Raw genomic sequence first — 64,467 nt, 5'->3', positions numbered from 1 at the left:
ATGACAGGGTGGTCATGATATTTCCAACTAGGCATAAACAAGTTAGTCTCGAATTGAAATTGTGTTGTAAGCCTTTTAAAAACAATTAAAAACTAAAGCCTAGCTGTTTGTTGATTATATGTTTCACAAAGAAAATTATTGTAGTGGTACTGTCGCAACGTCTAAGAGTTTTTTTATTTTATGAACATTCTTTTGAAATTTGCAAGCAATTCATATTTTTGCTTTCCATTTTATATGCGGCTGCGCTGACAATGTTCCATTACTGACGCTTAGGTGCACTCTTGTTAGAAATCATTAGAAAAATGTGCTACCTTTATATGTCAGGAAACGTGCAATCTAACACCACTTAGTCTGCAACTCTCTAATTAAAGGCTAAAAGGTGAAGTGAGTTGTTTTTTCCCGGATGATTTCATTTATAATCCATCAGCCAACACGAATGTATTTTGACCTCCTTTTATAAAAATCTAGCAAATGTTTAGCAGACGGCGGCTTGCGCTTTTATGAATTCAGCATTTTTAAGTCAGAGAACACTTCTGATTTCATACCCGTTTATCACGAAGGCAATATTTGTAAGCACCTAATGATCAAAATCAACGGCATAACCATCGTCGAAGGTGCGATAATTATTCGCCATGAATTGGAATCGCATAAGGCATCCCTCACCGACCTTTTTGGTTGAAGGCGGTTTGAATGGGGGCAGGCAGTCGAGGGTGCATGTAGCCTTAATCTCCTCCCTGCGTTTCAGATAGTAATCCGGCACTCGATAGGCATAGTCGTGGAGCAGACGTGCTGGATGCCTCTCCCAAAAGTCGGTCAACTCCTCTGATCGTGGAATCAAATTGTGATGGTTTTCTCGGTAGTAAGGCGTGTGAAAATTCTATTTTGGGTAAAGTAAGTCAATGGTAAATAATAATACCGTTTTCCGTGCTTAAAACACCGCTGAGTTGTTCAAAAATGATACGTACAATGTTTAACAGCTGGTAGTGAAATAACATTTCATTTCAGCTGACTTTGCTACCTAGATTCATGCTTAGATTTATTATTTTCGCCCTCCGCTTATTTTACAACAATGGATCTGTATTTGGGAGCACTTTTAATGGTCGACTAGTCGATTACTTTGATTAGCCGCACCGCTTCCGTTTGTGTTCCAACAGTCATGCAACAGTTAGAGTTGTTGAATCAGCAGATTATTTAAAAAGGCGTTACCTTTTTAATGTTCTCTACACAGTCGTTAGGAGCATTGTACCAGTTGTCCTGCCGAAATCCCCTCCTGTCATCCATCCACAATCGATAGGGATCCAGAGGACTCTTATCTGGCAGACGTAACTTCCAGTGTTCTCCAGGCTTGTTGGAGAATATGCGCTTTGCATCCTTGCTCTAGGTGCATGAAAATTATTGCACTTTTAGCTATTTGATCAAGCTTAAATAATAAGTTATTCTTAGGTCATTGTCAAAAAGCGAACAACTACTTTCACAGGCTCTTGTTTGACAATCTACTGTATAATTTCGGATGTATTGCTATGCAGACCACAAGTGCCTCCGCCTAGCAATGAGGACGTAAGCAGGTTCTCGTAACTCAGCTATACAAGGCATCAAGAAGAGCTCTCCTTCACATTAAGTCAACTAAGAAAGAAGTAAGACTCCAGCTAACCAGGGTGGAGTTTTGAAAATACCCAGGATGATGCGGTCCAGGAAGGCATATCCTAAAGAAGGTTAGCGTAGAAGTGGCTGTTATTCGTCAGACACACCATTTGATGCGTTTTTGATCAACACAGTTCTCATCGTCTTTTACTTGGCTTCGAAGCTTCTCAACAGCGTACGACATTCCGATCTCCTCAACACGTGGAGATTATCGATCTGTCTGCGGGATTCAAGGCCGTGGATTGCCCAATGTTTCTTCTAACCGTTTTAATGGTTTAAGGCAGTTTTTGTAGTTAAAACTGGAAAATTCATTCGCTGTACCTTGGATACAGGACATCAAGTATGTCTACCGCTAGTCGTATGAACATAACTTAAAAGTAGTCATTTAGGAAAGCTGTATTTGAGACAGCTTTGTGGGGGTGCGGTTTCAAGTCTGCTTCTCTTTACCAATTTCTTCTCTATTCAGTGCTGCGCAGCCACACCTGTTTGGGTTCTATCCAGCTTGTAGAGAGGTGGAGGGGGCATCCTGTGTTTACTTGATTGACATCTTCATACAGGTCCCGTAGACAGCTCTATAATGAACTTTTCCAGATGTTTCACAGCTAGTACCGCTTTAATCGTTAATGGCCCTCCTGGAGAACACTTTTTCGGCAGTGCGCACTCCGCCCTAGTAATATGACTTCTCACGACTTCAGGGAAGACGCGGGGAGCCATCTTAATGGCAGCGAAATGCAAGCTCGATTCTAAAGGACAAGCATCCTAGTTTCTATTACTGAATGCTAAACCTTGGAATGACAGGCCATAGGGTGCCGATGGGAGTATTTGCGACGACCCCTTACGGAAGGGTTGAAAATGACATTTATCTTTGGCAACTACGGCAGTCCCGCATTCTCCAGGAATGCTGTTAACAACAGAAGCGACACTAGCTGTTAACCATCCGGATAAGTTCATTACAGAGTGGTCCACGGAACCTGTATGACGATGCCAACCAAGGGAACACGTGGTACCCCCTTCACCTCTCTGCTAGCTGGACAGAACCCAGATAGGCATATGACTGGGCAGCACTGAGGCGAGACCTAAGTAACAAAGAGGAATAGACACGACACCCTACCCCTACAAAACAATTCTAAACTCCGCCCTTTATTAAATGATTCTGCTTTCAGACCAGTGGTAGGCACACGGGATGACCAAAACATCACACCTTCCCTCAAAAGAGTTACGAAACGGGGTAACACTCAAGACTTAGTGGAATTGCTAAGAGGGATCAGTGATGTAGTTAGATATCCCCTCAGTTCCACGCAAATTCATCAACTGGCGCAGTTGGTTTGTGGGTGTTTACCTCACAGCACCGAATACCTTGTGCTGACCGGCTCAGGAGGTTGGCCAAGGGGAGCGCCGGAGGCGACATTTGAAACGCGGGACTGCATCACACTTTAACTCTTATTAGCTTAACTCCTCATTTTGGTTTAGCGGACACTTAAGGCTCCGCTTATGTACTTTCGCTGAGCAGCGTAACCTCCGAGTCATGCTAGTAGGCCCCCAGCTCTTTTGTATGTCAGCAGCACTTATGTCACCCCACTATTATGTCTTAATTCTAAAATCGACTGGCGGTGCTGCAAAGACGGCCACATTTTCCCAATTTTCATGATGCTTTACATTACAAATTCCGTCTGTTTAGGCAAAATGTCAAGTGCATTGAATCGTTCTCAGAACAGCGCAGAAAGAGGCATCGTTGAAATCTATTGGATTAACCCTGAAGAGCAAAAACTTCACGCTTCCTTGATACTTTTTACTACAAGAATTATACCCATCAGCCTTCAAGACAAAAATCCAAGAGAAGCTATAGATTTTTATGGAAAAAAGACCACCATCATAGATGTAGAAGAAGGCTTGCAGACACACAGAAGTTGTAAAATCACGAGGAGGGCCAAAGAGACATCACGAGAAGGGGAATGGCCAGATTATCAATCTGCTCGGTGTAGGCCTCTGCCAGCACTCCAAACGCCAATGGCAGCACGCCAGACCGCCAAGGCCAACCGTAGAAGGCAGCGAGGCCAACCCATAATAGCATCTACAAGGCACCCGAAAAATTATGGCCAAATCGTTTGGAGAATTTGCCTAAACTATTTAAATCCGGACAGTGTATTGGCATCCAGGTTCAGTTGTTGGCGTGGGTTACCAGTGAAAGTTGTAACGAGTCATGAAGCAAGCAAAGGCACTGATTTAATGAACTATTTACAGCATTATGCTAGTCCAGCTGATTGGTGGAGGATAAGTAGCGATGACGCTGCATGCTGTTGCACATTGACAAGCCATTCTCGAGATTCTTTAATCAACAGGTCCCACAAAGTCAACGGAGAGGAGTCAGAGAATGCCCAATTTAGGCTTCATGAGTGATGTCCAGCCTTACCAACCCAACAACAACATCTGTTGAGAGTTTGGTCAGAAGAATGATGAGAGATTTGTGAAAGGCGAAAGAAGCAGCAAACACTGACGTAAGGAAAACAAGCATTTATGTCGATATGTCGTACAAAGCTAAGAAGCAAAAAATGGTGAACCGTTCTGAACAACCCTTAGCATTTGTTGCCTATGGTCAGGGAGCAGCCAGTTAAATTAGATAAAAATACCAAATAGCGTCTATAAAGATCGCTATGAGGTTGGAAGCACAATTATAATGTAAAAAAGTCAGCGACAATACTGTTTGGTCAGTAAAGTTCAACTAAGTGAAAGAGGGACATTGCAGACTCAACTAGCTAACAGATGAAAAATTAAAGTGAGACAGAAAGTCCTGTTAAAGATGTGTCAAGTGGGGAAACGAATGTTCCTACCTGAGATACGAATGAGGCGCCAGAGCCGATGAGAGTGCGATGGGTGCCTGGCCAACAGAACCACAGGTGACCCCACTGACGACCCACCAGAGCCGCCACGCTGTCACCCAACGCGATTGTTATCACACCGCTCCAAGCCTGAGGTGGTATTGCTGAGTGGAAAAGAGGGAAATCAAACTTTACCGTCCGTTGGAAGACCTCCTACACAAATGGCAGACATCGAAAGGAAGTCGGTATCGTGGTGGGTACCTCTCAAACCCTATTTGAGAATCCCATGAATGGCACTTTTGAGCTTCTTAAAACGTTTACCACCAACCCCACACATATGTGAATCCCCAGTTTCCACCTGAGGCCGCACGTCATATATACGTGACACAATTAATAAGACAAAAAAGAATCAGATGGGGAGAAAAAAAACAAAATAGGAATAATTGGCGTCATGATGGGACAATAAAACGTCCCATCAGTCTACGTCACCTACGGTTCTAACCTACCTTAGAGACAGCAGAATGTTTGGCACCATTTCGTAAGGTTACGAACCCAACACTACCTGATGCTCTTCTGCACTTGGGAGAAATGTCACATGAACTTTGATAAGACCCACTCTTCAACACCTCTACTTCCTGCATATATTCAAGAATATTTTACGAAGAATTTGAAACATCGGAGCATTTCAAAGACTGCCAGCGTAGATATGAATTGATTGGCCACTAGGCGCCAGTCCTCCTATGCATTTATAATGAAGTCACGAATAGAAATTCAGAGCTCTTTCAAATTTGGTTTGTGGTTATTTCAAAAGTACCGAATTTGAACGGCCGTTTGTACAACCAGAGAGACGGATGATCGCTAACTGGCTGCTATCTTTAAGGCGATAAAAGATCATGATTTGGCAAACAATGAAAGTTATTCCACTTCCATTCAACAAGCTATGAAAACATATTTTGTTGCGTTTTTATTGTCTTGCACCAACCTTCCAGACTTCCCCAATACCACAAAGATGACAAAATCAGCATTGTTGAAGGAAGTTTGAATGCGTGCATTGGCCGGTTGCTGCGCTGCTCTTTACTTGAGACAACGGCCCTGCTACTCTAAGTCCAAATATTTCATTCCTAGCATCAGTAACTTAACAACGTGAAAAATGTCTTCTACATGTTTATTTTTGGGGTAACATGAAAGAACACCTCAAGGACCTGGATAGTACTTTAACGGGCGTAAGACTTACGGTCGTCTTGAGGCCACGAATAGCAGAAATTCCAAACCGGGAGACTCAAACCAAGGAGCAGAGCAATGGGAGTGAAAATGAGTTCACCACTATCTCGTAAGTCTCTAAAGGGTCCCAGTACATCATTCAAGAATTTGGATGCCACTGGAGGCTAGAACAGAAAAATAAGTAACATGGAGACCGAACTGTTTTACTTTTACTTTAATGAAACAATACAACTCTATTTTATTTAGCCAAACTGGAATATTTAAGCAACATTGCGTACCAATGTGTCGGGGGTAATGGAAACAATGTACAATCATTATATTTAGGCAATAACGTCAAAGAAATCGAGGTAAGGAAAAATGTAGACTCGATCAAACATCTTCGCTAGCTGAACCTAAATCAAGCGCCTTGTCAACAACCTCTCTGAACGATAGGGTTAGTTACTAGGAGCCGTAATTGCGTCAGTTTAACACGTCAATGAAAATGAAATGCCAAGTTTTTAACTAGGAATTTGGTCCAAATTATAGGAAATGAAAAACAAGGTAGTTTTGTCGAATGATTACCCAATTTAAACAGTGAAACGTATTTGGGAATAAAGTTTACGTATCAGCTTTTGCAGCTTATTTCAAACATTCTAGAGGTTTGCCAGTAATCAAATGCAACTGGTTTCAGATCGTCAGGTCTTCTGCTTCGCGTGGCTAACCTGAGGAATAAAAGTCGTCTGTAACAAAGGACATTTCTAAACCTTGACTAGATTCCATAACAGTGCTTACAATAAGAAATGGCCGAGATATATGCACAAGTAGAGGTTTACACACTTCATGACTATAAAGTTTCCTTGAATAAAATTAAAATGATGCTCACCCCACTTCGCCGAGTCCACTCAATCAAAAAGAAGGCGAGAAGGACGCAGACGGCAGCCACCGAGAGCAGTGTGGGAGAGACCAACAGCCCTGTTGCATAAACTACACCAGCCAGGAGGTGAAAGAGTTTGCGTAGAGCAAATGGTGTTTTGTTACTTCCATTAACACCTTGACTAAAGTAGGCCACAACCAAAACAGCAACAACACATAACGGTGCCCATACTGTTGTAACAAGTAAGATATTCAAGGGGGTGATCAAATCTGTGATGAACTGAAGTGGTTCAAAGTGGAGGACAGACATTGGATCAAAGTAAGACTCCTCGTCCACCAAGTGGTCCACGACATCGGAGAGCAGCGACCACAGCCACATCGCTGAGATAGAAAGCGTCCCAAAGGTCATGGAACTAGGTGCCATTTTGAAGCGTCCAATCGTGTAGACACAGAGCAGAGGAATGATAAAAAAAACAGTGTTGGTGTGAAAAGCGAAGCAAATTTGGGCTAGAAGAATGGCCTCCCAGATTGTTAGCGAACCCACATAGCTGGAGAGAAGTTCAATGGAGAGGAGAAGGACGAAGAGGAAAGTAAGGAGAATATTGAAGGTGGGAGTCAGATAGGTAACGCGAGCACAAATAAACCAAAGGGACAAATGGATGGCTGTTGAAGTTCCCGATGTGTAGAGGAAGGAAAGAAGGACAAAAGCGCCTAATGAGGCACTGATTAGATTCAATGCGATGGTTTTATCGTGAAAGGAGAGGATAATGGGGACAAGAGAGATTAGCCAAGCGCCAGCTGGTGAGTCGGAGACACGAGTTCCGGGTATGCGGTGGTTTCTGTAGATGATGAGGTGCTCTGAAAGAAGAGCACCGCAAAGGAATGTACAGATGGAGAGTTGGGACTCCTTTAGCGCAAGGACAGTGAATAAGCTCCATCCAATAAGAGATTCTGCCAGTGGGGACTGATATCTTTTCTTAACAATCGCAGACCCATTGAATTCACCAATTGGTTCTTCGGAGGAACTGTCTACATTCGTAGAATCGCAGGCGCCCTGTCGTACAACCGGTCAGTGTAAAAAATAGCAGATAAGCTTAATCCAAACAGTCTAATAAGAGTGCCACTACATACTACGACTAAATTTGGACCCTTACAGAGTTAGTGGCTTTAAATGCCTAATTATCTTGGTAGTACGCATATTGATGATAGAAAGCAAACAAATAGAACAAAGAGAACAGCATCTTTGAACACTTGAATACTAGTAGACCAGGTTAAGAAGCCGCAGAGCGTGTAAAACTCCAGAATTTATAGCGCATAATTTGATTATCACAAAAGGCAAACACTTTAGCCAAAAATCTTCCATGTATTTATGACATATGAAAAATACAGGGTTTACAAAGGGTTGGGGAGTATGTAAAATGTCAACATTAAACAAATCTAAATGGCCAAAGAAAACACGAGTTCTGGGAAAGGAAATTCACGCCAAACCACTAGTTAGCGCAGGTCATTCAGAAGGATCTGGTGGATGGTGCTACAAGCTGACAAGGTACTGCATACCATCGGAGCGAGGTATTAACCAATCCAGTCAAGAAAGGAAACACGACTAAGTAACGTATTCAACAATAAGTGAAAGAAAAACGCCCTCGCAGACAGTAAGTTTTAGGACTTATACGAGATAAAATCAAACCCATTAAGAGAACAAAAATTAGCAAAGGGTCTCGGAATATCTGCCAACATGGCTTCAAGTTAACTGCAGAGAAGTGAGCTACGGACGAAATTCACCCAGCTATCTACACACTAAAGGGAGCATTATAAAACCACTAACTGGAAACTATACGAAGGTACTGTGAAATAGTGCTGGCATTGGCATTGATTCGGTTCGCTTTAATGGCATGTTATTTTTAAAAGCAGTGCTTGCTGCAACACCCCGAGGCTTCTCTGAAAACGAAAGAAAACAATGGGGCAGAATGTATGCATTCGACATACAGAAGGCACTAGGACAACAAGCATGGCTCGGAAGTCAGCCCACCCGGCGAGGTTCTACAGCTGAGGCAAAGTTACACTTTAGCAAAACCGGCTTTTAAACAAACAACCAACTCATTACAATTGCTATTAGAATTTGTAGTAGACTCCAAACTGACCTTGGATGCACAGAAGACCAGCAAGTAATCTTCACCTCATAGTGCACACTGTAAACACTAGCCACGAGTAAATCATTTGCGGCTAGCATGTATGGGGATCCGAGGAAATCGCTCGATTGACATAACCCGATCTACTCATTTGAGCTGGAAATTACCAATAAGTTACAGCAATTACTAGGCCTATGTCAGCAATTCGGAACGCGAAAAGTAAAATTAGTGGGTCGACGCCTTGAATCCTATAGTACTATTAACACCGAATCGGAAGAACCATTGGTAAATATATTAATTATCATGGGTCTTCACTCCTTTCTTGGCAATTGGAACAATTTAGGCTAAAACTTGTATTTTGGCCAATCAACACATCAGATATATCCTTAATTAATTCTTATAAATACCACTTCATACATTAAAATAAAATAGGCCGCAGGGTTAGACTTAGTCATTTTATAGCTTAGAACGACTGTTTTTTTTGGCAACCCTGATGAATTTTTCTGAACCTACTGCTACTCTAGTCATAATCGAAATCAAACATGAAAGGCTAATTCAGGTCCATTTATAGCAGAACCTTATTATAGGCAGTCCATTAGTAATTGAGTTCCCTAACTAATGCGGAGATTTATTCTGGTGACTCCCATGGTTACTTTAGGCTTTACTTGTTCGCGATAGCCCATATTGCGCAGGCTCACATAATCTGCTAGCTGGCGTGTTGTGCGTTCAACGATGGCTCTTCACGTGCCGAAAGTTCAGAATTATGCATCTATGCTAAAGGAGGGCACAAGGGTACCTCTCGGCTTCTTCGTAACCCTGTTATAGCACTTTGAAGGTCTTGAGGAGGCTGTTTATCGTAACATAGAAGCCTGTGTAAGTATAGCAAAAACGACGCGCTCTACCTATGGCCCGAGCGGTCAAAACAAGATAGTCATCAATCACATCGGGAAACAATTTGTTACCAATGATGCTGCGACCATACTTAGAGAACTTGAAGTTCAGCACCCTGCTGCCAAAATGTTAATCCTTGCAACTCAGCAGCAGGAACAGGAGGCTGGAGATGGAACAAATTTGGTTTTCCAACTAGCTGGTGCACTTTTGGATAACGCTCGAGACCTCCTCAAAACAGTGCACTTTATTTGGCTAATTGTTCTTTTAGGGCTTATCCGTTTCCCAAATAGTTGAAGGCTACGAAATGGCCGGGAAGAAGGCTCTTCAGTATTTGGATGGTAGGGTGTGAATTTGTGTCTATCTCTGTCAGAAATTGTCGTCAAGGAGATAAGTGATTTAAAGGATATCTCGGAAGTCGCTCCTGTTATTAAGACCTCATTGATGAGTAAACAACTGGACCTTAGTGAATTCCTTTCTCAGCTTATCGCGTCCGCATGCAGTAGGCACCGTATTTTGACTTTAATCTTTCCGCAGTTTCTATAATGCCCGACGATGGCAATTTTAACGTCGACAATGTCAGAGTTCTGAAGGTTTTGGTAAGTCGCTTACTCCAGTTATTTATTCTAACGCCTAATTTTCCGCTTCCCTCATAGGGTTCTGGTGTGACTAGTTCTACGATGGTTCAAGGAATGGTTTTTCGTCGCGATGTCGAGGGCGATGTTAATACTGTTACTCAGTCAAAAATTGCCATATATTCTTGCCCACTAGAAGCCTTGCAAACCGAAACCAAGGGCACTGTTTTGCTTCACACTGCTGATGAGTTGAAGGAGTTCTCGAAGGGTGAAGAAGGTCAAATGGAAAAGGTAAGACTTGTACTTCATTCTGTTACTTTCGTTTACTTAAACATTCTATTTTCGGAAATCTTTTTGCCGTATAGATCATCAACAGCATTGCCGATGACGGTGTGAAGGTCATTGTGTCTGGTGGTAAGATTAGTGAGCTTGCGTTGCACTATGCCAACAAACGTGGTCTTATGCTGGTGCGTCTCGTGAGCAAGTTCGATGTGCGCCGGCTTTGTCAAGCCACCGGTGCCACTGTTCTGCCTACACTCACTATCCCGTCCCCGGAGGAGCTGGGCTTCATAGAGCGGGTTCGTACTGACGAAATCGCTGACACCAATGTTGTTATTTTTGAGCAAGGTATAGACATGTCTTTGTCATCTGTTTTATACATCGCACGAATCAGTGTACGTACGGATGTTTATTTCAGGCTCAAGCAAGAAACCCATGGTTACTCTGGTAATCCGCGGTAGCACTGACAACATAATGGACGATATTGAGCGAGCCGTTGACGATGGTGTAAACACTTATAAAGCGTTGACTCGCTGTAAGAAGGTCGTTGCGGGTGCCGGTGCATGCGAAATTGAGCTTGCTCGCATTCTTCTCTCTCTCGCCGACACTATACCTGGTCTAGAGCAGTACGCCGTTCGCGAGTACGCTCGCGCCTACGAGATTGTGCCCAAGGCGTTGGTAGAGAACGCTGGCGAGAAGGCGACCGAAATAATAGCTCAACTCTACGCCAATCACCAGGCCGGCCAGATTCACTCTGGATTTGTCACCACGGAAAAGCTCGATCCGTCCATTCGCGATGCCAAGGAGGCTAATATTCTCGATCTTCATGGAGCAAAGTACTGGGCCATTCGTTTTGCTACTAGCGCTGCATGCACTGTTCTTCGTGTAGATCAGGTGAGTTGGCTGAGTCAAGCACAGTTTTTCGTCCTTCATTTCTTATGCAACGTGAGCTTTTTTTCCATCACAGATTATAATGTCAAGACCAGCTGGTGGTCCCAAGCCTCGTGACCCGCGTGCTCCAGATGAGGACTAAAGTTAGGCGTTCGGGTTCGCATTTCCCCTTCTTGTTTGCCTTTCACCTCTCAACTATGTTGCATTGTAATGAACATTAATAATAATTCCTTACGAAAACGCATTCTGCTCCTTGATCGCCTGCTCCTTCGGTTGCTGGGGGGTGGTTGCGTCTTTGCTTTTTTAATGTGAGTTGAGGGTGTTGTTATGGTTTAAGGAGGTTGCTTCATCAACATTCGTGCCATCTTTAAATAACATGCAATTGGTAACTTCTTGTCGCCGTACCAGTGAGGGTTGTTAGCTGGATTTCTCGTATTGAAAGCTGACTGGGTAGAAGTTGCATTTGATGAATCGTCTTTTCCCTTCCAGACCTTGTTAACTAGATTATCTTTGCATTTCTTAATGAAGTTAACTATCTTGTAGGGTTTGACGAATTTGTAAAGTAACACTTAGGCTACCGATTATCGTATTGGTTACGCCTATTAGGGTGTGTAATTTATCCTACATTTCGTAATGTCAACCAGCCATCGTTGATGCACACATAGTTGTTTTCGGCTTTCCTGTGTAAATTTTGCTAAATGTTCCTCATGTATTTTATTCAGCTGAATCTCCAGTAAAATGTACGCTGAAAGTGGAAGCCCGCGGCAAACATCGGATTCGAACTTTCTGCTTTTGAACGATTCAATTGATGTAGACGATGAGGACAGCAGTATGGTGGACCCCTCTCTCCTCTCCTTTGTGGAAGAGCAGGCAGAGTTGGGGGGTGCGTCCTCCGCAGTTGAAAACGATGTCGAGTTCGAAGATCCCACACCTGATCTGTACGCTGTCCTCGGTGTCGCTCGTGATGCCAATGAGGCGGAGCTGAAGGCAGCCTACAGACGTCTCTCGCGTCTTCTCCATCCGGATAAACACACGCGGGCTTCGGCCGCAGCCGAGGCCGCTTTTGGACGTCTCACGGCCGCCTACAACATTCTCAGCGATCCTCATCGACGCGCCATCTATGACCAGTATGGCTTTAGGGGTGAGTGAGACCTCAATTCCTTGCTTTGGCTAGGAATGTTCCTTGTACAAAACAGTATGGGGCAAGAAATAGGCGAGAATTAGTATGAAATTTTGTCATTAATTGTAAAATTATCAATCGTCGATGCTTCTTCGTCTTTCTAAGGATTTGATTGCTAACTCGTGGTTTGTGGGAAATGTTTTTGGTGCCCAAGATGTCACTGCTCTTGTACGTTCATCATTAAATCTAAAGGGTAAAATTGTAGTGCTTGAAATAAATGCTTCTATTTGGGGTGCTGTTTCGTGCACATCATTGCATTACTTTTGCAGAATGAGGCGAATATAGAAGATCACCGTGAAAAAAATATGGCCACCTGTTCGCAGAAGAGTACATGAGAAAGACGTTTTGATGAATTTTAGAGAGTCACTCTCGGAAATCACAACTTGTAATTCTACAGTTTTACAAGTTTGATTTTGTTAAGGGAAGGATAATCGTCAGAATCTTCGAAAGCTAAACGGTGGTAGAAGTGTGAGACCAGACGCTTCGTAGTGCGTTCAGTGAACGCCATCAATTCTCCACATAGAGCTAGCGACCCAAAAGTATGTATCGACAAAATGTATAGGGAGATTTATTAAACAAATGAGCTTGTTCATGGTGTTCTACTCTTAGTTCTCGTGATTGCAGGTCTGCGTATTCAAGGTTGGGAGCTGGCTGTAAGGGACAAATCAGCTCCAGAATTACGTCTCGAGTACCTCTTGTTAAAGCAGAAGGCAAAAGAAGCGGAAAGTGAACATCTGTTGCAGCCTACCTCCGAATTGTCTTGCGGTGTTGATATGACCGACTTCTTCGATCGCTATCTCAAGGTTTGTTTAGTGGTTCTCTGCTGCTGGATTTTGCTATCCATGTATGTTTATTCAGACCTCGTAGCCGTGAAAATGTTTCTTTTCTTGCCTCTTCTTATTCTTACTTAAATCCGGTCTGTATAGGAAAATTATTACACTGGTTAATTTGTCCTCAGGAATCACCAGAGGAACGCATGCTTTCACCCTCCCTGTCCGTCTACGACGTCTCTGTCTCTCAATCGGTAACGGCACTCCGCACACCCTACAATACCGTTAGTCTCGTCGGCCAGGTGACCACCCACAACGGGATAGGTATAGGCACGCTTTTTAGCCTTTGGGTGCACCGCTTGTCTCCCAAAACACCCATTATAGGCGCCTCTTCTACTGAGACAACTGTAAGTTGGCTCCTAAGCACTTTTTTGTTTTTTAAAACACGCGATTATTCTTGTCTTTCTTTCAGCTCTCTTATGGTCGTGGGGGCTATGGTCTTGGAGCTTCTGTGAAGTTGAATAAGCAGCTTCATGAGCGCGTAACAGGATCTGTGGGCTTGGAAGCAGCTTCGGTGAATCGCAATAACAGTGCGATTTTCAGTCTAATTCCCGGTTTCTCACTTGCTACCAACATTCAAGTGACACCTCACATCGTTACCCGCCTGCAGTACAAATTCAACCTCAGCGGTGGTTTCTCTAGTGAGGTGTTTTGGGCGTCAGAGAAGGGTGAGCGCTCCTGCCGAGTGCAAACTCATCTCCGTCACGGCACCGCCTCACTCAAGCTCCACTTTGAATCGCTTGTCGATTGGCCCTGGCTGAACCCTTTACTCAAGCCATTCACCCCAAGCCGTTGGACCTCCAAAAAGTCCTCTGCCGACTGGGATGCAAATTTGGACGAGGAGGACGATCTCGTGCTAGAGACGATACCACAGAAGGGGCGTATTTCCGCTTCTCTTAGTTGTAATATTTTTGACCTGCTAGAGCTGCGTGTTGGCGCCAACTGTGTTCTCTCCGAGCTGTCTCGAGTCTCCAGCGAGATAGGTATCAGTTGGTTGCGCGGTCTGAGCATGAAATTGGGACTACATAGAGGGGACCAATCCTACGTGCTGCAAATTAAACTGTCGGATAACTTTGACCCCGCTGCTTTCACCTACGGTGTTTTGGTTCCAAGCTTGACCTACTGTCTCGTTCGCAGTCTCGTCTACGAACCATGGGTTTTGGCACAGTTGACGAAAGCTCAGGAAATTCGTCGTCAGCGTCTGCGAGGTGAATTGCGACAGCTGCGAAGCGAGGCCTTAGCAACGCAAGCTCTAATGCAGCACACTTCGTCTCGTGTGGCACGAGCCGAGAAAGAATCCGGGGGTCTTGTAATTGTTTACGCACTCTATGGACAGCTATCATCAACAACGCCGGGCATTCCTCTCACTGCCGATGCGGGAGGGGCTTTATCTATCGACGTGACGGTGCCGCTGCAAGTGATAGTGGAGAATCATCAGATTCGGTTGCCCCCTGGGCGCTGGGCTGATATGCAAGGCTTCTACGACCCCTGTGCGGGCCTGGGCCGTGCGGCATGCCATGGGAGGCGTCCGTTACGCCAGCTCTTTGTCGCCTACACCTTCAACGGGTTGCCTCATGAAGTGTGCACTGAGGAGTCGGCAGGTCTGGCAATTCCCTTGAGCAAGCACCGGGTGGACACTTTTTCTGAGCATTGAGTTATTACCTCTTCTCTCCCTCCCCGTGTAAATTCTTATTCTCCAAGTCTTGTCTCCTTGAGCGCAATAGAGTAGCTGAAATTGCTGTAGTCTTCAAATTTTACATATTAGCGTACTTTAGGCGGTATTTTTGTACAACAAGCTAGGCTAAAGTCGTGAATTTTTTTACTGTAAACTTACAGTTGCAATGGCTTGTTACTGTTGAATGTTGCGCGTTATTTTCACGCAGAGGTGGCGGCTCTTATTTTTCCATCTCAAAGGAACCTCTTCAAATTTCTAAAAGCCATGACAGCATGTTACATCCGGCGCTGGGGATGGATGATGGCAATATCTTCCAAGGGGTGCGTGCTAACCGGGGGATGGGGTGTATGCGTCTGTCGTAGACAATTGCTTTGCGGAAACTAACTGGGCAAGAATAGTTCGCTCCTTGGCGTGTGGGGAGACGGTGTACAAAGCGAGAGGTCTGAAGTCGGCCAAAAAGGGAATAGCTCATGACACTTCTCTGGGAATGCAAGGAGGTAAGTTTGACATATTAATTACTAGTAAAGAGTTGCAAGTTGGAAGAATGTGTGTGGTCCTACATTGTGCCGAGTGGTATTTTTACATCGAAGGGCTCACTTAAGGTGGCCTCCCCCACAAAGTTGAATCGGAGCTCTGGTATGGCCCTTACAAGATAACTCGAGGGGAAATAGTTAATAATGGTAAATGAGAAGAAAGGAGGGAAATTTGAGTTGCCTCTCATTTCATCAGACGTTCTGGTCCTTAAGGATGAGTTTATACGAAAGTAATTTACGTGTGGAACACTACCCACTCTTAAGCACCACTTCCAAATCGGTCAGCAGAGGGCATGATGGAAAACAAAAAAGGATAGGTGCTGTTAAGCTTATTATCACTGGGCACCTGAATATTTCGCTCACAGATGAAAAAGACGAGACTAGGTGGGACGGAGAGAAGAAAGGGTCTCTTTCCACCACATATTTAGGACGTCACTGCTGTTATTAGGCAAGCAACGGGCTAATCTACTGCTTAATTTTGTAGCCAAACTAGTGAATTGCGTATGAATATGCTAGCATACTTTGGTCCACTTCCATTTGTTGGCACTCCACCAGCCTCCATCATCACTAACGAAAACCACAATAGCATCAACATCAATCCACAGCGTGTCACCACTGCCCTCAGATGGACTATCCTCTCCACCCGTCACCACCCTCCTGCACAACCAATCACTCGCTCGTTCTCCCACCCATTGGTGCACCCCCTTTGCTTCCTGCGACCACGGTGAGTGTCAACATGCTGACCTGATGGCTGACTCACACGACCGAAGAGTGAGGCTCATTAAAAAGTGTTTATTGACGTGCTATAGAAGAGGGTAGAAGCCAACCACAGGCAGCTAGCACCAATCCGACCACCGGTCAACGCAGACGACGTTTACCTAAAACTAGCCCTCAACTCTCCAAACACCCCAAAATTGCCTGAGCCACCTTGCCCCCTTTGCCAGGAGAACAATAAAAGTAAATGTGATGTAGTGCTGAAGGTGATGCATAGTAGGTCCGTTGCAGCGTTCACACAGCATCCGTGGCAGGCTATCCATCCATCCATCCACCCATTGGCTACGGCGCACCTTAGCTGCCGAGGCTGTAATGCATACGACTCTGGCGCTTGAAGGCGCAGACCACGCCCATGGCAGTGACGGTCTTGCGCTCCGCGTACTCGTGTCGCGGATGATGCTCTCCAAATGACATCAAGCACACGTGGGTCTCTTTTCGGTCTACTTAAACGCTTTAAGCTTTGTCATATTTTTACCTTTCTTATTCACACCATTTGCTCGAGCATTGCTGCCTTTAGTTAAACTGTCCTTGCTACTAATATTACTCCTGTTTATTAAAATTACACGTATGTATATGTATGTACATATGTGTGGCTATTTGTACATCTTTCCAATCCGCATGGCAATGCAACATCTTCAGCATCGTTTGCGATTTCTTTGTCTTTCGATTCATTCTTGTACATTCCATTCCGACGTTGCCGAATTGGATGAATGTTAGACGGAGATATCGCATGAGTATTTAAATGACAAATTTGCGCCAATTTTGGTATGATTGGTAGTGACATTTATTGGGAGAACACTCGGCATGTTACACGAACCTTGAAAGAGGAAGATAAAATGGACGTAATGAAAAAGAATGTGCATAATTGCGAAGGAGGACAGAGTCAAGTGGAGTCGGAAACGAGGACAAAGTATGCGGATGGGCGTGAACTAAAAGGAGAAATAATGACTGGACGAAAGAGAGAAAGAAGGGAAGTAAGGAGGAGCGGAAGTAAGTAAGAAAGAAGCAAAAATCGCAAGTGTCTAGCGCTTAAGTATTGTGGGAGTGGAACAAATTATAAGATCTTAAGGTGAGGTGAGGGCAAGTATTGAACAGACTAGCTAGCCAATGCAAAGTGCGAGTTTAAATGTGAAGGTGAGTTGTGAAGAGGGACGGACTTTGAATGTGACCATGCCAGTAAACGTAGAACGTGCCTAGACTAAACTATACGAGGCGAGACTATTAGGGTGTCTACCCAGCCCTTTTACCTGCCATCTACTACGAACCAGATAGGTAGGCATTGATAGAAAGGAAAGATAGGTAGTGTGTGTATGGATGTGTAGGTGAATGAGTGATTCAGCGAGGTGTGGGTGAGTGAGTAAATAATTGTGTGGAGAAGCTCAGAAGTGTTGAATGAAATGAATTAACAATAAAAAGTACAGATGAGGTGAGGTAAGGTCAAGTGAGATCCGATGCAGTAGGAGCAATAGCAGAACCAATCACAAAAGGTGTTAGCAATGGCGAGCCAATGGAATGTGTGAAGTGGTTGGGCTAATGTGTAGCCAATAAGAAGTGGACATCTTTGTGAGGGATAATCATTATAATAAGGGGGAGGAGCGCCATGAGGCAGTATTGGTTCGATTGGGTGATTGTTTGTGCTGGCGTCGATAGGACAATGAGTGGGAGAGGTAAAGGAGGCAAATCATGAGCCCAAGCTAAGACGAGGTTGGTGCGGGGATGTGTACAATTTCCCCGTCGATCATGTGCACAGTGTGTTTCGACGTGGAGCCAGTCGGCTTACCTTCTGTGCTCAAGCACCTGCCTGCCGAGGTGCCCAAGTTGCCCATCCGCAATGACAGGAAGTTGAACATGCTCTTGGGCGGTGTGACCATCGCCCAGACTGGTGTGCTGCCCGCTCAAGAAGGCCATGAAGTCAGTCTCCATCATGAAGTAGGCTGGTCAGCCGGTTGACGGCCTGACTGGTAGACTTGCAACCGTGCTGATGATAACGCCACTCATTAGGGTCACCGCAATCCGGATTGCTGGACATCTGTTGCCTTGACTCACCAATGTCTGATTGATTGACTAGCTAACACTTGACCTTCACTGTCTTCCAGTTTGCGCGTGTAAACGGGTTTTTTCTAGTCTGGTCTGCTCGGCTGACTGTTTTAGTGAAATCACACATAGATTTGTAATTAAGGATTGAGTGGAGGATGGTGTTTTTTTTTCGTACGTCGAATGTGACCACTGGTGGCAGGGTCAGTGACCGTCCCACGAGAGTTTTACAATTTTTCTCCCTATTTGTGCATATTCGGTAGCTCTGCCCGCCTATGATGAAGTCCACCAACACGAATAATGTGGGAAGTAGAGAGAATTATTGCGAAGGAATGAGCAGAAGGAAGCGCACAGTGGAAAATACATTTGAAATGACCATTTGTTCTTTGAATGCTAAAGGTAGAATCAATAAAGTGACGAATGATGAATAAAAGAATGAAAAGAAAGTATCACTAACTCTAACCCCGAAGAGGACTGCCGGACTGTTGATGTATCCAGTTAATGAAAACTACTGTCGACCTTCGCCATTCCACAGACCATGCAAAAGATGCTAACAAGCAGCCAGCAACACTATTTCTACTTACTCTCTTCATTTTGACAATAAGGAATCTTTGAATTCTGCAATCGCAATCACCATCCGCTTTCCCTTCACTTAAACAACTGTTGTTACGCTTCACCGCAGAAAATTACATTGTCTCAAACTACCATCATAGTCGCTCCCGTCACTCTCCCGTTGGATGGCATGGATCGTTCTCAACCACCCCCATTTGTCTGTTGGTGGAAAAGACATTCTTGTGAGCACTTGCTTAAAGATCTTTTTTTGAAGGAAATAAACCGTCCTCTTCTACCTCCCCTTGACAATGCAATGCAAGCTTTCGGAATGTCTGCACTCGATTCTCACCACTTTTTGCACAAATTCAATCAGTGCATTCGCAGTGTTTGCATTCCACCGCCCACACATCATTCTCCCATGAAACGAAGCGCATTACACTCCGGATATTGATGGAGTGAAGTATCACTCGAAGCGTTTCATACAGGCTTGGTGATTACAACAACCTAATACACTTTGGCCCATGCGCCACCCCTTTTTTTTCCTTCGGTTTCTGTCGCAATGCTCACGGAGACTGCTCCATCGCAATTTCTCTTACGGATGACATCAATGAGGGCATCCCAGTAATTTGCATTGTAACATTTGACGTGCATGGTTTCTTCACAACAACCAAGAATGTGCGCGACGATGGTGGCCCATAACAGGACTATGGTGCTTACCCACGGGACAGGGTGGAATGTACGTAGTCACGGCCTCGGTGTCCCCTGCCACCGCTGACTCGAACAACGCACCGAGCAGGAAGAGAAGCACAACATCTGGATCTCCCTGCTCGTGAAGACCGAGCACTTAGTAGTGTGCCAGCCTACACGACTCCGCAACAATGCGGTGACAGATGCCACTAAAGACAGAGTGCATTATCGGGATGACCTTCGAGGGGACACCTGTATGCGACTGGATGTATCTGGCGCAACGCCTTGTAGATGTAGATGGCGTAGCACTCCCATTACCTCCTCCTCCTCTTAGTCTTATCCATCTTCAGCACTCATCCTGGAAGCCTTGTCCGCGACTTTGCCTGACACTACCTTTGGACCTATAACTGCTCTCCCTCTCCAATGAAACGCAACGTAATCCCACACAACACATCGTAACTTTTCATCTTTTCATCACTGTTAAACTTCGGGTCACTACAGGTGCATATGTGACGGCCAATCCCGACTGTAACCGAATCAGGCATCTGCTCACTTGTCCGAGTATTGCACTCACACAAGCCCAAACCGAAAAAAAGTACGGCCACAATAATTACTTTGTCCCCAATTCTATCAACCTTCCTTTCCCAATACCGCTTTTATCTCGCTTCCACGCTGCCTAACATTCCACCCGTGTTTCGTTCCAACATTGGGGATTATTCAAATCAAATGTGATCACTGAATAGAGGGGATAGCGTGGAGTGCCATGGATCAGCAGTAGACATAGTAGCACCGGCAGCAGTCCACCCACCTTGACAGTCTGCTACTACTACTGTTACGATCACCACAAACGCCCCATGATGATTGTCCGTCAAAATTGAGCCATTTTAATGATTGATGCACTGAATAAAAAGAATAAATACCAAATTTGTGAGTGAAGGAGGAAGACCAGACCACTACCTTAACTAAAAACAAATTACCTACCACTCCACTCAAGCTTTTACAACAAGCACTCCGCTTCTGGTAGCTGTGGAAACCAGCAACAAGCCTGCCGCACCACACATCCCAACCACATGACCTCCAAACCCCATAATGACCAATGACGGATACCTCTGAATTGAATCAAGTAATATTTGCATCTTTACATGAAAAAAATGCTACTACAGATGGCATTAGTAATTAACAAATAAGTGTCAATGCAACGATCACAAGGGGTGCTACCTCAGCCCCTCAAATTTTCGATCCACATTTTGTGGAAATTTTTGGATAGCTTGGAGACTACAAAGAGGATAATTACGAGATCTCGCCTCACGTAAAACCTAAGAAGAAGGCAACGAAAGAAATTATTCTTAGCCCCTTTTGCTACCAGATTATTATCAAAAAACAGTACACAACTCACCCAGGACATTTAGTTAGCTCAGTTATGGTGCGAGTGATAGGCACTTCAACCATTTGCTTGGCAAATTTTGTGTCCTCGAAGTAAACCTGAAACAGAACAAAATAACGCAATAGAAGACAACGGAATGCTGACTGGTTCAACAATGTTCAACTTCAGTAAACCCCTAAATCGACTGATGAGTCAAGGTCAATTAACCTCCAGTTCATCCTCAGAAGTCGTGTAAGCCTTCGCCTTGTCCCATGGCGGAGGTTCGGATGGATTGAGGACATGTTTCAGGCATTCTCTAATCCTGAAAAAGAAGGCAGGTTTTCCTTTTTAAGAAAGCGGTCATTTTAAAGAAAGACTGAAACCCCTAATGGGTGGAAAGACCAAGCAACGGAATACTTAGATAGCGACGATGTAGCTACCTGATGAACACAGAAAACACAGACGGCAGGTTAGCCGATGCTTTGGGTGAGAAGCGATTCGCGGATGTGTGCTACTGTTCCAACGACGTGGAATCATTTGAAATAAACAATTCGACAAGATAAAGCAGCTAGACAGATAAGTGAATATGGCTCCCACTTTCAAATAAAATAAACAAGTTCCAGCAAAACGGATTAAAACCGGGGCATAAAAGCGATAAGTCACATCACTACAGAAAGACGAGTCATCTCTTTGCCGTGTTTTCACCGCGTAGGTCACTTTTCAATCAAAGACGATGACCCAAACAATTAATTAGTGCCACAGAAAAGTTGAGTGCTATTTCATGGTTAAAGGGAGGGATAACAGGAAAGCATTTGATGATCCATTGCTAACTGTAAACCCAACCAATTGGAAGCACGTGAACAAAGCATCATGGCAACAGACCACCCTTTCCCACTTCAAGACAAAATAGAGGAATTGTTAGAACTCACGTGAGGTACTCAGCGACATCTTGCACAAAGTCGGTCTGACTAAACTCGGGGTACATAAAGAGGACGGGCCAATGAATAAGGTTCATGTGATCGAAGGAGATCTCCACGGCTGCGTGCTCAGGTAGACCCACCGGTGGCTGTTCGAAGTCGATGACGATTCCACGTGCCTATTGAGAGGGAAGGAAAAGCAAGTAAGAACCCAAGATAGTTGAAGCCAGATATTACTGAAATACTTTCCACAAGATTGCAGTCTAACTTCCCCTTATGTTGCCCAGAAAGGATTGCTCAAATTCAGGGCGATGCCAAGCAAATGCTGGCTGCTGTTTGACTGCCAAAAAAATTAATAAACCACGACACTAAATATCATTATATTGCACGAATACCAGGACCGTATGCACGACTTAAATACTCTTCGAAGGGCTATTTCAAAGCAGCTTCAAGTTTTTAGACGTAGTTACTTAAAGTCATTGCAGATCCCACATATCTACCAGTAGAGGCGGGGACAATGACAACTGAGCTTTGTCACATAGACTTATTCGATTTTCATACAGTGGTGACATGAAGCTATGCTAGCAGTCTACAAGATCACCCGGATGTCTTGTTCGCTTTACAACACTTTTAGGTATCGAATGGAAAACCACTTGCATTTTGCCAGCTGGATATCAGGCCGAGACATTACAGAGTAGAAGTATTTCCTGTGCATGATCGTGGGGGACTGCATTAATTTCAATTTCTGTAGTGTTAAGCAAAGGAGCAGAAGAGGGTTGGAAAGAACAAAGATTACGGTTACAATGTAGAGATTTAAGGGCGCGAAACTCCTCCACACGCCTACAAGAAAAGCGATTGACATCTGGAGCATGCTCCATGCTGAAAACCAAACGGCCTCATAATATTTGAGAACCTCACGATATCCAATTAAAGCAATGAACAAGAAACATTCCGGAAGTGATACAGATTTACCACCTTATGTTCGTTCATGCCCCGAGGTCAACAGTAATTCATCAGAATTTTGGCGCCCAAATTCCAGATACGAGAACGGGGCATACTCAAGACGAAATTACACTGATCCTTTTAGCCACTTACAACTCACTCACCGCCCTGGAGTTTTCTAAACTATCATGTGAGCTGATGATAACGTACTCATGGATGATTCGCTACTTCAATACAATGACAATCTTTAATTTGACTGGTTATATATTGAGCAAAAACGCAACAGCAAGAAAATATTGGGAGCTGATAATCAAATTGGCGAAAGAAGGGAAATTAAACCATGCCATGCACAATAAAGTGGAGTACTACAAAAAGACCTCAAACTACTTTAATTCCTTCCACAAGTCCATCGTCTAACCAGCTCCTTCATCTCTCAGAACGGCTTGATCAATGTCTGCATCTAGCAGCCGAAATCAACAAACCATATGGCGCAGAAATATCAGAGATAGGCAGAAAAACTAAAGTAGCAATCATCCGAGATGAGTGGATAAGAAAAGTGTACAAAAAATCGCTTAACTTACCGCGAGCTGTTTAAACGCACCCGACAGTTTGCTATGACTCTCCTTCACTGCACCTTGTTTCTTCTCCTCCTTTGCTGCTATCACCGCCTGCAAATTCATCGCTTTTGTTTTCAGTTCCTCTAGTGTCTTGTTATCTGCCGCCACTTTCAAGCCAGCCTCACATAACTCCATAGCCTCTACAGGTTTTGACAGAATCATCAACGATTTAACCGCCTGGAAATAGGCCTTGAGATGAGTAGGATCCTGCTTAATCGCGCAGTTGCAGTCCTTCACACACGAGCCATGGTTTTCTATTGAGAAATGCCCCAAATTCAGAGAGCAGGGGACCTACTTCTCAGCCCATGTACGATTCCCCGATTAGTGTAGAGCACAGCAAGGAGTTTCTTATTGGTGGGTTTGGCAAGAATACCGCCGGTATAGGCGGTGATAGCCTTCTCGTAGTCCTTCTGCTTCACATAGTAATTTCCCTCCTCTTTAAAGCTTTCCGCATTGGCGTTGGGGTCATCACTTTCGTACTTGAGGGTGCGGAGGGCCTCGTAAGCTGGATTGCCCTCCATTTCTTCCGCCGAGTGGGCAAAGAACGGGTGACTGAATATCTCCTTTTCTTCCTCCTCAGTAAATGTCGACTTAGAGCCCTCACTGGCTGAGGCTTCAGATGCCATTTCAAAACTATTGACAAAGCGCTATTTAATCAAATGTCACAAAATAATAATCCAAATACATTCCAGCACAAAGCAGCAACGTCGAAGAAACCACCGACATAAAACTAAGGCAACAAGTATACTTCTGGGTGAATATCAGACAAAGCAGTGATACTATGAGATGGCTCGTGGGTAAAGAATAAGAATGCATACAATAGATGACCTGGTGGTTTGGTCCAAATATTTGTGCAAGGTAATTGAATGAGGTCAAAGAAGTAATTCTTGGAAAGACTATTTAAGACAAGTTAAGTTGAGTACAAAACAAAGGACAACAAATCCGATGAGCGATTTAATTTGAACACAGAAATGCACGCGTGACAGCAGAAGCCTTGAGAACTCCAAACAAGGCGGGATTAAATGGAAGGCTTAAACAACATTCAGCTGTAAGTTTTACTTTGATCAGAGTAGATTTATCTAATATTACCTTGAATTTACTATCCGTCTGGAAGCAAAGATTTTTGTGAAATGCCATGGACTAGGTACTGGCGGCGTTGCCACCATGTAAATTATGATGTGTCTCAGGCTTCACTATATTAAGAGTTGCTTTAATCGCATTAAAGGAGGGAACTGACTTGCTTATGACAGTTTGCCTGCTTAACTTTTCGCCTATCTCCAGAGTTAGGTATAGGTTTAAGGAAGACTGCGTACGATTCAAAGTGGTAGGTGTTGGCGTTGGACTTGACCAAAAGTGACTTCTGTTTATCTAAATTTGCCTAAAATACCTATAGAATTACTGCCTTACTTTGTTGTTTCCTTTTCCTTTAAAATCTTAAAGATACGTCGACCATGCAAATGTGGACTCTCTGTAGCATAGGTTTAACATGCGGCTTTAGAGGCTGCATAATTTATCTTATTAATATCTGCCCACCTTATAAACCAGCCGGATCGCTAGGTCTGCAATGGTGAACATAGTAACGGTCCTCTTCAGGGCTCCCGCAACATGGGTAGATGATCATCTGCACCGCCGGCTGACTAATGAGAGGCTAATCGACTGGCTAGCAGCTGCCCTCTATTGATTTTCCTTATAGTTCGAAGACTTAAAGCATATGTAGTAAACTTCCCCTCCCTTGAGATGCGACTGATTTTAAAACACTATCACGGAGTAGTTAGAGTTGGACGAAATGAATTGAGAGCGAACTCTGCGTTTTGTTTGTTCTTGGATTTTCGTCCTCCTTAACTCAAAACAAATGATAGAGTCAGTAAAAAAGCTGTTATATTATTTTTTAGGATTCCATCTAAAACGATAAATTTGCTCTTCCAATCTTTGACTTTATTGTATAACAAGACCATTCCTCTGTCAACATGCAGTTGTATTTCTCCAGAGCACGCAAGACTTCCATGTGCTTGGGAGGTTTAGTGTAGAGTCCCGGAACTCCTTGAAGACAAAAGAGGACAGAATACTCGGGCAAAATATATATTCAGTGCAGAGAAGGTGCCTGGGCTATTGGCATGGCCCAAAGGCCATCCCACCCAGCGAGGTATAAGAGGGCTAATTCAAAGTACAAAAGTGGCGCCTCACCAATACCGAGGAATAAACCACTATCGTATTACATTAGTAACAGTGGAAAGCAAAGTTTGCTTACTCAAACTTTGGCCTCTACAGAGTTAAGGTGCTTTCTCTCTTCTTCAGCTAGAGAGCCCACGGATTCTAGACGGTTGGTTTGATTTCCGAGAATAATCTTAACTTTCGATTTGTTACCTCGACTGTCAATCTAGTAGCGATTCTTGTGTAATCTTTATCGCTATTTGCTGTGGAATTGCTTAACTTGTGGGAACTTGTAAAAAGCGACTGTGGATATGCACCAACCCATTCATCCCCTTCATAGGGTTCGCTTACTACATTTATCTAGTTTTGAATCCCCTTGCCATAAAACGATGATTAGATCAGCTTTCACTCCAATTTGTCAACTTTGCAATTGCGGAGCCTGATTTAAAGGCTGTTGAAGCTTCGTGCGCACGCATTGCTTCTTTCACGCGAGGTCATCCTTACTTAATGTTTAAATAGTAGTATAAGCCTCTGTGCAATAATACGTCATCGCCAAGAGATATAGGGAGGTGAAAGTTATGACATTTTATAAGTCAAAGTACACTTTGGAAGTTAATTAATTACAAATAAGTGATGTAATGTATTGCTTTGTTTGGTTGACAATTCATTTTGCTTCTGTGATAAACTTTAACGTGACGAAAGAAGGGCGTATACCGGGGATAAACGTAAAGGTGACGACACCCAATGGAAGGGGTGAAAATGCAGTCCGCGTTCGGCAGCGACACTAAACCCGTATTCTGCAGAACTGCTATTAACTTCTGAAACAACATTAGCCGCTGAGCGTTTGGAACAGTTCGTTACAGAGCTTTCTAAGGTATCTCTATGAAGCTGTCATTTGGGTGAACATGCGATACCTCCTCCACCTCTTTCCTACTTGGAGAGAACATAGATTATTTGGCTGTAGAGCACTGAAGTGAGAACAGAATGACGAAGAAGAACCGACTCGACACCAAACAGGACGATACCTTAGATCCAGTGGAATTGACGAAATGGATCAGTGACTTTGGAACCAAACATCTCAGTTGCATGCAAACCGATTACTGGTGTGTTGGTTCGTGAGCGTTTTTCCCTACAGCATCGACTAGGTCGAGGGGGAAATTGACCAAGGGAAGTGCCTTTAGTAACGGCTATGTCAGTGGCCTCCGCAGCCCCTCTTTACGTCGGCAATGCACCTTCAGTCCCCGTATCGTAACATCTTTCGGTTTCCTAAAAGGCTCAGGGTGCTACATATACAACTGATCCAGTCTGAATAAACTAAGTCAATGAATGACTTTACAGGAGAGTTATTTGAACATTTATTTACCATTCTAGAATAATACTTATTCGACTAATTCTTTTGCCTTCAAGGCCAATATAAATCCAAAATATTTTCATCACCAAAAAGCTGACTTTTCTTCCACAAAGTTATTTTTACTATAGTAGGTTGCATTTGTGCATTTTTTATTGACTACTCCCTTCCATCTATTAAACCTTGTTGTTTAATCTATCAAGACTTTCGCGTCCCAAGGTGATCTAGACGTTGTGTATTTAAATTTTAAGCACTCGTGGTAGAGTTTTCCGCATAAAATGCACTGAATCCAGCATTTTGATACCCGAGGAGATTTGGTATGAAACCATGCAATGTTAAATAAGACAAATGTGGTAGTATGATGAGGGCCATTTGGATTCGCATTTCGGGTGGATGGGTGTAGAATTTAGGACTTCAAATCAAAATAACTTTCTATTTTATGCAATCAATCAATATGGAATGAAATATATTTAGCAAAATAAGGAAAGAAGGCGCCGTTGGAAGGACGTCACGGAGGCGTACAATAGCGTCAGGTTGAGTGGTATGTGGGCTCCAGACCGAAAGTTGGCGTAGAGTTGCCCAACCAGGGACAGACGACAGCGCGACTACGGCGCACGCGGTAGGTTGCTCTTCTCACGGCGTTTTTCACCAATTCCTGTGCCACTTGTCTCACCCTTGGTGCGTCTTCGTGAAAGAATAGAGTGCGGACGTTTCGCGGTACCCCCGCGTATCGATCGTGATGTCCTGCATCGTCGTAAAGGGGTGGAAGGGTGTCCTCCGCCATCGCTTTCGACAGGGGTACCACCACCGCTGCCATTGCCACTTCTTGGGCTGCCTGCCGGATGCGCGAGTCCTTCTCCTCGGGTGGTGAGCCTGATAAGAGTAAATAACGTGTATTAAAGGCACTCGAGCTATGCTGCTTTGGGCTTCCAATGTGCCGGGTCACCTTAGGTCGCACTGTAAATGACACATTTGGTCCAAAATTGAATTTTATTACATTATCTTAAGCAGAATGATATACGTCACCGGACATTGCCTTTCTCAGCTACTGGCACCTCTAAGACTTGGAATACTTAAGAAGATGGACTCACGTTTTGGTATCGGTGGCAGGCGCATGGGTGAATTTGGAGGAATTATTTCTTCGAATGGCCTCATTATTGCCTCTGGGTCGCCCAGGTACTTTCCCGGGATGAACCTCAGGCGTTGGGGCCTCCTGCTTGCCTAGGATAAATGACTCCAAATGACATTCCCATTATGTTATTATTAAGAGAATAAAGTCCTATTTATCCAAATTATCGGACACAGCGTAAGGGTCCCTACTACTAGAAGATGCGACGGAATATGGCGGTAGATTGCAGTGGGGTAGTATTTATTTGCCATCAGCTACCAGCTATTTCCAGACTCATGTAGTTAATAACACTTTGATTAAAAATAACTCAAAATGATTAATTCTAAAGGGGGATTAAAGAGAGGGATTTTAGTTAGGCAAAAACCATCAGCTAATCAAGCAAATCAAACTGTTAGGTTAAACCCGTAGCAGTCAACTGGTTCTAATGCTATACAAACATGGGAAACTTAATTACAGGAGCAATATGACATTGAGGACTAAAATTTCCGTATGACAAGGTGTTTACTTTTGTCAGATGACGAATCTGCTGTGTAATATTCGGATTCCATGGATCAATTGGCAAGTAGTCTAAAATAAAGTATTACAAAATTATTTGTTATCTAGATGTCATGGCAGTGTAATATCTTTCCTTTGCTATAACCGCCTTAGAAACTTAGTTGCCGTTTACATAAATGAGAAGCTATACATAGAGATTTTGATCAGCCGCAAACGAACCCTTTTTGCTATTAAAGGTCCAAAGACTTGCGTTTTTAAACTAGCAATGTTAGTGGATGTTGACATTTGAGCACCAAGTAATTATCCCAAAATGGGATTGAACGAAATATATATTTTCCGAAACAAACAATGTCTTTTAGAAGATCCATCCCAAAGTAATCATGCTGTCACAGATTAATAACATTGAAGTAGCACTTACATGGATCTGCTTCGTCAGGGAACTTGCAGTTGGTATGACTTCTCAGAAAATTTTTCTGTTACAAATATTAAAACAGTAGGTTCCGTTATGCATTTGATGTATGTTTATCCTATAATTGCAAAATACAAATTTTCCCTAATTCACCTCGTTTACTATGCGATGCCAGGTCTTTCAAGCGCCTCATCTGTGTTATAAGGGTACTCATGCATTATCACGCATCACTTAAGTGTGGCGCACATTTTGTGTTGATCTAATTAGCCCAATTTCCCGTATAAAACAAATAATCTAAAACCGAAAAGCGCCATGTGTATACTGAGTACTTAATAAAACAATATAGGACATACGCACTTGGGTAAGCACATTTCCTAACCCTTCTTGTGGCTAACCGCCAAGAATAGAATTCTTATTTGAGATCATTTGGTATTTCAAAATCTACATCAGAGACACCACCACACTGAAGAAAAGCTGCATGCGCTTCGTAAAGCTATTTTGTAAATAAGTTAACTGACAAGGTATGTAAGGTGGGAGATGGGAGTTATGCACTTACCAAATCATTAGACAGCATGTCAACCACGTGGGATCTTATTGATTGACATTTCGAATAAAACGTGGTATTTATTTATTAACGAATCCACCTACATAAGTCATGCATCGGGTGCGCACATTTTTGCATCAAATGACTCCTTTTGAGCTAGTACTTTAGAGGAAATAGTAAATATTTTTTGCTCAAGGAAATGCCTTACACCTTACAGATTTCTGAGCTCTTCGACGCCACAAATCCGTAATATCAAGGGCAAAGGTTTTTTCCTTGGAGTTTAAATGCTCGTCTCTAAAAGGTAACTTAATCCCAAAGAAATGGGATAAGGCAAATCTGGTGATAGAATGGACGATTGAGTGTGCTCGTGGCTTTCTTTTCTGCACCGAAAGCTGAATAGCTGAACACTACTGTGTCAAAATCATTTAGCGAGACTGATCGCCAAGGTGGTCTTGCACAATTTTAGACCCAAAAGCTTTATTAGTTACTTCCTTAACCGGTACGAAGGTAGGGATTTGCAAAAGTGACTTTTTATTGACGAAATTTCCCAGTAAGTGTTCTAATTGAGAAATGTCAGTTAAGGTCTCATTTTCTATCACGAGATAGTTTCACGCTTTGAATCACATTAAGCCGGCAACGAGAATGAGCGATTTTACGAATTCATGATTTGATTTACGCCAGTTCTGCTGATCAGCTTGAATGAACATGAAACTAAAGACAGTGTGACAGGCAGAAGGATTTTACACCCTCCTTCTCCTCGTTGTGTACTCATGTGATTAAATGCGACGCCCAATCCTCATTTTTGGCTTCCATTTAAGCGAAAGACTACTTGAAAGGACGATTCTCGTTTCTTTTTTCGCAATACTTGTGTGATTTTAAGGAGAGAGTGGAGACTGGTAACTATGTACGGGTGAGTATGGACACGAGGCGGGAGCCCTTTCCGCTGACTAGCTGTGTTTCCAATTAGAAGAGTAGAGGCCATGCCCGGCATGACTCAGTGTACACTGCGTGTTCATGAGGATCTTGACTCTCTTACATTTATGGTCTTCGGATGACCTTGGGAGTAACAATGGTACTAGCACGGAGGCTTAGCCAATCAGAAAGGGCGGAGGGAAGTACAGACTTCGTCCATGCTGTAAACGTGAACGTTTTGCAAAAAATACAGTTGAATATCATATTTTGCAAATGATTTTAAGCTTCTACATAGTTAGTCTAACAATAAAGGAAGGTGTCAGATAAAAAGGCCCGCAGAAGGGTGGACGGATGGATTGGGTGTGCATACACTAGCATGTCTCTACAACCACTAAATTCTCTTCCATACTCATAAATTCAATGTTACCATTCAAGATAAGCATAATCTGTGTAATCCTAGTCTGTTGTTGGGTGGATTGTGTAGTTGAATAAATAATTGCAATGAAACATCCCACCAGTCGCGGAATGCCAACTTTATGTGCCATTTGCCATTTAGCAATGGTTACCACTCCCAAATTCAAATAAAACTTCATATGTGGCCAAAGGAAACGGATGCCCTGTTCAGTTTGGCAGACATGAATTAAACAAGAAACTCCGATTAAAATGCAGTTCGTTTCCGAACAGCCAACTGAGAGGATGAAAGAGAAGCGAAAGACAACTTGTAGGTGAAATGACACCTATAAAAAATCAAAGTAGAGCTGAGCGATCGAAGTGTTGTAAATAAGCCTTTAACGCCGCAAAAAAAGTGCGCACAACTTCTAGCAACGCAGAAATGCGCACCCATGTGAGGGTGACACGGAGAGAGGCCTATCACTGGGTGATCTGCGTTACTGCCTGTTTGGTGGACTCCGGTGAAGCCAAGACTCGCCAATTCTCCTTGTGTGTTTGTGTGTGCGTGTGCCAGCTTGAGCACTTAAATCAGCAGGAGCTTAGACTGCTCTGTGACGGTGGAATCAATGCGACGATGACCTACACGCCTTCATAACTGCACACTTTGGCACTCACTGGCTGCTCTTTGATGAGTCAAAATGATATGTCTGTGGTGCAATGGAGTTGAGAATTTAAAAATAATTAGGCTCTGGAGCATGCAATACCACATGTATACACGTGGATGTGAGCGTGTGTGTGTGTGTGTGTGCGTGGCATTGGCATTCTTAGCTGTCTCTGTATTTGCTTCTCAACTAAACAACAAGAGTCGCCTTACTGCCCGCAATTCTTGTGTCTACCAGCTAAGAGTAATTTAACAAACAGCTCAGTCCGGAGTGTACAACTAATCAAGAGTTAGGTGTCTGCAATTAACCGCCTATCTTATTGAGCCTACGTATACTACACAGAGATTAATGAATAATTTCCTGAGGTTTTGGCAGACTGTCAATGCCAAAACTGTTTCCATAGAAAGGCACTTATCAGAATCGTGCCTGGAGTAGCTATTTCACGTGGAATAGCATCAGTATGAGGCCTGAGCACTACACGCTGCTCTAGAGAAGAGTGTGCATCGCCTTGAAGGAGGGTGCTGGCACGAAGCGCGCTTTCTAAGTGATAATGCCCTAGTGCAGGCTAATAAGCATTCTGAGCAATTATGTCAGCTCTTTCAATTCTTTATTCCTCTAATTTTTTTGCTTAAGTGATTCTAAATAGTCCCTTATCAACGGAAGTAACCTAAAAAGGCAAGAATATGTTTCATGCTGCTAGTTCTCCCTATTAGTGGTTTCAAATTTACCAACCTACAAAACTCGAAATAGAAGCCAATGGAAATATGATATAAGATTCCTGCATACGACATCTCTCGTAGATGTAGAAATAAATTGAAATCCGTGTGGAAAAGGCTGCATGTGAATCCCGCAATAGCTCCAAGTAGACTATCCTTCGGTTAATTATACCATCTTTCAATCACATTTATGCATGTGAAGCAAGAAATTACAGCCTTTTTTACTTGCCTTAATAGTAGATGTTTTCCTCATGTCATGAAGTTCCCGGTAGAGCGATTGTAATGGCTGTTACCCCGGCGGATTGGATTTCATTTAGTTTGGCATAAATTTCAATGGAAAGTCAATTTTCACTCCGGCCTTCCTCCAAAAATCAGATAAAACAACTATTTACAGTCTTTCTGTTTATATGTATAAAAAACCGCAAGGTTTTGTTTACCATTACTTGTCATACTATTCATGCCTTCCACCTAAACTCTCAAAGACACCACTGAGGTTAAAAGACCGCGATCTTGCAGCGAGGTTTTGTCGAAAGCGGTGCCGTTACTCAGGCTGTGTCAAATGCTTGTTGGGGCGATACCATGCCTGTGTGATTTATGTCATCAACAAGGACAAATGGACCTATCCTGAGCACACCAACATGCAAATCTTGTAACCACATTTAGCTACTCAAATATAAACATACATTACACATATACCACATAATCTCAACATTAAAACAAGGCATTTTGTTGAGTCTAACAGCCATTCTCGACTGATTTCTAACAGGTTCTTCGGTATGCAAGCCTTCAGAGGGTATTTACAACGGGCTTTTTTTCTTTTGCGCTAATATACTACTGAAACCGGATTTAAGTAAACAACGCGTTTGTATGGTTAGAAAAAGATAAAGTTAGGGTAATTCTTTACTCGAAAGCTTTCATTTTACTAAAAGGATTGCATAAACAATCTTATGAGGAATAATATATGATATGTGCAACAAGACCATCACTTAGGATGCTTTTTGGCTACTCGGTTATTAAATGGATATAGCTTGGTCTTGATGGAATTATTCAAAAGGACTTCATAATACTTGAAATTAAATAGTAATTCCCACATAAATCATCATACTTTGATGCGTTTATATTTTTCAACCACATAATTGAGGCGCTTGCGGCTACTATTTCGCTTTCCCTTACGTTCAGCATATAAATGAAAGTGGATTAAAAGTTGTTAAAAGCCCCTATAGTTTACTTGCATCTTAAGGCTTATTTAAAAAAGAAAGGTGAAATTCATAGCCGCCTTCATGACAGCCTTAACAATGCATGCCAAATCATGTGGGTGGGGGCGCTCTTTCTTGTCACTCAAATTGATCCTCCCCATCCCCTCATTTAGGCGCTCAATATTTGTAGCAGAAAAGACCCTGTCTTTAGTCTCATTGCAATAGGTCGCCATGCTAGAAGCAGCACCCTGGCTCCCAGAGTAGACACAGACACACACTAACGCACATGTATAACTCGGTAACTACCAATGGAGTGCCAGCGTTCGAAAACGCCTCAGCACACCGCTGTGCACGCACCCGAGGTCTCATTTAAGCCAGCACAAGCGTCAACAGTGAGAGAGTGCCAGAGAGCGTCTTAAATAGAGTGATCAAGAGTACAAGATGATGAACACAAAAATGATGAAGGATGAGGTCTTCAAACAGGACATGACCGATGAAATGCTCAGTGCCTGTCAAAGAGCTGCCCGTCAAGCACTTAATGAACAGAGTAGCTATGGTAATCAAACTAACAAAGAACAGACACTGGCCTCGTATGTGAGAAAACAATTGGAGAAGCAGTACCCTGGCACTTGGAGTTGTGTCTGCGGTCAGAGATTCGGCAGGTAGGTACTTCATACATTAATGTATCTCCCACTTCCATATTTTACATCTAGACCACTTCATGATCATGATCACCGATCTTTTATTTTTTTCCTGTTTTTCCACAAAAGGAAACAAAATGCCGTAGCTTAGTGGTCACCCACAATTTGATATATTCTTGATCCCGTGGATGATGCTCTCTAAATAGATCCTTTTTTTATTTATCGTGTAGACATGTCTTAACACTGTTCCCTCTATAATACTTTTAGTCGATCAACATGTGTTGCTTCAGTAAATTTGAAATCCTGGCAACTGAGATGTACTTCCAATACTTTAACTTACTATTGTTTATGCATTAAATCTTTCATCTTGCATTGCCAGACGGGTGGATATATTGCCTTCTTAGAAAATTCCCAAACTAAATTGACGCACTCATGGCACACGGGTGCATTGTTGTGCATTAATTAGGGAGCCAAAGTGTGGTTATTTGCATAACGGCACAAGATGGCCTTATGCAAACACGGAGTGTGTATTCACAGAAGGGTTAATATACTCAATGACTCAGGCATTTGGCTGCGTAGGCACTTGTACATTACCACTCTTCTTCGCATTCTTCTTTCTCACAGTGAAATCGCCTACGTAAAGGACAACTTTGCCTTCTTCTCAGTGGATGGAATGTCCTTCATGGTGTTCAAAGCGGCCGAGTACCGATAGGCGGCTCCGGACTGCCGCGAAACAGAGTGATGCCACAAAGCGTCACGTCTAGTAGATGTAACAGTTGCGATTATAATCTTGTCATTTTTCTCCCAGTTAATTTTTTCCACAATGTTTATGAGTCGTACGTGAATGTATGCAGAAATAAAAGTACAGCACAAAGCACCAACTTCTTTCCATATCTATTTTTACTAACTCGTGGATTTCGCTTTCGTTTTGGAATCGGCATTTTGCTTTGGATCCCTTTCAATACCATCATTTATAATTAAATGAAATAAAGAACATTCTTTAAAAACCGGGTTTAGTTATTCAGTTGGAAAATATGTTTGTCCTACGCAAAACTTTTAAAATTAGTGTATTCAAATAATTGTTTTGAGGCGCACACTTTTAATATGCATTTCCAATCTAAAATTTTTACAATCAACTAAAAAACTCTAAGTTTTTAAACAAATCTCGAAAAGCCACAAGATCATTTGCCCCTCAGTAGCTGCTTGTCAAACTAAGCTAGAAAAGTAAAAGATGGTTCAAGTCTCTAAATGCATCATTTTTTTGTGAAACCTAAGCTCTTAAGCAGTTTTTCGAATTGAATCTTTAAAATTCGCAGCTGAATTTGGGACAAAACGATGTTAGATAGTTCCCTTCTATCTGCAAGAACACAGCTTATTGTTGCACGTGTAAAGTTTCGATTTAACTCTTACGTGCCATTGGAGTCACGTAGGCCCTTTGGCACAGCAAGGCAGCTGTGACTCCTGCTGCTATTTCAAATTTTCGAAACGAGATTTAAGTACTCAGAGGCTTTACTAGTAAAATATAAGTAGCCATTATAATATATAAATCGAAGACCGAGGCAACAAGGATTTAATCAAGTGATGAGTTATAACGGTGGGTATCGATGTTTTTGATTTTAACCAATTTTAGTAAATTATATCATAAACACTCATTTGGGATATTTTGTACTGCAAATCATGTGTTGTATCACTTCTTCCACTACTAGTGAGTGGACATGTCTAGATCGAAGTTATTCGTAGTGTAAACAAACAATTTCCAATAATAAACAATTTCGGCAACTAAATATGTATTTTTTTATGCAGAGCCTTTTGTTGCAATTTGTAGCAATTTATTTTGGCCATTGTGTCAGCTTGATGCTTGTTTTTATTTGTCCATCATCAAACAAATGGAGTAAAGAATTTGTGGTTTAAAAGAGTCGAGATTTTCTTTGTGTCATCCTGAAAAGACAACACCTACAACTGTCGCATACTTTTGTATAATCGCAAAAAAAGAAGTCTACTTTCAAAAGCATATGATGTACTTGTAGTTTTGTCTTTAATAGAGTACAAGGTGATATTCACCAATTTATACGCCGATTGATCCTTTTGGTTTGAAATTATATGCCTGCAGCGCTCTGAGCCTCGCCTGAAGATAACTGAAGTCACAATGACAGGGGCAAATATGTATTGCAAATGCTCAAAAGGGGCGGGGAGGAGAATTATTCCTATGTCTCGGAGGCCATGCCACCCAGCGGAAGTGTAATTGCGGGGACTTAAGTGTCCGCGTAGCCAAAACCCGGGAGTTAAGCAACCAAATGCAGTATTGCAAATTTGTGGAATGCTATTCACCATCGTCAGACGACAGTCCTTAAAGCGAAGCATCATCAACTCAACCGATCAAAAATCTCCGCCCTTAGTAAAACTAATTCACTCACACAAACCTTAATTTAGTGCAAACCACTCACAAAACGTGTTTACCTCTCGTTACTCATGCCTATAAATTTGGCAACCAAATGGCTATTTGCTTAACTCTTCGTTTCGGTTTGGCGGGTACTCACAGCTCCGCCTTTGTGCTTCTGCTGGGCGGTGTGGCCTCCGAACCATTCATCATTACGATTAACCAGCACTAATAACTGGTATTACTCACTGCCCTGTAAATGCTAGAAGATATTTGAATTTTTAACTTACTACATCACAACGGTGCCCAAATTTAGCCATTATTGCCGGTATAGTTGACAACAACTCGCATTTTTCAATCGCCTAAATGGTCATTTGCTATTATTCCCTCAGATGTAAGAGGGTGATTAAATCCAAAATTCAACTCATAAAAATTCAAGTTATTTCTGGAAATTTACAAACCATAAAGGAACTCGGCTTATATTCCCATGGTGTGACATGCCAATGCCTGATTTTTACATTTTACACCTCTTTGTGAACTGACACCCTCGTATAGGTAATTATCAATTCAAAGGCTATAATAAATAGTTTTTGTAAAAGTACCCTAAGTCTTCCCTGAAGTCGAAAGGCGACATAATACTTGGGTAGAATTTGCATTGCCGATGTGCCTGAGAGGAGGCTGGGTGAGAGCTATTGGCGTGACCCAAAAGTCATGTCGCCCAGAGGAGCCTAAAATCCTCGAGAAACCAAAACAAGGAGGTAAATAAGCAACCAAAAACATTACGGAAGTTTCATTTATCTGCTCTAATATCACCTTTAATTTTCACATTTTGTTGCGTCAATAGCATTGCATACTGATCGGGGTGAGACTCCGTTGACAAGAGCAGCAAATACACCGATGATCAACGAAATGGTGGCACTTGATAAGGGTTTACTTCCAACCAAGAAAGTTTTACTATTTCCGTGCACTTTTTTGCAGCAAGTCGTACTATCACACAATCCTACCGCCTCAGGCGTGGTAAAAGCAAAGACTGTTCAGTTATTTGTCTACTGCATTGAAAAAGAAGAATGAAGAGAGAATTGTGTTGCCACATTACTAAAAATGGACAACTGGTTTTCACAGAATTTTTACCTCCTAACAACGACAACCTGGGACAGAATGCGCCTTACTTAATAGATGGCACAAAATAAAAATTTGCCAGTCATCTTGAGAATTGGGAGGCTAGGCATTTGCTTTTCAACTGAATGGGTTGTCAATGCAGGGTTGATTGTTGGCGTGAAAAATTTGTGTTTATCAAATACTGCAATTTTCTTAAAACCAGTTGTAATGCCTTGATTCTTTAACTCTCTCAGGTGTTGGTTTCACGGGAACCTAGGGCGCCGCGCTATTGTACTTCCGCTGGGCCGTATGACCTTCGGGCCACGCCAGTAGCCCTCCTCCGTCTTCAGGAAAGACTCCAAGGCGCTGCAGTGCCTTCATCCAGAATGCAGCACAGTTAAATGTTACAAGATGTCTGTAAACACCTGCGTGATTACAGTACTTTGAACAGCAAAATTAGCGTTGCTTTGATTGCAATGTTTCGGTCGTAGTGGAGCACAACCGTGGTTTATTTATAGAAGGCACAGAGGGATAAACATTAACCCTACCTACGACTCCTGAGGCTGTAAAAAGACTCAGCCATTGTCATTACGCAGCTTTCTTGGCATTAAAACCATTGTGTATCATTGTTCGTGCTGTGATTCAAGAAAGGGCTGACAAGGAAGAACCAATTGGAGGTTCAAAGGGAAAGAAGTGCTTTTCATTGATTAACACCTTCATTACGTACTAACCTGGAAAATATGGAATTTGGCATAGTTTAGACTAAAAATAGCAAAAATTCGGACATGTATTCCAAAATGCCAAATGAACGTTGACTGGTATGATTTTGAAGACGATATTGAGGAAGAAGAAGCAGGGGATTCGGCGATATCGAGGATCAGTGTCCCCTTCTCTATCAAACCATAAGTGTGGTTTAGTTTGGCAACTAAAAAAAACAACTGTTTTTATGCAGGTGTTGAAGAGCGCTTGCTCTGTACACCGCTTCCACACGATTCATTGCACAGTTTTAAGATTTAATCGACACAAACACACACAAATCTACATGCCACGTTCATTCGCCGTAGGCCTTGCACGTACGTCTGTGCATTCGTCTGGCGTGGTGCCAACTCCTATAAGAGGCGGAGCGGGAAGGGAGGGAGGGGCGACTGCTTCTCACGCACCTACGCGGATGGGAGACCCTAATTCCCAACTTTTCCTTCACCCCCTTCTTTCCGCCCTCCTCATTGCACAAATCTCGTGGGGTGCATCTTCGGTAGTAGAGGTGGTTACGCGCGTTTCCGTGCTCATCTCCGGTCGGCATGACTTTCAGGTCATTCGGCGTCTGTCCGCGTGAGCATAAAATGGAGGTCGTTAGTCGCTCTGTTACATCCTCCTATAGTGCGTATTTTAGTAGATCTGCTGCCAAATTGCGTGTGCAGCCAAAAGTCGCCTGTTTTCGATTTCAGCTTGGAAGGGGGAAAGTTGTTCAGGGAAAAAAGTGAGGAGACCACTCGTTCATTATTCTACTAAATTTAGCCTTCAGATCAGGGCTAAGTGTAATTCTGATGGCATTTGTCCAACGCAAATCGCACCACACACGCACCGATCACATACCACGTTTCACACTGTACTGGTTTCTACGCCATGTCTGCCTGTTGGCAAAGTCACTCTCCACACTCTAGCAGCAAGGCAAGGCGAATACTTGCTCTTTCATAAAGACACGCATTGTGAAGAAATGGACAATAAAGTGTACAAGTGGTGTATTTTGCAAAGCTTCACCGTTTAGGTCTCCAAAAAAAAGGCAAATTTAAAATGCGCAGTAGCATCATCAAGGGTGTAGATGTGTTGGAGCGGACTCAGACGGCGTTTACTTTGCAGTAAACTGCGAAGGCACAACTTTAGACCGCTTGGTACGAGCCTCGATGGGGCAGTGATTCACGAAACCACGTATTTGACCTTAATTTTTTCTTCCTTTGCACTTCATCATAATGGAACACTTTGGTGGAGTAACCTTCAGTGCGGGCGTTGGTAGGGCGATTCATCGCCAAGGCCTCAAATCAACGACTAGCACAGGTCCCGATTTTCAGCTGATCACCAACTTTTGTTTTGATTCACCGAAAAAAAAACAAATGAACACGCGATGGATAAAGTCCTTTTTAGCCCTCTCTAGTACACATCTAAGATTTTATACAACTGATGAGAAGTCAAAGTAGAATCACGAGGTCCTACTCGGTCTATAAACAGGCTTCAGTATGGCGTTTTTCGAACGTACCTGACCTGCACTTCCAAGGCTGATCGCAGCAAGAGCATCTGCAGCATTATCAAAAAGCCAAAGGTGAAATAATTCAAGTTTTCTCGTAGGTATCGGTCAGGTTATTTTGCTCCTGAGCCGCTTTTGGGTTGAGTGAATCTAACCAACAAGTCGGTAAACCCGAGTCATAGCATGCACACCTCCATGAATGCCAGCATGACCACATCGTGTCAAACCTTGACCTGGGCGGAAAGTCACCAGCTGTGAGGCGCCGGTCACGCTCCCACTGTTCGCGAGCATGGCGAGGGAGGTCATATTCAGTCGCCTTTATAAAAATTCGGGATGCTTACACAATCACAGGTACGGACATTAAAATCCAATGACTGGTTTGATCAGTTGGTGTGCCGTGCTCATTTCACTTACTACAAAGTTCATTCCAACCTACGACATTTGACACATCAAATAGAAACATGCACACATGGTTAGAGTAGCCATGGCGGCTCAACCCTCCCCTCGCAGTGTTAGTTGGCTTGGCGATAAATCCAGCCCTGATCCACGTGATCATAACCAATGTGACCCAAAATACATCAAATAAACATCTGACAGTTCCGTGGCGAGTCTCACGCAAGAAGTCGCAATGAGTTGGTGACAAACTGTCTCTGCATACATACGCACCTTAGCAGGTAACTCACTCGGGCATTTATACAATCAACAACTATCATGGCGCCTACTCTACTAACACTTTCCATGCGTGCGCATTTAATGGCAAATGATAGGTATGCTGGGTTCAGCACAAACCTCCTCAGCTGCCGTGACCAAATGGATGCTCCTCCAAGAGTAAACCACTCGCCTTCCTCAGCGTTCGTCCTATAATGACAAAAGCATCCCCAATAATAGCCTGAAAAGCGACACTGCCGTGCAAACAGGAATTTCGAGGGGACTGGGGAATGAAAATGTCTTTGAAGGCACCAATTTCATTCACTAGAAGTGTGCACTCTGAGTAGTGAACAATGATCGAGTGCCACATTGTAGTTTTGCCTCACATAAGTCACCACGATTCGGCTCGGTTTATCAAATCCAATCTCTAACCTAACGCTTGGCATGGTAGCACAAAACGTGAAACCGTCAAATCTGCCCGTCAATGTGTAAAACCCCACGACTAAAAGAAATTGCCCGTGGAAAGTGGCAGGGGAAAGCGTAGTTATCGATGCCTAGGCCTGGATTGAAATAAGCCACGAAACCATAAAAAAGGGATTCCAGCCGAATTTGGATGAAAACAGATCATAACACGGATTAGGGAATAGGCTGTCCTGATCTTCGCAGCTAGCTAACTGATAGAATAGGCCAGATAAAGCTTAACAAATGTGTCAAAAAAGTCGCGCTATCCACCTCAAGGTGCGAATGTGAATAAGTGTGTGCAACGTAGTAGCCGGTCATACGGCTAAAATGGCGTCAGAAGCACACGCTCAAAGCATGCCGAGAAGCGCGTGGGTTACACGTCCAATTCCAGTTGTTCACGCAGGCAGATTGACCTAGAGACGCTACTGTACCCTCAGCATTGCCAACCAATAAAAAGGGAGGCATGGAGCTACGCCTTGCGCACACGCGATAAACGAACGTGCCATGGCGCTCGTGTTAATTACTGCCCTTCGATGGAAAATCCACCCTTTTCGGTTGATCCAAGCTGAAAGTTAGGGAGAAGTGGCCACCCCTCTAGGGGCTACAACGGCACATTCTCTACATCATTAATACATCGGAATCCGAAAGAGTAAAGCACCACTTTCCGCATTCGCACACAATGGAAGTCAACGGCGCAATTACCGATAGTCTAGTCCGCTATTCTGTTTCCCGTCTTTTATATCCCTGCTCAGGTCTACCTAACAGAGAAATTCAAAGAATGAACTTCAAAATTCTGAATACCAAACAAGTCCGCTCAACTACCGGAAATTTGATAACTAGAAAAACCTTTACACGGTTAGAAATTTGCAAAAACCAAAAAGCATGCCAGTCAAGCATGAATAGAGAAAAAATCACTGTCCGACGAATAACCAAGAGGAAGGATCGGAAACGAAGCAAACTCACCCCATTTAGTTCAACCCACACAACTCCGAACATTGCCAATTGTATACAAAGCACCAAAATTTTCTACACATCCAGAAGAAGGTATCAATCAACAAATCTGAATCTATACAAGTTCCTCTTCGGAGGATTAACGATGTTGCGGGGGGAGGGGGATTTCGCAGACTGAAGTTGCGCGCTCCACAGTATATAAATATAGCCATACACACAAAGGTTTGGGATGAAATGTGGGGAGCCGAAGAGAAAATATGCAATGTGGAAGAAAAGCGATGCCCGGAAGTGCGTTGCTCACGGCCGACATTTGCGTAAGATTTGAACAGCCACGTCCTTGTATGCGGTCGGTGTGCGTTTATCCTGAGCGTACGCACTAAGGGACTGCGGAGTTAAAAGTTTCTGCTGCACTAAGGATTGAAGCCACGCCTTGAAAACTTCCTTGTTATCTGTAAATAAGACAGAGCCTCGTAACTAAACCAATGGATTAATATCCCAGAATATAAACTGCGCTACTGTGCTACGAACAAATGATAATATCCCTATCATCTACGCACAAGTATGAACGGTACTGCTGTCTTCAAACTATGTTGATTTAACAAAGGCAAACATTAATAAATTCAGGGAAAAGTAAAAACTCACCGACGGATTTTTGTAGGGTAAACACTAATAATCGCTCGCTATCTGGCGTGGGATGAATGAAAATTTTCACGACTGGTACCAAAGAATCGATCTCTTTCCTTTGTAGACCTAGAATGTAAGGATAGAAAACAATTTAACACGACCTAGGTGAAATATGAAGGGAAACAACTACGATAACACTGACTTACCCCGACCATGCGCAAAGATTTTCCTCAAGTATTGCTCCGCATCTTTCGATTTAGAATTCTGTGAGCAAATGGATACCAACTCCTTCAAGTCCATTTGCTGAAGACACTTGTCGATAAGATCACTTACTGAAGGGTCGCCGGTAGAGGATGATGCACGCGGCGTTGCCTCGCGCCACTGCTTAACAGAATTCACAGAGGCAGAAGCCGACGCCGAAGGTGGCGGCGTCGTCGTGATGAATTCAATATGGTAAAGTTTCAAAAAGCTCGACTCGGTAAATGCCTTCTCACTACCCCAGGGTAGCCCTTCTGTCAGAGTCTTGTTAGCACTGATTGCGATTTCACGCTCGCCGATGCGGTCCGCCGCAAACTTGATGCACTGGGCCAGGGCCTCCCGTTTATATTTCTCTCCTGGTAGCATATCGATTAACTTGACGATTTTGGTTAAGTCAACTGGTGAGGATATCACCATGGAACTGAGTAATTCACCGAAAAATACACCGAGCTTTGGACAGTCAACCTCATCAATGAATTCTAACGACTGGGCGAACCTAGAAGGCAATTTCATGCATGAATGGATATCTGTGTTCTAGAGGTCAAATCTAAAGTGAGCATTTTGAAAAACAGCCATAGAAAAGATGTTCATAACTGTCGATGAACATAGTTAAGGCCCGCGGCACTAAGGAGCAAAATCACATGAAGGAGCAACAAAATAGTCACAATTCGTAACCCACCCGTATTCCATCTGTCCGTCATTCAGTTGGCGTTTAGAGTACAAATGAGAAAGTATATTTACAAACATCCGCCGTTCATCAGCCTTTCCCTCTAGTGCTCTGCATAGAATTTCCTTAACAAACTCTTTCTTTTCGGATTCCCGCAAAAGCAAATCGAACTAAACATAATGTTTAAAAAAGGACTAGAACCTACTTTTGGGGTATCTGAATTCATGAAAGCATCGATCGCGTCTCGTATAGCTTCCTTAGCAGTCAGAGCTTCATCAATCTTGAATTGAGAGGTCTGACTGGTCTCCCGTTTGATCGTAGACACACTGGACGCTCTAGATTCCCTCCCATTGTCAGATTCACTGGCTGTGCCAGATTTTGGCTGCCTAAACAAAAAGATGACTAGTAAAGTACGATACCTTGGTTGCGCCTTGCTGCCCTGACTCCAATCAAACTGAGGTCCAAGATAGCTCGATCTGCTGCCAAAACTCGAAACCGCAAGATTTTTGGTATCAATTGGAGTTTTTGAGTCACCCATTTTGCCTGTTGTGGGTTTAACTGTAGAAGAGACCTTACGCGGGACATTGTGCGTCTGTACGCGGCGTACTAAGCTATCCCTACTTGAATTAGAACGAGGTAATGTGGCTGTTTGTGGGGGTGGAACGGATTCTGACTTTTTCCAATTGTTCTGACGTAGTTCAACGAGAGCAATTATCTTGTACTGGACGTATTGCTCCATTTTCAACACTTTCCTTGCATTTTCCAGGCCACTGATACAACTATTGATCAAGAAAACTTTCCTGGCGTCCATTGTTTCGCCGCAAATGTCAAGACAAGTCAGGAGCGCCAAAACGTCATCCTGCGATTTAGGCTTCGCAAACGGTCTCAGTGCATCCGTGAATACTTTGGGCGGAATGACGTCGTGTAAGTACAGGAAACTGAAGAATCGCATGATTCCAAAGAAGGCTTCGCGCTTCTTCGTAATGACAGTTTCGCGATCTTCCTCTAACATCTTCTTGACCTTCTCATCATTTGTTTCCCGTATTTTTTCATCTATACGTGCCTTCACATTATCAATGTGAACTTCTAATGGAGTAGAAAATAAGTCACCGGTGGCCTTTATTAGCCGTTCCCGGAAGCCATCTATATCGGCCTAAAAAAACTTGCTTAAAATAACCACAGCAACTCACCTCAGAAAGCGCCTTACATAGCTTCGCAAATGCTTCACTATACAATGCTTGCCGAGTAGCCTAAAAATCATAATTACTTAATCACAGTTACCTTGTTAGTAATGGCATTAACTAAACAATTGACTTCATCTTCGCCTTTAACACCAATTTTCTTGACGTCATCTACCACGCCCAACACGTTTTCATGGATAAGCCGATTCAGAATAACGTTTAAATCTCGAGATAACTGTGATAGACGATCTGCAGGAATATCCTCAGGCTTCTTCAAGTGTGACGGCTTGTACGCATTTTCAACCTCATCAAGCACAACTGTCTCTGTATTGAACGTCAATACGCGTCTGCTCTGAGGCCTGAGACCCGCACGACCCTTGTGTCGTTGAGAATTACCACCAAAAGCTGTCACTACTGACATCGGTGGAGAAGGATAATTCGAAAAATTGGTAGTACTTCTTATTGAAATGAGTTGCTCCCGATTATACTTTTGAGTATTACTAGAGGAATCCGATCCCACCCTTTCAATTCTCTTGTTACATTGAGGTGACGCATCAATAGGTTGATCCTCAGCAGCCGACGATTCCTTATCTTTGCTATCTTGTGATAATTCCTGCGCATCAACATCAATGTCATTTGCTGAGGTATCAGTGCTGGTAGCATCACTTTCCAGCGGGATTTCCTGCTTCGAATCGTCGGTTTCGTGAGAATCCTTGTTTGAGGTTATTTCCTCTTCCGAGTTTAAAGAAAAGTCGGGTTTGTTTTCGGGAAGCGTATCAATTGTTTGCGGAGGAATTACATCCGTGGAGACATTCGATTCGGGATCAGGGAGGATTTTTAAATCCTTCGGAGGTGGAGTCCTAATTTTTACGGGAACTGATGGTTCAGCTGGGACAGAGGTCAACGTTTCAGAACTCGTTTTTTTTTCACTTTTAAGCTTCCCAAAATCAAGTAATTCACCCGATTGGGGATCTTTGATCTCCAATGTTTTACGAGGTGGAGGTGGATTATGACTGACGGTAGGCGTGGATATAACTTGCTGCTGAGGAACCGCAGCAGGAACCACACTCTGGTTAAAAGTCTGCATCTGAGCTTGAGGATGTGCCATCGGCGGCATCTGAGCTGAAGACTGAGAGTACAGTTGCTGTGAGTAGATAGGCGCAGTTTGCAAGTAGGGCATTGGAGCCGGAAAATACATAAAAGCTAAGAAACTTAATAATTACAATACCAAACCTACGCATTGCGTTCATCTGCGACATGTACTGCTGCAAAAAAACAGAAAAGTTGTGCAAATAACACAAAGTTTTTACGACCAAACGCAAATCATGCATAAGCTTACTTGTTGGTCTGGCGTTTGAGGGTAACCATTTCTAAATAGATAATGAATATAAATGAACACAATCCGACAGCCTACCTGTTGTCACTATACTGATATGTGTTACTCATCGATGTGACACCGAGAGGCTCAACGCGGAACTGTTTTTGACTACGGAACCAGAATATGAACATCTGGTACATTTAAACAAGCCTCAATAATACAGAACAATTGGTAAAAAAAGAGTTCCTTTGAGTCTCTGCCTGAGCTTTTAGATTTTGACAATTTTATTTTTTGATTTTTACTTTATTAATTAAAACGCCTTAACAAGTTCCGGAACCACATTTCTTGCGTTGGGATTTTAGAAATCACGAGTTATAACCTTTTAACACGCATCACAGATTTAATAAAAATTTTTCACATTGTAAAATACATTTAATTTGAGTGTTTGCGACGCAAAACTACATTATCTTGTAAAATTAATTTGAATCACCTCGCTTACGTCCCCTCTTACATCATTCAGCGCTAAAAGGGTTCGAATAAATAATTGGTAGCAATGTATTGAACTGGCGGCTTGTTTAATTTACTATTCAGCCACTTTGTTCCCCCGAGCAGCGACGTTTTGGATCCATTCTGGTGGTTCCATTGATGTATTTTATGCCATGTTACTGACTTTTTACGACTTCATGGAAGAATAAGGGTGCTGCGACAATTTTCTACTTGGGAGCTTAGAAATACAATTTTCCTCACAAGGAAGGCTGAATGAAGGAACTACTTCTGATAAACTTTCTGTTGAGTCTGTGCCTACTATGTTGAAATAAAACCGTTTAAAATAGTGCCGTGTAGCGCCCCAAGTCTTCATCGAAGTCACAATCAGCCAAGGTAGTTTGGAGGAGCATGTGTCACTAACTTAGAGAAGAGATGGGAGACTATTGGCATATTTTGAAGGCCGTACCATTTTGTGGAAGTCAGCCTGCGGGAAAAGAAGTAATCGCGTGGTTGGGAAAGCGGTTGGGCGCGATATTGAATCACTACGGTGGCTACACCTTATGAAACCGCTTTTACGCTAGAAATGACATTCATTCGTAGTCTTCTGGCACTCGGTGCATCTTTTGTAATCAAAACCTAATAATTTAAGGCTAGAGATGTTGAATGCCAGCTTCACAGAGCCGACGTGGAGAACGGGGATTTACTTACAAAGTGTGTGACTTGAGTTTGCTCGTAAGGATTGCATTTATAGTGCGAGTAAATGCCACATAACTTTACTAATGACCAAAAAAAATTATGGGGAATAGCAATAAGTTACACACTTGACAGGAGTTCTTATTAACCACAACGAGAACGGAATCAAAATCACACATTTTTTGTTAGACAACCAGTAAAGTTGCAGTCAGACAGTCACACGTTTGAGGTGCGGTTAGTCACGACTCCCAAAAAGTAGCAATTTGCCTAGAATACGGCGTAGATGTCCAATTAATGTCTCGGGTGGTGATGCATGTGGTGGTGTCCATGACTCGGACGGTGGCGTTGGAGACAGCTTAGCCGGAAACTTGACACAAACCAGGTCGACACCCAACTCGTTCACCAACTGCCATTTTATTGTCAACTGAATCTACAAAAATGCAGGCTAGCGTAAAAGTCGCCTGTTCATATCTAGGCGTCAGAGTTCCGGACTACTTCCCCTACGTGAAGGAGGGTGAGAAACATGATCACGTATGAGAAGGTCACTGGTTCATTGCAAGTTCGCCTTAAAGTGGCATGAGCAGTTAGTCGCATTTGTAAGAATTTGTACTATGCATGCGTGAGTATGTTTACCTCCGTCAAACAAGAAACAAACTATTTGGTGCTTTGTGGTGAATGGAGTGTGGTGCTTTGGTGACCTCAAAATCACGTGATTTCGAGGTGAGACGCAAAGGTCGTAAACTCACGGAGGGATAGGATTCCTTCACATAGAGACTGTAGTCCATTTGTTCGGTTGAATTCGGTTGGATGGTACAACCGGACTGAATGAAGTGGCAGAGATTGTCGTCGGGCAGGGAGAAGGGTACTGGAATGCCGGCTATTATCCCGTGGACCACAATCCTGCCTGCCGTCACAACGTCGGCTAAAGAGAAAGTGAAAAAAATTGCCTGGTTTTGTACCAAAGTAGTGCGTTTAACTGGTCTTTGTTATCATCGGCACGATGCGTGAGTCAAAGCACATATTTCTACTTAAATAGTCAAAGATCTATATATGAGTAGGTTTTTACAAATGTTGACGCCTATTCAGCAAAAAGAGGTCCTCGAAATTGACGGTTTCCGTTTCACAACTTCCATATAAAGGTTCTCCAGAACATTGGTAAAACGAATAAGAAAAACGGACCGAGAGTGCAATTTTCATCTACTTTACCCGAAATGTGGATCCAAATGGATATTATGCTTGGCGAAGTGATGAAAATGAACGTACTCACTGACTTGCTTAAGTCGTATACTATGAATGATCTTGATTGTCTTCAGAGGATACGAAATGAACAGTTTCCGGTGTTACTTAAGTACTTCTACTATTTCCACCTTTAGTTCTTAACAATAAAAGTGAGAAGACATTGTTAGGGCTGACTAAAGCGTAAATGCTGTGAATACTGAAATCCGGTCCTTTCACACTGTAAAAGACATTCAATTGACTGCATCATTAGAGGCGAGGTTGAATTATTTACGAAATCGGGTGTAATAACCATACATCCACTTAATCAACCAAACACCTTTGATGATTCCCTCTTTATCACGTAAAAGTGTCAAATGGGGAAGGTTAAACTTACTGGAGATAAATTTGAGGGTTATTGAAGTATTCCGTCCCTTCACCAAGACACACGGATCCGTAGTACACGGAGTAATTTCACCGTCGATGAATTCCCCCCGACTGGAAGCTGCACAAAAGAATTGATTTAACCGAAGAAATCAAGTCTCCTCCTCTCCACTTCGTTCACGGAGTGGAATAAGAGAAGCCACTTACGAGTAGAACAGTCCTCCAGCCCGGGAATTGCAGCATGACAAGAGGTGGCCACAAAAAGAGCGACACAGATCACGCCAGTCAGCGCGTGCATGGTGAGCCAAGAAAATGCGAAAATAGAGGCCGATGTTGACGCAGAGAAGTGAATGGACCGCCGATCACTGTTGCCTTGTTTGACACCAGGTGATTGGTGCTTGAAAGTGTGTTCAATGCGCGCAATTCATTGTCAGTAAACAGCATCACTGAAAGTTTTTACATGATAGATTACTCAGTATAAAAGTGGTATTAATAACCTCGGTGGTACTTTCCTTCCACTAGTGCATTAGCATCAGCAGGAAGGGAGTAAAGGGGAAATGCCGGTTGAATTGCACGGGACAATCCAACATTCCGTGTGATGGAATAGAGAAAAAAATTGTATAAAATAAAAGTCTGGAGGTCAGAATACAGCAAAGATTGGCTATTCCATTCCTTTGGTGTAGACACTGCTTTTAGTTTGATGCAATCTGTTCACTCCGTCGCTGTAGTCAGATTTCAACTATATTTATTTGAACTGAATAAGCTAACTCACATTTCAATATGGGGCGCATGTCAGAGCCCGTTGACATTTAGTACAACCCATAGCCGCCAACGCATTCACCTTGTAAATGTAAAGTCAGCATGTTCTTACCTGGGACTGGCGTCACGAGTATGTGACAGTCGTCCTTTCCCTGTTTATGACATCTGTATTCACCAGACTGATTGAGATCAAAGCAACAAAGTGAGTGTGGAAGATAAGTGGAACATGTGAGACACTGGCACCAAGTGTAAGGGTTGGGAACCTACGACAACACCGTCACTTTTTGAGATCGCACCAAGTTGACGAGATTTTACTGCCTTTGTCTCTGCAGAGCGTTATGCAAGCATTCGCAGGGTATTGCGAGTTCATCCACTTGTCAGCAGTACTGCGTCTCTGCTTCTACCGCACAGGCTATCAGCCCCACGACCCACCTCCGAGTTTGTAACAAGGCTTCTTCCCGACTTGCACCGCTCATAACGCCGCTAGGAGGAACGCCTGCACGAATGGGCTGAGTCGATGCCTCTGAAAAGCACCACTGAATGACATTCCAACCATTAGTCCGTCGTAAAATATTTCATCAACGAGCGAACAATTGGCAATGCATTACACTCAAATCTCGCCTCCAATAGGCTACTGTATGGATCGCATAGCCAAAATTTCGGAAGGAGGCAAGAGTCAAACAAGCAGAAGCACACCAACCTTAGTGGCATGAACTTCAAGCAATTTCCCCAGGATTCAAGTAAAAATAGTCAAAAAGATATGCATTTACTTTCGAGTAACTTTCCACATAAAACATCCGGTGAGATAAAAGACAAGTAGAGAGGGGGCCCGAAAAGCAATAGAAGGTAAAGAAAGAAGCAGATGAAAACAAGTAGAAGAGAAGACAAGAGATCACATGTCATCAAGGAAGCGTTCAAAAGCATTTCTTTCCTCCGAGGTGACCAAATCGACGGAGGGATCATGCAAGGCGGTTCGAGACATCGGTGGAACGATATTGGGGGGATGGGTCGAGCTGGGTGGTGAAGTGGAAGGGGAGGAAGAACTGGGAGACGGGGGCTGGAAAGTCGGCACTTGATCTACTTGCAGCCCATTACGTGCCTTCGTCTAAACGCATCAAAAACCCGAGCATCAGTTACCTACCCCGTTCATAGCATCAAGAGAGGGACATAAAACATAATTCATTTTACAGCTCTAAAGCGAAAAAAAAAATATCGTGAGACCTTCCACATAATTAGCACGTTTTACAGCAAATACCAAATTAATCTAATTTGAACTCTTTTGTATCGCTGACAATAATTGTTCTAACGTTTCTGATCACATAAAATTCCAAAAAATCCAATCAAATTAGTGCAAATATACGGAGAATGATTTTCTCAAGTAACACATTTATGAATGGAACCGACTGTAATAGATGTCGGCTCTATCACAAACCCCTTTACTGATTTTGCTTCATAAAAAAACGCAAAAAATATAAAGACCGCATATCACTCCGAGCATTGAAAATCGTAATGAAAATGATTATTAACAATAAATCAAACGAAACAAAAATGTTGGTGTTATTAAGGGCTAAACTTGATCAAGCAAAACCGCAACCATGACGTTTGACGATCACGAGTCAGCAAAAAGCAGAGATTTTCAAACACTAGACAAACCATTTACCGAGGATCGTCCATCTTCCACAGCCTCATTACTGAATGAGGCCAGACCCAAAGCGGGTCCCAAGTGCTCCTCATCGTCATCATCATCTTCATTCATCAAATCGTCGTCATCTTCGTCCACTAGGTCATCATCCACGGAATCGGCAAGCGGACGAAGGCTTCCACCCACACCGTTAAAACCTCCTGCCGCACTGCCCACCACCGCATCGTCGGGATCAATGTCCTCCTGAAATTCTGCGACCACGGGCACAGCATTGAGGTATCTGCAAAAAAGGCAATTCAAGGGGGGTCAAGTATTTACAGGCCACACTTGTAAAACCCGAAAAAAGCTGCAACAATGTATTCCAATTCTTTTCAGCATTAAATCCATATTCCCAAAACCCACATAAAGCTGAGTTTTGCCAATTTTTGGAGAAGACCATGTTCAAAAAAGTACTAGAAAAAACCATTACCTCATAAGAATCATGTCCGTTTCAATGGAAATTAGCCACAGAGCAGAAAAATTTGAAAAACAATTGGCAATGAACAAGAACTGGAAGGCGGTCATATAAAAAGCATCAATGTGTCAACAGGAGGCGGGTTAATAAGTTAGAGGCGAGATAAGACAAAAGGAAGCACTCACGAGTCAACCGGCTGCATATTCACGTTTAAACCGTTGGTAGGAGAAGATGAAGATGTGGAAGGACTGTCAGCTTTTTGAATGAACTCTCCAAATGCCGAGTCTTCAGCGCCGCTTGTGGGCAAGGGAGGCCCGTTGATCGACTTCCTTTTTGGCTCTGTAGGAGCATAATTTGACAGGACTTATTCAATCAGATATACTCCACATTTGAGCGCGTGATGGAGTGGCAGGCGTGGCATAAACTTTGTGGTTCTTGTCTTGCAAAGTGTGTCCTGGTGGTACAGAAGGAAGTTTGTTTGATTTATAGCATCACGACAGCATAGTGCTGCCTCTACGTCAATTCTTCCAGCTATCTGTAGACCTATGCTTTAAAAGGCAACGAAATGCAACCCAGACACTCCGTTGATGCCAGCGCTGTGGACTATTTCCAAAATATATTAATCCACCATGCTTTGGACATTACCTAAAAGCGCTACTAACTTGTTTTATACGAAGCCACGTTTAGATGAGGCTCTACGGAAGTGCGTAACCTGCGTATTCTTACACAAAATACTTTGTTTAGAATACCCAGGACGTTTTTTTCCATTCAAATTCTCAAATGGTAGATAAACAATCTCACATAAATGCGCAATGTTGTAAAGTTAGGCGTACATTCAGCTATTCAAATGGGAATATAGTGGTCAGTACCCTGGTTAAGAACGCCACTTGCCCAAATAGTGCTGGGTATGAAAATATCTAACTTAGACGAACAGCTAGGCTAATGCCCAAACGGATTTTTGAAGGAAAAAGTGTAATAGAAGCATATAAATCAACATCGAACAATTCGTACTTAACGAATGAATGATGATTGGATTTATGGCTTCTCCACCATGAGACAACTTCCAAGTCTGACAAACAATAGATACAAAATAGGGCCAACTTTAACCTTACTGACTGGGGAAGGCTTGCCCTTGGGGCTAGCATCAACTCGGCCAGTGGCTGCCTTATTTGAGCCGGGTTGTAGAGTCGCCTTTCCCATTTCACCTATGACTGCAAAAGGACGGAGAAAATACAGAAAATTGAGTGAGGATAGGTGAGATTTGAATAATTGAAAAAAAGAGATAGGACTCACCTACAGAACTTGATGATGAAGTTGGACCTCTGACGCCTTCCAACCAGCGCGTAAACCTATTTAAAGATTGAGTTACCGTTTTCGGAAACAAGTAGTTCAAACGTTAAACGCGACAGATAATGAACATCTAATAATAGCAAGCGGAAAAAAATAGCTGAGCCGAGTTTCAAGGAGGACGTACTTTAGAGGTTAGAAAGAGGCCAACTGCAATTCTCGACGGAGTATCACTTCAGACAAATAGATAGAAACACATGTACTACACATTACTCGCAATAATTTTTGACAACTATTAGACATAAAGGACAGTAAGCAACCAAAGAGAATACGTCAGGCAAAAAGAAAACTTCGAGAATAGATGTACTTTTCGTAAGAACAAATCGCCTCCCGATTCTCCTCTGCCATGTCGAGTTGCTGACTGATGGTGGAGAAGGCCTGACGGTTGAGAGCTAGTGTTTGAAGAAGGTAGGCACATTGCAGGTGGAGGAAGGGAATGTTGAGGAAACGGTGGATATACATCAGCCCAAATCCATTCTTCATGGAAGTCTCGCAATAGCGTATTGGTGCACACCTTCAAAGGGGAGGAGAAAACCGAGGAGACCAAAGTGGCTACTGAAAATAAGTGAGGAAAATGTGGTATCTCTTCAAGTAAGCATTTTAAAACCATCCCATTTACCTAAAAACAAGGAGAACCCATAGATCATGAGAGCGTAGTCTCAAAATTTCGACGTGGGCAAACACTTTGCTCCAGTTCCGACGGACGGGACGATAAATGAGCCTCATCGAAATCCACCACTACGGGTAGATTACAAAGTCTTCTAACTGTAATGGGCAGCCAGCACATTACATATATTTCTGTTCCGCACAAATCCATTCTCAAACTAGTTTCATGTGGTTCGGTTAATGGCATCCGCGCCCCAAAAAGCATTATTAAAAGTGGAGCACCAAAGAAGGTCACAGATGTCACGAAACCCAACAAAGACACAATAATACACAGAGAGAAGGGTTAATATCTTAACTATGTAGAAGGAACATGACCTGATTTAAATCTCAAACATGAAGATCTGGATGGTACATCAGTATCTGCGTTTCCAAATCAAAGGCGGGAAAAAAGAGGATTTCAAATGATGCCAAGAAAGAGGAAAAATAACCCACGTGTACTGCTTGCAAGACTCTGGTGCGTCACTGTCCGAGGCAAAGGACTGTCGCATATTCAGCACCCGCCTAATGAAAGTACGAACCTCAGTCTCCGTGATCTCTCGGTTCGTTTCATCAGCGGCAACAGCGTCGCGAAAGTTCCCAACCACCAGAACTGGTACCGAATGCGGCACCTTCGGCAGTTCTCGACGCACGTACTCGAAGGTCCTTTCCGAAAAGAGAGAGCGATGAGAAATCGACAGCAGCAGCGTTTGACACTCTTAACATTTCTTTGGAATCTCTCAAAATATTGGCCAACAAGTTAGGTGAATATACTAGAACTTAGTTGACGCTTCCAGTGGATATAAAGACAGAACCTATGGCCACTTTATCGACTCGAAATACGGTAAAAACGGTGCTCCTGAACGGCAGTACAGGTATTCATGGAAGCGATTTGATTAACGAACGGTAGGATGATCTGCTTTGCTATGCAACGAACGATCAATCTGGCAAAAATCCATTATTAGTGCAAGTCTAAATCTACATCATTAGGGATAAAAAATGGCATTCAAATAGTCGTGGTATTCACATTCTTTGGTTCTACATAAATGAGCGAGCACTTATATTCATTTTCGGAGAAAATTTTTGGGTTTCTCGGGATACAAGTTCATGGGTAGGTGACGATGCAAAACTAAGCGAATCCAGCAGAGCTGGAGCATGAAGGAGAAGTAAAATCGGAGCCCGTGGAGGACTGACAGCTAGAGCATATTAAAGTAGTATTACCTGTGATAACAATCAAATGGATTTGACCAGTGAGTAATCACTTTAGGCAGATGAAACACTGATTCAACGTCAAATCCACAACAGAGAGGAGGTATCACCCAATGGTTAGCCGATTTCAACATAAGAGATTTAATGTTTTAAGAGGAAATAAACAAGTTTATGGCAAATATATGCGAAATTTGCGAAAGACTAACACCTCAGTGGTAGTGCGGTAATCCAAGCACATGAGAACAATTTGACTAGTTGATACCAACAACTTGTTAAGTCAATGAGGAGTTTGTAAAAGCGTCCGCGTGAATCCTTTATCGCATGACAAAACTTAGAAGTACACTTATTCATTAGGGAAACGGCTTCCATCCTCTTCAAATTAATTCAAAACCCAGCAAACCACAGTACTTACATACAAAAACAAATACAGCTAATTTATGGATAACGCGAAGAGCATGGGAAAATTCTAGCAGGGAATAGCAAATTTTCTTCAAGTATAAAATAGGCATCAAAACAGTGCCTTAACCTGCTGAAAGTTTTGTGTGAATGCCAATGAAGTTGATTTCAAGCCAAAAACAAACGATTGTAACGTCATTTAGACAGGTATCAAAGCGTGTCACGATCAAAAAGAGGACGGACTAATTGCAAAAGTTGCTATGTCACCCACTATAGCAAATTATTAAATAAAAAAAGACAAACTTCCGGGTAATAGCACAAAGTCTTACATGAAATGCATATTTGACGTATCGAAATCCCAACAACTGAAAAAGTACACTAAATGAAACTGAAGCGTTTGAAATGATGCTCACGGCAGAAGATGCTTTGCAGACGTACTGATAAATAGAAATTTAGGTATGTAAAGCCAGTGAGTTAAATTTAGGGAGAAACTAATTGGGCAATCACCCACCACTTGCTCGTCATGTCAAACATCAGAATAACACAGTTCACGCCTTTGTAGACGTCGATAAATGTCGAGTCCAGGGAAGCCATAGCCGTGGTAGTCTATAAGGTGGAAGTAAAATCACTGATCTAGATAATTCGAAACACAGGTAGAACGAAAAACGTTGCACGAAAAAGCAATAAAATTAAGAGACATTGCATCAAAAAAAACAATGAGGACCTTTTAGCAGTACCAAATATAATGGCCTTTAACCACGAAATACTCAGGCTATTTATTATAAACCTTGTTTCTAAAAGAATGCCCAATTAAACTTCGGAAAAAAAAAGAATATCCTTGTTGAACAATATCGACGTACAAAATACCTGGGATTTTTTAGTCAACAACGAAACGTATGCCGAAGCTGTAGCTCCGTGTTTAACCTCCCGTTGACGACCCTTGTCCACAACATCCCATACGTCTACTTTCACTGCATCATTTGTGGGCTGATAGTTCCATAAGATGTTTGCAACCTAGAAGTATGAGGGAAAAATTCCAGAATAAAGCTTGGGAAGAAAAGTAGGAAGGAAACTCGACTAGGTTAAAAGAAGATCTAAGTCAATAAAGTAGCTAAAATATTTGCCTTAATTTCATCGGTTGGTGCATAATTTGAATTGAATGCTTCCCCTTTAAGACGAGAGAGAAGAGCACTTTTCCCCGATTTTCGTTCTCCTCGGATAACTAGCTTTACTGCAACAAAAAGGGAATAACAAAATACTGCAAGGTCGGCTGAAAAGCTGCAAGACGTTAAAGTAAATCAAACAGGTTACAATAATTATGTAGTCTGCCTGTACTAAAACCCGATTAGGAGGAAAATCACGTAATACTAACAATTATACTTGACACCACAAGATAACTTTTCTTGAAGCTCTGGTTTCAAAAAATAAAACCCCTCGTTTGTCGACAAATTCCCGTTTGGAAGAGAATCCCTTGAGAAGATCTTCTTCAAAATAGACATCCACTAGAACACCACTTTAAAGTAGCAGCAGATATGTCTTTATTTATTGACCAGTAGTATTCGAGGCAAAACGAGTTAGTGATGAGCGGTATGATGCCAATCCATTTTAATCCTACAAGCTTCGTTTCGAAATGGATAGTCAACACTGTAATTAATACAAACTTTTTTTAATTTTTACCTGATTCTGGCTGACTTTGGTTCTTATATGGTTCGTGGTTGCTACCACTGAAAAAAATTTGTCCTTTTTTAATTGCTGCATCGATTTAAGCCACAACTTACGCCCTTCGCATCCCAAAATGTGTAACTTCTTTATTTACACTCACTCTCCTTTGGAACATGGCAGTTTGTGCTACCATAGTTTACATGCTACTAAATTATTGAAGAAGATTTGTTTGAAGTTTATGAGTATATACCAGGCTTGTTGAAGACATATGTACAAGCTTTGAGATCAGTGGCTAATGGAGTCAAAATTCTCTGAACACTGCGACGCATTTTACTCTGCATTTGTAGCGTCCCGAGACTTCCCTGAAGACAAAAGTAGACGTAATACTCAGACAGAATACATATTCAGCACAGAGAAGGTGTTTGGCCTACAGACCTGTCCCAAAGGCCAGCTCACCCAGCCCGGTACAAGAAGGCCAATCCAAAAGTTAAAAAAGTGGGATAAACCACCATCGTAATACACACTCAATCTTTGCCTAGAGATGGATGAAATTTACGATTCCGAGACCATTTGAGAAAATTTTAGCTATGTCTGGGCAAATTCAGCTAGGCAGCCTTGACTTGCTTGTCTCTGTTCGGGATATTTACTTGGAAGTTTGACGCTTCTGTAGCTGTGTCATTTTTATCTGTATGCTAAGTCAACACAAGTTTTTCCCACGTGGCTCTTTGATTTTTTTTTCCTTCTCCAGTTGTATTTAAAGCGCTACGGCTCAAAGTCTTCCGCTTTTCTTATGACAGTTCTAATTAGTTTTTCTTGTTGGTTTAGTCGGTGCTCCATGTTTCCACTCATCAGTGCATTACCTGCCTTTCTATTAACGATAAAATACCCACTTATCTGCCTCACGTCTTAAGTTATCTACTTGGGAATTCTTATACACGCCCTCACATTTTACTCGTCGACCTGATATGGTTGCTTTTTTTCTGCTCGCATTACTTTACTGCTTCGACACTGCCACCGGTTCACCTTCTAATTGAAAATTTAAATCTGGTTTTACTAACTGGAGGTATTCTAGCGATTTTCCGAAAGCACTAAATTTGTATTTTTCGATTCGTGCATCAATCTGCTCCTGTTCACTTTATTAAAAATGCCAAATTATTAATCTGCACAGCCTTATGTCGATGGAGAATCCTACGATTTCAGAGCTCTTGATATAGGCGAAAATGATATTTCTATGTCACACTTCAGAGTTCATTCACCGTTTCCTTAACTTCCTATTTTTTATCATTCAAAAATGTCCAACTCTTTCTCACTCTTAGGTGCAAAGTGGAATTGGTAGCCAGTACTCCCATTTACTTTAAAACTGCATTTACCATCTTCCCTGCAATAAATTTGTCAATCATGGAGGCAAGCTAATAATGACCTATCACCGGTTAAATACCGTTCCGTTGATCACCCATAATGAGATTTTATTAGGTGCGGAAAGCTGCTTTAATAAGGTCAGGAAGTCTTTCTGGCATCCAGCAGTAGTTTTGATATCGGCTGCGTTAGGTAAGACCAACTACTGAGTGGGTAGCCTCTGACATTCTCACGTCAACCGGTCTCAATGGTTTAAGTGGGCATTCGCTTCGTGCCTACCTCAAGAATATTCAGCTTGAAATAAAATAAAATACACCCTATATTGAGTTATGAGTGTTTCGTTTCTTGCCCACTAAATTAATGCACGCTATTTTCTACACATTTCAAAAAAGGTTAAAATCACTGTGGATTCGCCTACTTACTGATTAAATCCACTTTGAGTCAACGTTAATATAACCGTTACTTGCATATGTTTACACATTGCCATTTTTACTAGTGTTATAGCCTATAGACACCTTGCAGCTAGTATTGGCAGACAGTTTAAAGCTGCTGAACTGAAAATATGTTTATAAGACGATGAATATTTGCATGCAGGTCCTTCATGACGAGAGAGCCTTGCACCATCTGCGCTTAGGCACCAGTGCCTGATGTTACTAGCCCCTATAAAGGGCGAGGCAGGTGTTTGTGTGCGGATACACATCTTCCGTACTTTTACACATAACCTATTTTGTCGGTTGTTCAAATACACCATACTTCTACCACCAAGACTCGAAACGTTACATAGACAGTAATTTGTGGCGGAATCTAAACTCCTTCGAAGTGTTCGTCGGTTGAAGTAATTAACCCAACTAGGAACAACAGCAAATACAAATCACCGATATTTTGCTTGTAATAGGTAAAAAAAGCAAAATGACTCCTTTTTTGCAATCATTGCTTTTGGCCACATACCTAAACTACTTACTTGGCATGGTTTCGGGAAAATTAAAGCGGAATTTGAAAATCTTATGTAACGTCCCGGGACCCCCTGGAGACGAAAGAAGACAAAATACTCGGGCAGAATATATATTCAGCGCAGAGGAGGTGTCTGGGCTATTGGCATGGCCCAAAAGGCCAGCTAACCCAGTGAGGTACAAGGAGGCCAATTCAAAGTACAAAAGTGGCGCCTCACCAGAACCGAGGGATAAACCACTATCGTATTTCATATAGAACGGGATTGTTTGATCAAAAATAAACGATTTTTAAACGCATTTAAGCAAGTTTTTTTTTGCTTTTTATAAAAAGTGACTGGGTGTTATTTGAATATTAAACTCCTAAGATTATTGCCTGACAGAGTTTTGAATGCGTTGCAATTTGCGCGCGCGTGTCGGGTGCCTTGTATAATAATCATGACCGCGAGGTATGACAGGGCGATTACCGTGTTTTCCCCTGATGGACATTTGTTTCAAGTTGAGTATGCCCAAGAAGCGGTCAAAAAGGGGTCTACTGCCGTAAGTTTTATGGAACAAGGGTAATTTTTTAGGTTGGCGTAAAAGGTGCAGACTGTGTAGTGCTTTGTGTCGAGAAAAAAGCTACGACTAAACTCCAAAATGACAGGACTGTTCACAAAATCTCTCTTCTTGACGAACATATAGCGGTTGCCTTTGCAGGGCTCACTGCCGATGCAAGGATACTTATTGACAGAATGCGAATTGAGTGCAAAAGCTACCGCTTAACCGTCGAGGATCCTGTCTCTGTGGAATACATTGCTCGACACATGGCACAGTTGAAGCAGAAGTATACTCAAAGCAACGGTCGTAGACCTTTCGGGGTGTCCACACTCCTGTGTGGTGTAAATCAAGATGGTTCTACTCACCTTTACCAGACTGATCCTTCAGGAACCCATTTTGAATGGCTGGTACAATTTTGTAAATTAACAACTCTCTGGGTTGTAGGCCAACGCAATCGGTAAGAATTCGAAGGCTGCGCGTGAATTCTTGGAGAAAAATTACTCAGAAGCTGCTGTCACAACACAGGAGGCCACCATCAAACTAGCCGTTAAGGCTCTGTTCGAAGTTGTGCAGACCGGTGCAAAGCACATGGAATTGGGGGTAATGAGGCGAAGATCAGATTACAAACCTGGAGAACCCATTGCGGAATGGAAGGTGGGTTGGTTTATTTGTTTGTAAACGCATTTAGCTTATAAGATGCGTGACTTTCACTGATCATGATTGTGCTATTCCGAAATTTGTCTACATAATCTAATGTAGCTCACCAATTTACGTATGATCCAATCTAGTATTTCTGTTATACAATTTTTCACTAATTGCATCCGATTTCTATTCACCTCAGTAGCTTTACAAGGATATCATTTTCCTTTGTTTGAAATGTACTAACTGGAATTTATTCCCCAAATTTCTTTCCCATTTTTGTGTTTTTGACGTGTTTGTCTTGTTTCAAGGATTAAATTTTGCCGATATTATTTCATATGTCTAGTGAATTACTTATAAATGATGCTAGCATATAAACCCTAGATACCCAACCTTTAGGGACATTTGAGTTGTCTTTTTTGTGTTTAAAGATGCAAAGAGCAAGCGTTTGGCTAGCTTTATCGGCGACTCGTAACTTTTCATGTAATAAATCCCCATTCTTGTTAGCCCACCATGTGGTGAACTGAAATGACCCGTGATTCCATTATTCAGTTCGTGTATTTTTTATCTCCATGGTTGTCAAAGCGGCGAGGAGGCGTATTGGTGCCTGTTGCTTGTGTTTTGTTAATTTCTTCAATGCTGCTACTTACCAAAACACAGCACTTGTGACGGTCCTCAAAGCCAAGTGTCTTATTTCTTGTTTTTTTTTCAGTCTTACTAATTGAGTGATGTTTTTGCTTATTCTTCAACTTCATGTAAGCAAAAATGAAAGCCTTGTAGATGGTTATTTTGCGAAAATATGCTTAGAAATGTTTTGGTAACAGGCAGACTTAGTGACACCAGAAGTGTATTTAATGGTTTCAGCTCACAGATGCTTCCCTAGTATCTGTGATTTATGATTTTTCTCGAATTAAAGCAGGGCAAACAGTGCGATAACTGTGGATACTCGCTAATAATTAGTACACTTAATGTAGCACTGGAAATAAAGGTGTTCCATTGAGGGTCTTGGAGCTTAACAATAGTACACTGGACATGTTCGTATTCAAAAAATATGCTATTCACCATAATTCCTACCGGCTCTTCGTGCCATTTGCTGAGTTTGTTGAGCAAATCAGCGTAAACTAGTCCTTTGTGATGGTTTCTCTTCTCAAAATCAAGTGTTTGTATTTTATTTCAGACGTCAAAATAACTTTGCATATGTAATGCCGTAATTACTTGTGTCGGTGTTGATAAATTTAAGAGCCTAAAAGTATGCTCACTATGGGAGCATTGGATGCTCCAAAGCGCATACATAACACTGAACGCTGTGAAAATCGATGCAGTACTTTAAAAAACACCCGGTTGCCCACGGACTTGACCCTTCTTATACTTTGTCGTTTGAATAGATGCTTACAACGGAGGAGATTGAGGAGTACGTGAAGGCGATTGAACGGGAGCGCGAAGAGGAGACGGAGAAAAAGAAACAAAAGAAGGAGGCTTCCGCATCCGGCAGTAGCTTTTAGACAAAGAAAACTTGCCAATGATAAAAAAGGGCTGTTTTTTATCAATACTGATTTGCGTTTTTTTCGTTTTTTTTGGGGTAAAAGCGGTTTTGGATGTCTCAGTTACTCTTGACAGTGTAGGCCGCAAAAACGTCGACATTACAGATGGAGCTGGCGCGCTTAGGGACATAGGTGGACGTGACTCGAGGTTCATAGACCCATAAAATGGCGGGTGGCATTCAGCTTCGAGCCTTATCCTCGTCTTTCGTCTACCCGGTGAGTACTTTATGACGACCTCTTGCGTGGGCCAATGGCGTACCTTCCTGTCGCACCTCCGCGCAGTCGGTTGTAGTTATCTAGGATCATAGTAACTTCTTACGCATGGAATAGTAACGATATAATAGTACGTTTCAACTTTACGGACTGGCGATACATTATTTTAACGTGCTGTGAGCCTCAACCGCTGTCTTCTTCCTCGCTAATTCGTGTCAAGCGTTGCAGCATCGCTTGGATAATAAGGCTACTTAAATATTGCTGCAGTTCCGTGCTTGTTTCGGTGATTATCAAGTTGGTTGTTTTGCTCTGTCCTAGGTAATGTATTACGAGAGTTTATTTGCTGTTCATGGAAACTGATGCAGATGCTTTTTAATATGGCAATTAACAGGAACGGCATGAAAAGCCAGGGACATCATATCCCTAGTTGAAGTTGGTAGCACACTTTTAAATATGATTTTACTGGGACTAGTGCCTGTAAGGATGGCCTGCGAGACAAAAATGTTTCCTATTCATGCCACAAATATACTTCTGGGGGAATCGAAAAAAGCTGCGGGTACTGGTAGTAATAACCGCCTATGGCATAATGTTAGGTCACAGTATAATTTGGCTGTCAAAACAGAATCCTGCATATTCATTGCTGTTCATTTTTAATGCAATAGAAATATTTCTTTTGGCGTGTTTCTCTGCATAGGAGTACGGGCATAGACCGGATAATGCTCATCACTGGCTAGACGCCCTCGCTGGACCTAGCTGCCGCTTGATCACTTTCGATCCCAACTAAGTCCGCACTTCCTCCGTTCTAAAAATGAAAATATTTACAAAACCCACCTATTTATAATTTTATAACGCTTTTGAAAATTAGAGGGGGTAATGTTGTTCATAATGTGAGCTCAAGCTAGCAGCAATCATTCAAAGCTGAAATTTGTAACTCCAAATTTCGAGTTAGAATTAGGAACCTTGTATGAAATTGTAAATACCTGCCGCATCTCCCCGGTATAAAGGTAATATTGAAGCTTTCTAGGGTCAAATTGTGGTTGTGTCGACTGCAGGACTGGCTTCTGGACAAATGGACCAGGTTAATTGGAAATTGGTGTATCCTAGCTGTCGGCAGTACAGGGTCCGCAGATCGATGTAGCAATCGGATTTGGTGGAGTCCTGGTTCCTTATGTCCCAATGATTGACAACTAAACTTGAAAACCCCGTTAGTGAGCTTTTATACATAAACAATACAATACAATGACGATATATCGTGCTACTATTCATTAGTTGAAGATAGTGCTACACTTATGCAAAATTTCAAGCTAACATAAATGAAAAATTGTCTCGTACATTACACAAGAATTAAAGTAAATTAATGCAAATTGACTAAACACTTGCAATGAATTTGTAACGTCCGTGCTACACTGAAGCTACAGTTAGCTAAAGTACGGTCACATCGCTAGAAAAAAGAGAAAAGGATTTTATTTTGGTACATTAGTTTGATAGTTCGTTTAGCTCCCCTTTTGGGTACCTAATTTCCCACAGATTGAGTTTCTGTTTCGTCGTATGTCCTCCAGGCCCTGCCAGAAGCCCCAGCTCCTCCTCTATATGTCAGTGTCATAACTTCTACCACGGTAACTATGTGTGATTACTTTACATGTGTCAAATGTACCATCCCAATATTTCCCTGAAGACGAAAGAAGGCATAGTACCAGGGTAGGCTGCTTATCATTGACTTACGGAAGGGCTGAGGGAGGGAAAGGCCAGACCACCCAGCGACTGTATACTCTCGGAGCCTGGAGTAGCCGTGAAAACAAAACAGTTAAACAAATAATCAAAGCGTGACATAGTACCTTTCAACGGTCCCATTGGTTAACCCGCGTCGGCTGGCATAACGTAGCCGGGGCTGTAAGAAAAAGACCCACGAATCTACCGCTTCAGCTATCGAAGATGCGTTCAATTGGGAAGATATTTGACTACAAAGCCAAAGCAATTCCACTGGATCTGGAGTTTTGACCCGTTTGGAAATTGTGTTAAAGGAAGGGGGAGGGGTGCACAGACCGTCACCCATGTCCATCGTTAGTAGAAAGAAAACTGGTCTAAAGGCAATCATTGGAAAAGGACGATGTCTTAAATAGTTTTTTTTTTTGCGAATAGGGTTTTACATCTGTTTTATCTCGCCAATCCATTCTTACTTTATAGCTACCCAGCCATACCTATCTGGATTCCATCTAGGTAGTAAAGAGGTGGATTAGGTATAGTTTGTTCACTTCATTGATATCTTCATGCATGCACCGTACGTAAACCCGTAACGAACGCTTTCAATTGTTTCACGGCTAGTGGCACTTCAGGAGTTAATAACGTTCCTGTAGAACACGGGACTAGGGTTGTTTCCAAAGGTAGGCGTTTTTTAAACCCTTTTATTAAGGATAGTCACAGATACCCCTTCTTCAGATAAATCAAGGTTTAACATTTAGTAATAGAACCCAGGGCTGTTGTCTTTTAGCATTAAGTTCTCCTTCCGCCTCGTCCCCGAATTAGTAAGAAC

At 42.6% G+C, this 64,467-nt stretch overlaps 11 protein-coding genes across 11 annotated transcripts; 4 read left to right on the top strand and 7 right to left on the bottom strand. All coding sequences in view use genetic code 11, as the record gives it.

Annotated features, from left to right (window-relative positions):
• Nucleotides 1-3,556: 3,556 nt before the first annotated feature.
• EGR_04642 (Dolichol kinase) lies at nucleotides 3,557-7,958 on the bottom strand (the record flags this gene model as incomplete). Its single annotated transcript, XM_024493891.1, has 5 exons — nucleotides 3,557-3,712; nucleotides 4,470-4,621; nucleotides 5,692-5,842; nucleotides 6,541-7,555; nucleotides 7,927-7,958. The coding sequence occupies 5 exons, from the start codon at nucleotides 7,956-7,958 to the stop codon at nucleotides 3,557-3,559; spliced, it is 1,506 nt and encodes a 501-aa protein (XP_024351644.1).
• A 1,433-nt stretch (nucleotides 7,959-9,391) lies between these two features.
• Nucleotides 9,392-11,434, top strand: EGR_04641 (T-complex protein 1 subunit theta; the record flags this gene model as incomplete). Its single annotated transcript, XM_024493890.1, has 9 exons — nucleotides 9,392-9,451; nucleotides 9,485-9,787; nucleotides 9,819-9,888; nucleotides 9,921-10,049; nucleotides 10,085-10,146; nucleotides 10,204-10,413; nucleotides 10,488-10,749; nucleotides 10,820-11,295; nucleotides 11,369-11,434. 9 exons carry the CDS (start codon nucleotides 9,392-9,394, stop codon nucleotides 11,432-11,434), a joined length of 1,638 nt encoding a protein of 545 aa, XP_024351643.1.
• A 596-nt stretch (nucleotides 11,435-12,030) lies between these two features.
• Nucleotides 12,031-14,956, top strand: EGR_04640 (DnaJ subfamily C member protein; the record flags this gene model as incomplete). Its single annotated transcript, XM_024493889.1, has 4 exons — nucleotides 12,031-12,433; nucleotides 13,082-13,275; nucleotides 13,431-13,649; nucleotides 13,715-14,956. 4 exons carry the CDS (start codon nucleotides 12,031-12,033, stop codon nucleotides 14,954-14,956), a joined length of 2,058 nt encoding a protein of 685 aa, XP_024351642.1.
• A 1,622-nt stretch (nucleotides 14,957-16,578) lies between these two features.
• EGR_04639 (Tetratricopeptide repeat protein 4) lies at nucleotides 16,579-24,022 on the bottom strand (the record flags this gene model as incomplete). The annotated part of the gene is made up of 10 exons (XM_024493888.1): nucleotides 16,579-16,685; nucleotides 17,102-17,213; nucleotides 18,082-18,218; nucleotides 19,588-19,693; nucleotides 20,852-20,873; nucleotides 20,954-21,039; nucleotides 21,149-21,242; nucleotides 21,850-22,016; nucleotides 23,361-23,650; nucleotides 23,692-24,022. 10 exons carry the CDS (start codon nucleotides 24,020-24,022, stop codon nucleotides 16,579-16,581), a joined length of 1,452 nt encoding a protein of 483 aa, XP_024351641.1.
• Nucleotides 24,023-27,424: 3,402 nt separating this feature from the next.
• Nucleotides 27,425-29,502, bottom strand: EGR_04638 (hypothetical protein; the record flags this gene model as incomplete). Its single annotated transcript, XM_024493887.1, has 5 exons — nucleotides 27,425-27,768; nucleotides 27,987-28,116; nucleotides 28,530-28,591; nucleotides 28,938-28,992; nucleotides 29,485-29,502. The coding sequence occupies 5 exons, from the start codon at nucleotides 29,500-29,502 to the stop codon at nucleotides 27,425-27,427; spliced, it is 609 nt and encodes a 202-aa protein (XP_024351640.1).
• Nucleotides 29,503-33,789: 4,287 nt separating this feature from the next.
• On the top strand, nucleotides 33,790-34,701 carry EGR_04637 (Dynein light chain 1, cytoplasmic; the record flags this gene model as incomplete). The annotated part of the gene is made up of 2 exons (XM_024493886.1): nucleotides 33,790-34,010; nucleotides 34,614-34,701. The coding sequence occupies 2 exons, from the start codon at nucleotides 33,790-33,792 to the stop codon at nucleotides 34,699-34,701; spliced, it is 309 nt and encodes a 102-aa protein (XP_024351639.1).
• Nucleotides 34,702-38,502: 3,801 nt separating this feature from the next.
• On the bottom strand, nucleotides 38,503-40,009 carry EGR_04636 (hypothetical protein; the record flags this gene model as incomplete). The annotated part of the gene is made up of 4 exons (XM_024493885.1): nucleotides 38,503-38,573; nucleotides 38,629-38,836; nucleotides 39,716-39,753; nucleotides 39,931-40,009. 4 exons carry the CDS (start codon nucleotides 40,007-40,009, stop codon nucleotides 38,503-38,505), a joined length of 396 nt encoding a protein of 131 aa, XP_024351638.1.
• Nucleotides 40,010-42,061: 2,052 nt separating this feature from the next.
• Nucleotides 42,062-45,674, bottom strand: EGR_04635 (Eukaryotic translation initiation factor 4 gamma 3; the record flags this gene model as incomplete). The annotated part of the gene is made up of 8 exons (XM_024493884.1): nucleotides 42,062-42,213; nucleotides 42,407-42,514; nucleotides 42,595-43,142; nucleotides 43,326-43,483; nucleotides 43,519-43,699; nucleotides 43,733-44,466; nucleotides 44,504-44,563; nucleotides 44,595-45,674. The coding sequence occupies 8 exons, from the start codon at nucleotides 45,672-45,674 to the stop codon at nucleotides 42,062-42,064; spliced, it is 3,021 nt and encodes a 1,006-aa protein (XP_024351637.1).
• Nucleotides 45,675-47,226: 1,552 nt separating this feature from the next.
• EGR_04634 (Epididymal secretory protein E1) lies at nucleotides 47,227-48,888 on the bottom strand (the record flags this gene model as incomplete). The annotated part of the gene is made up of 4 exons (XM_024493883.1): nucleotides 47,227-47,421; nucleotides 47,738-47,913; nucleotides 48,604-48,711; nucleotides 48,798-48,888. The coding sequence occupies 4 exons, from the start codon at nucleotides 48,886-48,888 to the stop codon at nucleotides 47,227-47,229; spliced, it is 570 nt and encodes a 189-aa protein (XP_024351636.1).
• A 1,353-nt stretch (nucleotides 48,889-50,241) lies between these two features.
• EGR_04633 (Putative GTP-binding protein Parf) lies at nucleotides 50,242-56,894 on the bottom strand (the record flags this gene model as incomplete). Its single annotated transcript, XM_024493882.1, has 11 exons — nucleotides 50,242-50,454; nucleotides 50,491-50,541; nucleotides 51,010-51,271; nucleotides 51,631-51,784; nucleotides 52,558-52,656; nucleotides 52,739-52,794; nucleotides 53,100-53,306; nucleotides 53,891-54,100; nucleotides 55,551-55,645; nucleotides 55,907-56,053; nucleotides 56,862-56,894. 11 exons carry the CDS (start codon nucleotides 56,892-56,894, stop codon nucleotides 50,242-50,244), a joined length of 1,527 nt encoding a protein of 508 aa, XP_024351635.1.
• Nucleotides 56,895-59,442: 2,548 nt separating this feature from the next.
• Nucleotides 59,443-61,685, top strand: EGR_04632 (Proteasome subunit alpha type-7-like protein; the record flags this gene model as incomplete). Its single annotated transcript, XM_024493881.1, has 4 exons — nucleotides 59,443-59,544; nucleotides 59,577-59,951; nucleotides 59,989-60,198; nucleotides 61,569-61,685. The coding sequence occupies 4 exons, from the start codon at nucleotides 59,443-59,445 to the stop codon at nucleotides 61,683-61,685; spliced, it is 804 nt and encodes a 267-aa protein (XP_024351634.1).
• Nucleotides 61,686-64,467: the final 2,782 nt, after the last annotated feature.

This window comes from Echinococcus granulosus (genome assembly GCF_000524195.1).
Source record: "Echinococcus granulosus chromosome Unknown EG_S00030, whole genome shotgun sequence".
NCBI lineage: Eukaryota > Metazoa > Platyhelminthes > Cestoda > Cyclophyllidea > Taeniidae > Echinococcus > Echinococcus granulosus.
Note: the sequence above shows the minus strand (reverse complement) of the source record. Positions and strands in the feature narration are given on the sequence as shown.